The sequence below is a fragment of the Hemicordylus capensis genome, chromosome 2, assembly GCF_027244095.1.
Source record: "Hemicordylus capensis ecotype Gifberg chromosome 2, rHemCap1.1.pri, whole genome shotgun sequence".
NCBI lineage: Eukaryota > Metazoa > Chordata > Lepidosauria > Squamata > Cordylidae > Hemicordylus > Hemicordylus capensis.
This window is the reverse complement of record NC_069658.1, coordinates 339,623,757-339,695,845: the sequence shown is the minus strand read 5'-3', so window position 1 is coordinate 339,695,845 and position 72,089 is coordinate 339,623,757. Positions and strand designations below refer to the sequence as shown.

The 72,089-nt window shown below is 44.2% G+C and overlaps 1 long non-coding RNA gene across 1 annotated transcript; it reads right to left on the bottom strand.

The window, feature by feature from the left end:
* Positions 1-16,791: 16,791 nt before the first annotated feature.
* LOC128348216 (uncharacterized) lies at positions 16,792-27,182 on the bottom strand. The gene is made up of 3 exons (XR_008318002.1): positions 27,095-27,182; positions 17,730-17,884; positions 16,792-17,143 (listed from the first exon to the last, which is right to left on the bottom strand). It is a non-coding gene; the product is annotated as an uncharacterized LOC128348216 (long non-coding RNA).
* Between the last annotated feature and the right edge of the window lie 44,907 nt (positions 27,183-72,089).

Sequence of the window (72,089 nt, the reverse complement as noted above, 5' to 3'; positions counted from 1 at the left end):
ATTAATATTCAACTGCCAATACAAGGACTTTGATTATAATTTCTGTCACAGGGCTTAACATGGCAATGATATTGCCTTCAGTTATCCTTCCAGCCATTTGTTTAATCTGTTCTTGTATCCCTGACTTTTTAAACACTTATTTTTTCATTGGGAAAATGCCTTGGAACAGTCATTTCCCCATGAAAATGGTTTCACTGAACATATAAAAATGACCATTTTGTGTATTGATTTATTTAAAATATTTGTATCCTGCCCATTAATGCAGATTTAAAAACCCAATAATATAGGTTAAAAAGAATACATCATAACAACAAAACAATACCTGCATGTCATCTTACAAATATCTACTGCCAGACCAGCAAAACATAGACCATGAAGCTCTTCTCACAATCAGTGAGACTGAGAAGTGCTTTGGGGCTAACTGCAGGGAGAGTGGGCTTAGTCCGGAGACGAGCAGCTGGGCAGCCAGATTGGCCACCCACACAACTGCCGGATCCATCACAGAGCCGGCAGGAGCAGTGGGGATAGGGGGCTGTGCGGCCCCCAGAAGTTCCAGGATGCCCAGTGTGAGCACATGGGGCATTCTGGAGAGACCCCCAAGGGGATTGGGGGGTCTACTCCGATCGAGGGTGTCGGTCTACTCGTGTGTAGCCACGCACCATGGCAACACATGAGCAAAAAGATGAGGTTAATGGAGCACTCACTCCATTAATCTCATCTTAGGGAGGGGTAGCTAGCCGCCTTGGGAGCACTGGGATCGCCTGCGAGCCTGGTGGTTCCCACAATCCCTGGAAAGCGGTCTAAGAGAATAGTGTGAGGATAGCATCCATGTCTGTTGTGTTTCAGGCAAGCTAGAGTGTCTGTATATCTTTACAAACATGATGTTTGATAACTTAGTGTTGATAGTATCCAACACTAGTTATAGTATCCACGGATGTATTAGATAGGAGCTGTGCAGAACTTGCAGAATTGTTGTATCCAAATGTACACTTTCATTTTGTCATGGAGTTGGTGGCCAACATGATGTGCAGTGTTCTGGTGCCAGAACACTACATATCAGCTTGGCCAGTACGGTATTTTTACACACATTCCTGAAGGGAAGAGGGCTTATGAGATCACCATGCCTATGTGCATCCCTGTTCATTTCCCTCTAATTACTTTTGTATTTACAGTCCAATACAAACCAAATTCATAGTACATGAGAAGGAGCCAATTGGCGTGCTTATTTGGTGATCTGCTGTGTGGGTTCAAAGTATACCTTTTATAACTCTTGTGTTGACAGTTGGATACAAACCAAATTCACAATACATGGGAGGGAGCCTTAGGGTGGTTTTTTTTTTTTTTTTTGGTCAATCCGCTGTGTTGGCTCAAGATTGCAGCTGCTCAAAGAATAGGCAACACCTCTTTTGTAACCCAACTGCTTATACAAACCGAGTGTACAAACCCATCTGCTTACACAATTCATGGGATGGAGTCCTAGCTAAGAATTGCCATGTTAAAAGACACAGAAAGCAGGCTTCATTAGTTCTACTTAGAACTAATTATTAACTAATTAGAATGCTTACAAGAAAATAAGTGAATTTGTTGGCACAATATATTCAAAGTTATCAGGGGCACACCTAGGTAATTTGGGCACCCGGACTGTCCAGCTGTGAGGCCCCCTTCGGCACAAGCCCCCCCCCCAGTGCAAGGCCCCCTGAAACCTACTCTTGGGGGCCTGTCTCACGCCTAACCTCCATTTTTAAAAATTACAGCTGTCCCACCATGCCAAACCTCCATGTTAGGTTTTTCTTATTACAGCCACCACATGGCCAAAGGGGGGCTGCCGGGGTGGTGGTGGTTGAGCAGTGCAGTCCTTCTCCCCCCACCCCAGGTGGCAGCTGAAGTGACACTGGGCCTGTCTGTTTGGCCGAGAGTCTCTTGCCAACTGCGAGGTGCGCCTGTGCAGTTGAGAGAGATAGTCGCAAACCCATGATGTTATGGGCTTGCAACGATCTCTCAACTGCACAGGCGCGCCTCGTAGTTGGCAAGAGACTCTCAGCCAAACAGACAGGCCCAGTGTTGCTCCAGCTGCCACTCCTCGGGGTGGCGGGAAAGAAGGAATGCTGAGCTCACCCCGCAGCTGCGCAGCGACTGTAATTTTTAAAAAACACACAGCAGTTTGGCGCGGCAAGGCAGGCACGGAGTGGCTGCCAGAGGCCCCACAGCCATTTGGAGGCCCCCCTGGATCTTGGAGGCCACGGAGCGGGTTCCCAAGTCCAGGAGTTATAATGCCTCTCAAAGTTATGCACTTTTAAGCTTCATCAGTTTTAGTGGGAGAAGTTATACACAATGTTTGTTTCGAAATGATGCTGCTGCTGAAGTCCTGGAATCAGTTGCCTAGCTCATTATTAGCATTTAAGTCCAGAGTAAAAATCTTCATTCCTTTGTGCCTTTTAAAATTGTGCTGTTGCCTTTGTTTTCTTCTTATTATTGCTGTGTTATTGTCTGAGGGTTTAAATTTTGAGAATACATTGCTTTGAGTGTTTTAGCAGATAGACAATATTTTTAAAGATTAATAAGCATGTAATAATACAGCTATGCTCTATGTTTTCAACTCCTTTTGTTGACATCATATGATCCCTTTCTGTTATGAGTGGATAATGTAACCAGTCAAATATCATGAGGAAAATATGTTGATATTGTGCCATCATTTAATACAAGGAAATAAAATGTGATTTACTTAGCTAGCAGATACCATGTAACAAAAAGAATGTTGTTAATATAATGCTGCATGATGCAATGACATCAGCAGATTGAGTGAAATTCAAAAAGTTGCTGGAAATGAACCAAAATTACACTAAGGATGTCAAAGAGTTGGACTTAAAAAGAAGCAAAAACAATTTTTTGAGCATAATGTTCTTATTTTTGCCAATGCAATCATAATTATTTCTTAATCTCTAGATATTATTTTTTGTTTTAGACCATTTCAGGTGTGTTTAACACACTGGAGATTGTATTGCAGGGTATTGACATCCTTAGCAAAAATGCAACTCACACCTGTATGGGAATTTAGCTGTAAACATTTTATAATTTTTAATTACCCCATTGTTCAGAAAAGAAACTGCTGCTTCATTTGGCTGAATACCTTTGCACTGTCATCTCTGATACAAAATACCAATGTAGGAGTTGTTGGAGCTAGGACCCTGGCAGTATCAGCTCTCAGCTGCAATGTCTCATAGTGACCACTGGGTTTTTTTTAGGGTCATGGATAAAAGTGCTGGACTCCTCCTCTCTTTGTTCTTCCACTGTTAGTCTCCATTTTGCACTCCAGAGATGGCTGTTTGTTTTGTCTCTCTTCAGCCGTGAGCTACAGCTGAAATTAAGCTGCAGGCTTTTTCACATTCATTTGTAACCTTTTCTTTAAATAAATCCTTGTAGTTCTTCAATACTAAAAAAACTGTCTCAAGACCTCTTGCTTTGCTGCTTTCCTCACCAAACTGGTTTTGCTTTGCTATTTGGGGACTGAACTGCCATTCTTCCCCTACAGGAGTGTACAATGTGCATTTTATTTTTGCTTGCATGCTTCTGCATATGAACAGAAGGTTATATGTTCAAGGTTATCTTAAGGGCCTTAAGATAACCTTGCAGCAAGCATAATATAGTTACGGTCAAAGTTGGTTTGTCTGGAATAATCAGCGCATTATTTCAACATAACAAGAGACCCAGGACCAGCTGAACTGGCAGCCAAAGTGTCAGTCATAGTACATTATGGTCTTATAGCTTGAATTACATACCTGCCAACATGTCTGTATTTTCCTTTTTATCTGAATGGGAAAATAGGGACAGGTTGGCAGGTATGGAATTAATTATTTTAAAAGGCCCCCGTTGTTTAAAGAAGCCTCATACACTCACTCCTCTACTCTAGAATAAGCAGCAGAAGTTAGCCAGGTACAAAACCTCTCTAGCCTCCCAGGAGCTAGGCAAATCCCTTAGCTTCCTTCCTGGGCAAGGAAGTGGGCTCGTGTAGGAACTGCTGGGGGTGGGGCAGTAGCGGCAGTCAACATTAAGTGTGAATTAGTTGGTGCTTATCTCCTGTACCACCACACTGGAAAGTTTGCCCAGCAGTGGTGCATCGCCCTGCAGAAGATCAGCTATGCCACTCAGCTGGCCTCCACACATTTTATTTGTTTGTTTGTTTGTTTGTTTGTTTATATTTTTGCTTTTTATGTTCCGCTCTTCCTCCAAGGAGCCCAGAGCAGTGTACTATATACTTAAGTTTCTCCTCACAACAACCCTGTGAAGTAGGTTAGGCTGAGAGAGAAGTGACTGGCCCAGAGTCACCCAGCAAGTATCATGGCTGAATGGGGATTTGAACTCGGGTCTCCCCGGTCCTAGTCCAGCACTCTAACTACTACACCTCAGTTGCTGCACATGCGTGAAGGCCATTTGCTGGCCACAGAAATGGCCTGTGCTAGAGCCAGGGACGTATCTAGGGTAGAGCAGGCAGGGCACGTGCCCTGGGTGCCACTTGAAGTGGGCGCCATTTTTTAAAATGAATAAATAAATAAATAAATGGCCGCCAAAAACAAAATGGCCACTGCAAAAGCTCAAATGGCCTTTGTGAGGTCCTGGGCCATGCCAGGCCTCACAGAGGCCATTTGAGCATGTGCGGCAGCCATTTTGTTTTCAGCAGCCTTAAAAAAATTTTTTAAAAAAGTGGCCACTGCACATGCTCAAATGGTCCCTGTGAGGCCCTAGAGGCCAGCGGGGGGAGGGGGAACCTTTGCCGACCCACCCCCAGCCCCGGGCCTCTAGGAAGCCCCCCAAAGGGGCTACAGCTGATTTTTTTTTAAAACCAATAATATAAGTCACTGTACACATATTCAGATTGGCACTATGTACAGAGAATCAGGACTTGTGAATACTGAGCTGAAGCTTATGAGCAAGGATTGTATCCATTTGCTCTTACTTTGCTTCTTGTGATAAGTGATTTAAATGTGATGTCTTAATAAAATGGCTATTAATGGTGAGTTTGTCTTTGAATCAGTGTGAAATCCTTAGTATTAAGGCCCACTGGGAGTTTCTTGCTCTCTTTCTCTCATTTTAACTGTCTTTCTGAAATACTAGAATATATTCCAAGCAGTGACACAGTTTACTCTGCATATCCTTTAATTATTTTAGAGTATCTGGGAAAAGTCCAATTCTCCATTTTTGTTTAAAACTTATGTGATAGTGATGCTACAATGCATAGTAGAAAATTAGACAGGCACTCCTGTTTAGTTTCCCAAGTACACCTCCACATAGTATTTGGGTATGTCATGAGCCCCAGCATACTGAAATTTGTAGTTTCCCAGCATTTTTTGGTCTGGCTACATCCACTGCTAAATAGTTTTTGGAATATTAAAAGATTAACGAGCTTGACTTGTATTTTTCAGCTGATATGATGGTAAAGTTATCTGAAAGATAGGTGCCAGATGTTTGGACAGGGGGCGCAATTTCAGTGCTTGCCCTAGGCGCTCTTTTCCCTAGATATGCCTCTGGGTAGAGCCGATCCTCTGCCACAGCGGGTGCTGGGCAGTGCACTGCTGCTGGAGAGAGCTTTCAGGTGTGGTGGCAGAGGTGCCTCCTGCTGCCCCCCCCAGTAGTGCCCACACCAGCTGCCACTGGTGAGACCATGTGTGCAGGGATGTGTAGGGATCTTCCAAGCAGATTTCAGTTGGCCTGCTACTGACCTCTCTCTTCACCCCATCCTTTCCTGCCACATGTTCTCGGAGAGCCAGACTGTAAGGTTTCTAATTTAAAAAGGCAGTTTTTTCTAAGAGGAATACAGTCCATTTTCTGAATAAGTTTGAAAATGCCAAGCAAGCTTCATTACTAAGGTGAATGAACTAACAAAATTAATGACCTTACCTCTATAAGTATTTAAAGTATAGCAGAATCAGGCAGCTTGCCGTCTGAAGGGGTGGTGTGGCCTCTTTGCCCCAGCCCCCTTCCAAGAGGCATGAGGCTGAGGTGAAGCCTATTGGCTGCCCAGCCCGTGTGGGGGCGTGGCTACGGCTCCATGACCGGCTTCAGCATCCAACCTCCTCAGTCTGCTCATCGCAGGCACCCTCCCTCCCTGGTCTTGAGAGCTGGTCTTGTGGTAGCAAGCATGGCTTGTCCCCATAGCTAAGCAGGGTCTGCCTTGGTTGCATATGAATGGGAGACTTGATGTGTGAGCACTGCAAGATCTTCCCATCAGGGGATGGAGCCACTCTGGGAAGAGCAGAAGGTTCCAAGTTCCCTCCCTGGCTTCTCCAAGATAGGGCTGAGAGAGATTCTTGCCTGCAACCTTGGAGAAGCTGCTGCCAGCCTGTGAAGACAATACCAAGCTAGATAGCAGCTTCCTATGTCCCTAGGTACAGTCTGGGCATGGCTGGTCACCTTTTGGGGCTGGGCAGGGATTTTTTTTTTGTGTTCTTATCTGATTGGCCAGTGGTGTGCGCCCTTTTTCACCTGCCCCTGACTGTACTGTGGTAGTTATTTAGTTGAGGTCACCTTTCCTGGTCACAGTTTGGTGGGTACAGTGCCGTTGGGGATAACATCTGAATTTGATGAGCACCTTCAGACAAGCATTTGGCTATAGATTGGACAGGCCAACTCTCTAGATTCTGCGTGGCTCAGGGAACTCCGGCTAGGACCTATCTACTCTGTCAGGCTAAGGTCCCTGAATATGCTGGGTGGCTACAGAGGGGTGCTGCTATAGCAGAGGCCTGAATTTAGGTCAGCTAGGATAGGCAGCTCCTGCTTTAGAGCACTGGGGGCTGCCTGGAGCCAAGCTGCATTGCCCTACAGTATAGGTAAGACATGCCCTGAGGATGCATGCCTTTAGATACCACACTGTAGGAGTGGAGAGCCAATCCCTGTTCTTTATTTAATGTTACATTTGAATTTGATAAATAAATTGTAGCCTTTATTTTTACCATATCTCTGTCTCTCCTGTCTTCTTGGAGTGTGGGGCCAATGCTTGCCCCCCTAATAAATGTTCTTTGCTCCCCCAAACTAGTTGTTCTAGAGTCACTCCTGTTCATGTTCTCCTTTTTAAAATGTTCTTGACTATGCAGTAGCACTGAAAAATTCTAGAGTCTTTGACAGAGTGTTTTCCAAATAAACCCTACAAATGCTTTTTGCTCACGTAAGAACTACAGGCCCAGATGCTAATAAAAGGTCAATAAACCAGACTCTAAACATAAAGATTTCTGTGTTAGCACGTTCATATTAGCAGTTTGACAGCTGCAGGCTGTGAAAGAGCAAAGGTTATGTGGAGGACTTCACATCCCCCTGGAGCTTGGACACACAAGCTACCCTGAGGCTTAGACTACATGTTATAGGGGGTTCTATGATGACTCAGCAGGCTGAGTGAAGGGTGTGTGTGTGTGTGTGTGTGTGTGTGCAGAGAGAGGCTGCTTAACCTTTCCTTTCTAGTCCCTTTCCCAGTTGAAATCACTCTTACTAAACATCTTTTTCACTTATGGAGTAAAGATATTAGGTCTTCACCTCATCTTCCATGGGTAAAAAGCAGCTTTGTGACACCAAGGGGAAAGAATCAAGCAGTGTTCCCCTTCTTCCAGTCAGAAGCAGCCTCCTCCAGGCTGCCTTGGGTTAAAAAAAATGTGGAGGATAGTATGACAGAACTCTGCTTATTGGCTGGTCTCAAAACTAGGGAGCAGTGTGGTAGCCTCCACCCATTAGGCGCTACCACCCCACCCCACTCTTCCACACTAGATCCCACTTTATGCCCCAAATCTGCCCCAAAGACACTAAAACTTCAACAATTCACCAAAAAGCAGCCCTTTGCCCAATCCCTCTGCAATTTAGGTAGTAGCCTCTAACCATTAGGCACTTAACTTAAACTGAGTAGTACCTCACTGCCTTGCGGGTGGGAGTGGGGTGTAGTTGGCACATGGCAGTTGACAGTTGGCACTGTCGAAAAGACAGTCAAAATGAATAGAAGAAATGAAGGTGTGTAATGAATCCTCATAAGGATTCATTGAGTGAAAGTTATTATACACCAAAGAATCCGAACACTTGAAAAATAGTGACCACACATTTTGCTCCATAACTCCACTTCTATAAGGGCTAGAGCTTAGCTAAGCTTTTTTAAAAAACTGAAAGCTGGCCATCTGGGGGAATTAATAGGAGGGATTCAAAACTTGAATCAATTCGAATCGAATCAGGCACAATTCGATTTGGACCCGAATCTAGTCAATGGACCACAGGGGTGATTTGTTTTGTCTCCGAAACAGCTAGATTCGGGTACAAATAGATTTGTATCTGAATCAGTTTTCACATCCCTAGTTCTTATGACATCAGCAAACCACCACAGGAGAAGATGCTATGATGGGGTGAAATAGGGACAAAGGTTCTTCCCCAGATAAATATAGGACAATTCTCACTTAAAGGGTGATCCTTTGCTCAGTTAGCAGGGGTTCAGGTAAATTGCATTGATTTAGAAAGGGTAAAAAATATTTTTTTTAAAGGACATTTAAATCTGTTTAATAAAATACCAGAAACCACCCTACTTTCATGCCTGAGTCTTATCAGGTGAATGATCCATTTGACCCCTTATCCTTCTGCCATAAGGGATAACTTGTGATTTTGGAGGAAAATGTCTAAAACAGTTCTAAAGCAGAGAAAGTTAATCTCAAATGAGTGAATGATACAATACAACAAGCAGCGTTTGAAGGAAATTTCCAGAGGTTTCCAAAGAGGTGTCAGCAATGGAACTTTCAGAGTAGCTTTTCTTCCCTGGGTAGCTGTAGGGTTGCAGTCAGTGTCACCACAGACGGTTTGCATGCCAGAGATGGTTTTTGTTTTTAAATGTCAAAGCGGGTGTCTAATGTCCCCTCATGCATACTCTGATTGACTTGGCACACTTTTTGTTCTTATTATATGTCACAGGACATGTGTGTCACGTTTTCGCATCCACAGTCCAGGCTTCTTGGATGTTTCGCAAGATATGCTTGTGTCCTCTCCTCTCCATCTAAATCATCATCAAAGGCTGTCATCCCTTCTACTGTAATGACACTTGTAGCCCCAGTTTTAGAGACACATAGACGCAGTAGAGAACAGCATCCAGTCACCATTATTAACCACAGTACTTCTTTGTACTTGCCCATTTTTCTTACTTCTTCTGTTTTCCCCATCTGGGAAGAAGCTATGATTATGACTGGTGGACTTGATCTTGCAAATACTATGATAAAACAGTACTATCATTCTGTTTAAGTAGAAATTCAAGAACAAATTAAGTCTTTCATTCCTCTGGCAAAATACACTGGCCCTGTGACAAGCACAGAGTAAAATACGTAGTTTCACACTGGATGTTTAATACAAAGGTCCACATCCAGTTGCCAGTTCCACTAATGTCCTCAGCCTTCTTTATCTTTGCTGAGATGTCTGTAGGAGGCTTCTGTTCCTGATGCTGATTCTTTTTGAAGTACCAAATCCCCCTTGGCATGGGTTAATTGAATGGACATATTTCATTAAACAAAGCCTTCTCCATCTGTTCTCTCCCAATTATGAATGCAAAAAAGAAAAAAAGAAAACACCCAACCAAAATACACAAAGAATGTGTTTCTCAGACACATGAGGGAAAAAGAGATCAGTGGTTTTAAATGCATGCAGATAAATTCCCTTTCCAAGGGCAGCCCCACTGCTGTGATTGTCTCACCTACCTCTTCAGACTGTGATTTCCCAGGCCACCCATTCCCTTCCATTCAGCAACAACCTGGTCTTGAGGAAGCAGATTTGCCTGATAGGAACGTGTCTCAGTTGGATAAAATGCAGCAAAACAGGACCATGGTTGGTTGTGCTTGAGGCAGGTAGAGCTGTAATCAAACAAGGCCTCCCTCATGAGTTGGGTTTGTTTATGAAGATGTTGTTATTTGTTGCTGAGAAAAGAAGGTCCCAAATTAATATGTTGCTGAACCATGCATTATCTCTTCTTTGGACGGAGGCCATATAGGCATATCAATTTGATACAGTGATTATGAGGAGAATAATGACTGAGGCACAACTCATATAACCTTTCTGCCTCCCCTCCCACTAGAAACTCCCTGGCTGTTCAAGGGACCCTTATCTTACTTGCACATGGAGAATTGCTTTGCCCTTCATTCCTCTGGCACAGAGAGGAATCTGTGCACAAAAGAGAAGGTTTTAAAGAATGCTTCCATATACTTACTTGAATGTTGTTTCCTTTTGACTGGATAGGATGGGAGTGAGCTACTCAACATATATATTCTATGCTACCTTCCTTGCAGTTGTATGATAAAGAACATACATACTTTTTTTAAAAAAAAAATAAAAACAACTCACAGAGAGGTGCAGAATTTGCCGTCCACATGGGAGGTGTTTTTCATAGTAAGAAGAAAGTTATAAAATAATATTCTAAGGGCTGATTGACAACAATCACTCTGCATGGCAGCCATTGTGGTTTGCTGCCTGCCTTGTGTATTGCATATGATCAAAGACATAAATAAAATCTTTCACTATAAGCCTAAGCCACAATTTAGAGCACTACTGCAACTATTCCTGTTCTGCCTTGTACAGCAGTATGACAAATCTTTTTTGGGGGGGGGCTTTTGGCAAATGATTCAGACAGCACAATGACCACATGTGTGGTGCAATCCAGACTGAAAAAGCACAAAGGCCTGGTCATGCACAGAACAGCTGAATAAATCAGTCATGCACACAAAAGGTGTGAAATACATCTGTCTAAGATGAATCCTATATAATACAAATTCTTGAAAACGGAATAAAGTTGACCAAGCTCTAGTCACACTTGTTGCAAGGGACTGCAACTAGTGGTTGTGGATCAGGCTCACATCCGATCCACACATCAAATTCAGGAACCAGATGAGCATCACAATGCACACACCCACACTGGTGGAACATGGCAGGTCTCTGTTGCTGGCGAGGGTATTTGTAGCTCTAAGGTTTACCAAATGAGTGTCCAGTTTAGCTAACCCTTACGGGCTGGTGAATTGACCAAGGTCAAAATAACTGAATTAGAGAACTTGTACTGAGCCATCACTTGGGCTTCTAACTTGACCCAACAGACCTCTTCCTGTGATGTCCTGGAAGAAGTGAAACCTGGGAAGAAACATAGGAAGCTGGTTTAGACTCAACCATCTCCAATTTGATTTCCCCTCTTTTCTTTCCTTATGTGACTATTGCAATCACGTGCAGTCCTGTTGTTATTCTTCTATCCAGGTATATGGTGCTTTACAAAGAATAAGAGGACAGGACCATGCCCCACGGTGCTTACAGTCTTACAACTGATGCAAGAGATACAACAGAAAGGGAGATGGAGATGGGGTAAACAGGAGAACATGTTATTATTTCAGTTACATGTAATTTATGCTTAGTTACAGTAGGGTAAAGCCAAAAACAATACAGCATCTCCCCTTTGTTTACATGTAGTGGCCTTTATTGTACATGTGCATGAACTGCTTTTAAAACAACAACAACAACAACATGATTGTGGCTTCTGTTGCTAACTCTCCTTCACAGGGCTGGCTGTGGCATAAAGAAGAGGCATTTAGGGTTAATAGGAATAAACTTCTCTATTATTTTCTTCATTCTTAAAGAGTAACATTTATTTATCAACAGGAAGTGTTGGCTGTTCTTCAACATACTGGGCTTAATTGCATAACAAGGCCCCACTGTGTGGCTTTTTCTCCGATTTTTCATTGATCCTCCCATTGAAAATGTGTTGCTCTTTTAATTTTTCTGCAGCTACAAACATGAATATGATGTTCACCCCCCGCCCCACCAAAGCAAAAATTGTGGCTATTCATTGCATCTTTGAGCCTTTCCAAGGGCTGAGAGGGGATTCTACAGCTGTGCGAATTTGCATGAGGTGTGTACATTTGCATAGAAGTATGGCCAATCCTGGGCTTTACACAGCCAGGAATATTGATCTGACTTGTTTTTCTCCTGCTGCATCCCTTTTATTCTACATATCCCATTAATGATTTTTACCCAAGGGCTTTCTAGCCCACACATTGTACTCAACATTTCTCTCCCTATAGCGTTTTCATTTTAAAAAGAGAGATGTGGTGCCTTGAAAGACAGCAAAAGTAAGCCTGCTAAATGATTAGTTCTGCATTCCCTGCATTTACTGTCACCCTCAGGTGCAATCACACTGCAACTAAATGAAACCTCTGGAAATGAATTTCAGACCGTGACAGCCCTTTTAAGCCCTTGAGGCATTTAAATTCCAGACTCAGCAGTGGGATTATTACTTCAGCGTAATGGTTAACCATGCCTTTAAGCTGAGATGCCTCCCATTTTGGAGCTCACTTATATAATGAGCACAGAGGAAAGAGCTAGGTGAGGATTATCTTTTCGAAATCGGCCATCAGATCAGGTGACCCTTCCTATTGACAGGGTGCACCTAGATGTTTTCTCCCTATCCTTCCAGGTTGTTCTGTGCTACACAGCAAGCATCATTATCTGGGGCACTTCTAGGGCAGAGGAGGGCTGGCCTGAAGGCACACACTTCATGGCCTTCTGTCCTGCCTGCTGCTGTTCATTTGCTTTCTTAAGTGGACTAGCACTGTAGGGCTTGTTTGTGTTGCTTTTCTCTCAGACATTTCTCTCAGACATTTGCTGCTGTGGCTGGCTGACTCATTAGTCCATCTGGCATGGAGCGAGGAGACTCCAGTGTTCTGCAAATGATGCTGCCATAGTTGTGGCAGCAGGTTGGTTGGTGTCTTACCAACCAGTGGGATTGATTAATTTTGATGGAGGCCTTAAATTTCTACTGCTGCTTAAGCAACAGTAGAAATTTAAGACCTCCATCAAATTTAATCAAGACTACTGGCTGTGGAGCTCTCTTCTCCTTGGCTATGGAGCCCTCTTCTTTTGGCAACAGTGAATATACATTATTGCAAACTTGCAACATTTGCAAACACCATGCTGCTTGCTTTCCTGCTTTCCCCTTAAATTGGAGAGATTCTTAAACTTGTCATGGGATTATTATTATTATTTTTACATTTATATCCCGCTCTTCCTCCAAGGAACCCAGAGCAGTGTACTACATACTTGAGTTTCTCTTTCACAACAACCCTGTGAAGTAGGTTGGGCTAAGAGAGAAGTGACTGGCCCAGAGTCACCCAGCTAGTTTCATGGCTGAATGAGGATTTGAACGCGGGTCTCCCCGGTCCTAGTCCAGCACTCTAACCACTACACCACTCTGGCAGGCCACGATTAGTGGTGCAATGGGGAAATGCTTGACTAACAAGCAGAAGGTTGCCAGTTCCAATCCCTGCTGGTACTATATCAGGCAGCAGCAATATAGGGAGATGCTGAAAGGCATCATCTCATACTATGCAGGAGGAGGCAATGGTAAACCCCTCCTGTATTCTACCAAAGACAACCTCAGGGCTCTGTGGGTGCCAGGAGTCGAAATCGACTCGAAAGCACACTTTACCTTTACTTTTATCAGGCACCAGTCTGATTCAATTCCGGGGAATGATCAAGATGTAATGTGCAATATGAGGCTTATTAAGACACTAGGCCTGCTTAAACAATCATCAACATCAGGGTAGGGAGCATTGTACCCTGGTTTTCAAGACTGTGTGAACTCACAAAAATCGTGCTATCCCAGGTTGTTCAAAGCAGGGTAACCCAGCTTTTGTGCCCTGTTCTTAACCAAGGTAGAAGAAGAGGCAAGCTCTCCTCCATTGCTTTTCTGTTCATGTGGATCCATTTACTTTTTCTACCAGACACCAGGATCCAGGAAGCCTGGAAACAAAAGAAAGGGGTGGGAACAGGGGCTTCCATCAAGGATGTGCCGCTCTGCAAAGCACACTCTGTGATCCTGTAGTGCAGCAGCTTCAGTAGGGCAGCTGCTGATGTAATGAGGCTTTCCAGTCTACTGGGAAACAAATCATGCTGGGAAGGCCTGCTAGGTCTTTGGAGGACTTTGCCTGCTTGCAGCTCCCAATTTCAGGAATGGATGCCAGTCTTGGCATAATTTGTGTTCCCTGGGTTTGCTGACAGAAACAGAGATTCTGCTTGTCTGCTGCTACTGGAGTAGGAACTCTCTAAGCCTCCAAAACATCCCCCAAATAGTTGTGTGAAATGCCTTACTATGTTGTACGAGTAACCGATGCTGTTCATTCATACAGTTTTTATGTTAATGACTGTATCTGGCATTCATTTTAAAAGTGAACCTGGGCACAGGTCCCTCAGAATGCATGGTATAGTTAGGAAGTGTATTGCTGTACCTGTGTTCAAAATAAAATGTGAATAACTACCTGTGTACAGATTTGTACCTGTGTGCATGGCATACTCATTGTACGAGTGTTGAATATAATGAGGTGATTTTCACGATTGCCCAAAAGCAGGCTAAGGGAGCCTAGCCCACTTTGGGGTGATCGTGTGCTGCAACGGGAGCCACATGGCTCCCGGCAGCTAACCACCCTAAATACCTCTCCCCTAAGATGAGTTAATAGAGTGAGCACTCCGTTAACCTCCTCTTTTTGCTCATGTGTTGCTGCAGCACACGGTAATACATGAATAGACCCCCGACCGGGAGGCTGTAAGCAGCCTCCTGGGCTCAGGGGTCTCTCCAGAATGCCCCGCGCATTCATGCGGGGCATCCTGGAACTTCCGGGGGCCACACAGCCCCCAATCCCCGCAGCCAATCCAGCCACCCAGGACTGCCAGCTTGATTGTCTTGCTGACCGGGTAAGCCTGCCCTCCCCTAAACCCCCTTACTGCACTTCTCACTGATCGTGAGACTCGCCTCAATGTCTGAATAGGGTTATAAAGGTGGCTGAATTTGGGTTAGAATTGAGGGTGCATAAAGTTTGGCACTGGGAGGCCTTTTTTTTTGCGGTAGATGCCTTTTTTGCGGCAAGTGCCAGAATCATGCTCAAGAAGCCAGATGGGATGGGTGTCTGTTAACAGAACAGGACAGTAGGATGGGAGGCTGTAGGACAGGGTCAGTGGTACAGTAAGGCTAACCATGTTAGCAGAACAAGGCGGTATGATGGGGACAGGATTGTGGCTAAAGCATAGCTACTGTAAAAGGGAAAAACAGGAATTAAGGAGCAGCAGACTACAAAAGGCAGAGCTACACTCAAAGGACAAATATTTAGATTTAGCAGTGTAGAAAACATTGCAGTCTGGGGGGTATTGGTGGTCATAATGTTTGGTCACTTCCTATTATCTCAGAAATATTTTGAATCTGAGTAGCAGGGCTCTACAAGGAAAATTACTCATTTTCATTATAAAAGCTTTCATTTGTTCAGTAAATGTATCATTTCAAATGTAATCCATTTTGCCTGCCATGGTTTTTCTACGAAAATGTCCTAGACCAATGCAACATGTGGAGCATTGTGGGGGAAAACCTTGGCAGCTGCCAGGAAGAAACTGTCAGGAGATGCTTTAATGTTCTTTTTCATCATTAAATGGTTAGAAGAGAAAAGACCTGCCACTCTGCTGCACTACAAAGTAACTCCCCACATCCTTTCATTAGGGAAAAAAACTGGGGTAATGAGTGAACTGAAAGGCTCATATGCCTTTCAGTTTATTTGGGTCCCATAGGCATTTGTTTTGTAACCAGTGGAAATGAACAGAATGGGCCTAATTTAGTTCCATTCAATTTCGTTCATTCTGAAAGGAATGCACATTCCTACTGATCACCCAATGAGGGCATAGCAATATGGCCTAATCCTAGTCTTGAATTATTCTCATCCCTTTTGGAAGGTGCAACCCGTGGAGTCAGGGGTCTGCTATTCAAACATTTAGAGGCCTGGTCATTATTCAGGACTTGAAACCAGAACAAGGTCAGAAAGTTTCTGGAGGTATGGAAACAGAACCATGGACAGCTCAGCAATCACTGGTCCTCTTCAGGAGGACTGCTGCTGGTATTACTTTGAAGTTTAATCTCTGTTGCTCAGTTGTGTTGTTTCCATTCCTGAAAAAGGTGGAGAGGGAGCATGGCTTTGTTTGTTTGTTTTGTTTGTTTGTTTTTTAACCAGCAGTAGTGGGGTATATGGTGATCATATCATATTGCCACTTTCCCACTGCCCCCAAGCTGTCTCTGTTTGCAGTGCAGATGAACACATTACTGCCAAGTCTGTGCATGACTGAAACCAAGGGTCAGTTCACCAGGTCCAAAACAACTGCAAGCAATGCAGTCCAAGGGGTCATTAGGCCTACATGTGTCCACAATAATATGGAAGGCATAATAGTTGACCCAATACATCCCTGGACAGAGTCATAGTTTCACAGTTGCAATCTCTGCTACCACAGGGACAGTTTCCATGTTAGCACACTAGTGAGAATGGGCACTAGAAGCTGAAGCTGTGTCTGAGGAATCTCCAGCTCTCATCTAATATCTTTCATCTGCTTTCATCCCTGGGGATTGTCAGAGATTTTCCTGAGCAGACATTTGGGTCTCTTTGGGAGACAGTATGGATTTATTTGTCTTGTCGTTTCTCCAGCTTTTTAAGGAAAGGTTAACTACTTGGTGGTTCTGATAGTACAGACTGCTGTGCTGTTTGTCATGTTTCCTTCCTAGAACCACAGAGTTAGCAGGTATCTGATGGATCATCAGTTCCAATCTCCTGCTGTGATGCAGGGCCATTTTATATTTAGAGCATCTCCAGTGGATATTTCTCTAGCCTTCTCTTGATCTGCAAGGAAGGCTATTCCAGTATTCTCTTAAAAGAAGTGGACTTGTTTATTTATTATTTATTTATTTGTCACATTTATATACCTCTCTATATACAATCTCAAGGTGGTTTACAATATAATCAAACCAATACCTAAAAATCATATAAACAGATTAAAATTACCACAAATAAAGCTTTAAAATCTCATATGGTAAAAGCTTTAAAACAGATGTATTTTCAAAAGCCGTTTAAAAACAGAGATGGGGAGATTCTGATTTCATTTGGAAGTGTGTTCCAGAGCCTTGGGGCAACCTTAGAAAAAACCTGGTTTTGGGTCGCCACCAAATGAGCCAATGGCAAGCACAACTGGACTTCCCCCGATGATCTTAATTGGTGGCGGGGTTCATGAAGAAGAAGGTGCTCTTTGAAATACCCTGGGCCCAAGCCCACTTGTTCTGATTGCCTGACATCCTGACTCAATGGAAGTCCAGCTGAAATGAAAAGAACAAGTAGTAATGATTAAATTGTCCTATTAATTTCAATGGGATTTCTGTTGAGTAATTTGGTCGGAATGTCAGCCATTATCTCCATTAACTTGATAATATTGTTGGAGCAGGATCTGACTCATACTTCTAGACTATGCCTACCATAGGATAGTACATTATTTGCTCTCTTTCATATACACTAATAAAACCCAATCATCACTAAGAAATGAAGGCTGATTTTCGTGATACAAGTTTCACATTGAAGTCCTTCCTTGTGGTGCAAGTCCACATGGAGATGTAATGTTTTTAAGCTTGTTACATCATGTACCTTCTTGATCTCATACAACATTTGCATGCCAGTACGACAAATGCCAAGGATATGCAATGCTGGCTTGCAGTTGCTGGACATCACTAAGGGCCAGACATGCAGGAAGAAGCTGTTAATCCTTGTACATTGTGGTGCACTGCCATTGCAAGAAGAGCTTTCTGGCAGCTTCCATGTGTGGGGCATTCCTAAGAGAGCTTATTCCAGGAGGTAATGAAAAAAGAAAGAGGCAGATGCATATTAGACGCATAAAGAAAAGTGATTTACATTTTCCAATTATCCAGGTTTGATCCAGTGTGGATCCTCTTTTGCCCATCCAATTCTGTGACCGTAGCAGGTTTTTGTGGCTTCTGGATAGCTAGCCACAGGAGGAGAATAAGCATAGCCTCTGCTAACTCTGCTGCAAGAGCAATGGTCCTTGTCTGCATTGGTGCAAAGAAAACGAGTTACTATTCTCCAGAACTCAGGGGAACAAGGGAGATTACAGGCAGCCAGGAGGTACAGCACTGATTTACTGCCAAAGATAAACATGTAACCAGAATGCAATGTGCAGAGACTTACAATAAAGAGAGACTTCAGGCATTCCCCTTCTGGTGCCTGATGTTTCCAAGGAAGGAGCTTGGAGGAAAGGGCTCCCTCTGTCTAGGCATGAAGGAAAGTTCAGAGCTCTCCTCCTACCTCTTCAGTGCATCCCAGGGGAAAACTTTTAAGTGGCAATGCTGATTCTGCATTAGCCTGCAGCATTGAGGAAATCCTCTATCAGAATACTGATGAATTAATGAACGTTCAAGATTTTTCTGCATATTTTTAAGCACAAGTAGATGATTCCTGGCATGCTGGAGGGAGTATCCACAGTATTCTGGATATCCATTTCACTCTCATTCTCTCACAGGGCCAAGAAGTCACAATGCCTATGCCTTTTAAGGGCAAGTCACTGTTTTGCTAAACTCCAAAGCTTTTAAAGAAAGCAGTTGAAACAGAAAAGGCAGGATGTATTTTATTCAACTGCCTGCTGTGGCTGAATAAAGAAAAAATGCATCCTTGTTCTCTTCCTTGTCTATGTCAAAGGAATGATATGTTTTGTGCACATGATGGATAAGGATGATCATTCTTATTCTTCCACTGCATTGATAAGCACTGCTCCTAAACATGGAGGTTCTATTTTTGCTTTTTAGCCATGTTTAGATGCATTCTCTTTGAATTTGTCTGATTCTATTCTTAAGCTAGTGATTCCCACCATAACTGGTGGCGATCAGTTCCATACATGCTTCCCCCTCCCCCCACCGATTCCTGAATTTCCTTCCAGTCAGATATGTCAAACAACCTTGGGTTCTAGAGAAATAATAATGTTCTCTCGATTCATTCTCTCTCCTGTATTTTAGACATCACATGTTGCCACATAGATCTTCCTTTATTGGGAAGATGTTTCAATGACCTGATCATTTTAACTGCCCCATCCTACAACTTCTCCAGCTCTTTACTGGAGATGGGGCAACCAAAACTGTATACAGTATTCTACAGCCTAGGAATAGTGAAATAGTGAAATAGCTCCCCCATGTCCCTTAGCATATTTCATGCTTATCTTCCAACTTGTTTTGACAGCTAACCAGCTGCATATGCCTTGCAAAGGTCCTGAGATGCTTCCTTAATCCTCTGTTTCCTCATCAATAACTTCTACCAGTTAGGGGTTTGCATGAAACCAGGTTGCCCAGTTCGGTTTGAGTCTGGACCAGACTTGAACTGAACTGGGAATGTTCAGTTTTGTCCCCATCCCCCCACATACCCCCAGATTGGCTCAAATTCGAGCCAGTTCGGGGGTTCTAAGTTGAATATATATATATATATATATATATATATATATATATATATACACATATATATATATATACATACACACACATACATACACACACACACACACACACACACACACTTATTTAACACTCACCGCAGGGTCTGGGTCGGTGGTCTGGGTCATGACCTGGCCATGTAGAGGCCCATTGGGCATGTATGGCGGCCCCCAAAGCAGCCGCTGCCACTGGAGGAAGGGCAAGAATGGCCCAAAAATGGGCTGAACCAGCCCTTTTTAGAAAGGGAGAAGGTTGGCAGGGGAGGGGGAGATTGCAGAGACCCCACCCTCATGGCTGCTGACTTGGGCCCAGTAGTGAATGCTAAACATAAAAAATATTTTTTTTTGTATTACCCCCCCAACTTAGAACCCCTGAACTGGCTCTGAGCTGGCTCTGGGGTGTTTGGCTCGAGGCTGAGCTTAACCGGGCCTGGTCTGGCTCAAAGGTAAGCTCTCAAGCCACCCCAGTTCAATGGCAAACTGGTTTGACCTTGAGCCAGTTCGCACATTCCTACTACCAGTACTATTAAACATATGCTAAAGATAAAGATTGATATCCTGACTACTGCAATGTTATTCTTCTAACATCGGTGCACACACAGTTGTACCCCACCCCCAGGCCAGTCCCCGTACATCTGAATCATGAGCAGTCTTGAACAAGAGTGCAAATACTTCAGAGCTTTCCCTCCGCTCTAGAAGCACTCAGAGCAAAAATTTCAGAAAAGGGGAAGTTCCGAAGTATTTAGGCTCTTACATAAGAGCACCCACACTTTGGTGACAAAGGGTCTTGTGCAGGGGAACTGCTGCTTGCGCATGGATGTTAGAACCATGCATGCTGCAGTTGTCAGGACGTCAGCCAATGTATTCTAAGACCAAAAGCATGTTAAGGACAATGTACAAAATAGAACTGATGTGGAGAAAGGTTTGCCATGAATAGGCTTCATTCACTCTCAGTGTTCACTGTGTGAGCCTGGACACTTAGTGATCCCTGATTAGTTAGGATCATCTTTGTGACTATTCCATACATCTTTAGTATCACTCCAGATTCGCTTCATTTGCCCTCAGTGGCCCCAGCATGTAGCTAAATCTGGCTATCTATCCTTCTGATGTAGTAATGTGCACTGTCACAATGTTCACTGATGTCATCGCAATATTTTTATTACGTTATACCTGATTAGCTACGATAATACTAGGGAGGAGAAAGAAGCTCTAACCAGGAACAAAAATGGGCAACAAAGCAGAATGAGAAAGGAGAACACAGGGCAGTGAACAGGATAAAAAAGTGAACAGTCTCCATAATTAGTTTTCTGTTAGAGGAAATGTTTTTGGCCTGAAAACAGAAACACAATTCACCACAGCTCTAATTAACACTGCTTACACAAATGGGATTTGTTACAGTATAAAGGCTTATTATACATGTGCTGGCAATCACATCATCCCTCAGTGCCCTTACCATTTTGCAGGATACAAATGAAACAAATAAGTACAGCCTAAGAAATACTAAAGAATACCAAGCTTTTCCTGTGATAATTGTATTTATTTATTTATTGAATCAATGTATATACCGCCCTCCCTAAAGTGGCTCAGGGCAGTTCACATTAAAATAAAAAACACATAATAAAACAATTTAAATTAAAAAAAAAAACTAATTTCAACCAGATTAAAATTAAAACTAAAACTAGATATTAGAAGCCAGGCCAAAAAGATGGCCTTTAAGGCTCTCCTGAATGCCTCCAAGGAAGATAATCCTCTTATATCCATGGGGAGCATGTTCCACAACTTAGGGGTGACAGCTGAGAAGGCCAGATCCCAGGTTGCCAGCAGATAAACCAGTGGTACCTGAAGATGGACCCCTCCTGATGATCTTAATGAGTGGTGGGAATCTTGTAGAGGAAGATGCTTTCTTGGGTAACCGAGACCTAAACCATTCAGGGCTTTAAAGGTAATAACCAGCATTTTGTTCTTTGCCCGGAAACATATTGGCCGCTAGTGCAACTGTTTAAGAACAGGCATAATGTGGTCTCTGTGGGATACTCCAGTGACCAATCTGGCTGCTGCATTTTGAACTAACTGAAGTTTCCGGGCTATGTTCAAAGGCAGCCCTACATGGAGTGTATTGCAGTAGTCCAACCTGGAGGTTAGCAGCTGGTGTACCACTGGTTTCAGGTCATTTTCCTCAAATGAATGGGCAGAGTTGTCAAATCAATCGCAGCTGGTAAAAAGTGCTCTTGTCCACCTGAGGCACCAGGGTGAGACCTGGGTCCAAGAGCACTTCCAAGCTACAGACCTGTTCTTTCTAGGGGAGTATAACCTAGTTCAGAACAGGAAATTCTAATCTGACATTCAGATTACAACCCCCAACAATCAGCACCTCCATCTTGCTTGGATTCAGCTTTAGTTTATTATCCCTTATCCAGCCCATTACTGCCTGTAGGCAGGTGCTTAAGGAGTTAACACCATTTCCTGATATTGTCAGGAATAAATAGATTTGGGATTCATCAGCATATTAATAGCACCCAGTACCAAATCCCCTGATGACCTCACACAGCAGTTTCATGTAGATGTTAAAAAGCATTGGTGATAGAATGGAGCCCTGAGGGACTCCATATAGTAGCCCCTGTTTCGAAGAGCAACGCCACCATCTGAAATCTATCTGAGGCATAGGAGCAGAACCGCTGTAAAATAGTGCCTGCTATCCACAAATCCCTCAGGCAATCCAGAAGGATGCCATGGTAGATGGCATCGAAACCCACTAAGAGATCCAAAATAATCAGCAGAGTCACACACCCTCAATTCCCTGTCAATTCCCTGATTAAGGTCAGCCCAGCCAAGGCCATCTCAACCCCATAATCTGCCCATAGCCTGACAGTTTGAAATAGGTCTAGATAATCAGTTTTCTTCAAGAATGCTTGGAGCTCATCAGGCACCACCCTCTCAATCATCTTACACAACCATGGGAGGTTGGAGACTGGCCCATCACCAGGGGATCCAGAGCGGGCTTCTTAAGAAGAGGTCTAACCACTGACTCCTTCAGGCAACGTGGCATGCTGCCCTCCCTCAGTGAGGTATTAATGATATCAACTAGGCCAGATCCAACAACCTCCCTGCAGGATGAAATCAGCCATTTTAGTCAAGGATCCAAAGAACAGATGGTAGGCCATATACCACCCCAAGCAGCTTGTCCACATCCTCAGGAGTCACAAACTGAAACGGATCTAATATAATCTTGCAAGAGGAATTGCCTTACACCTCTCTAACTGGCCCTGCATTAATATTGGAGTCCAGATTAGCCCGAATATGAGAGATTTTATCTGCAAAGAACTCATTGAATGCACTACAGTGAGACATTGTTTCTGGAAACAGATTTGAAACAGAAAGGCCTTGAGTTAAACCTCTAACGATCTGGACCAGCTCTGCTAGACGAGAACTTGCAAATGCCATACACCCAGAACAAATTTGATTCTTTGCGGCATATATTGCAACACACAGGCCTTCAAATGGGCTCTATGTTGTGTCTTATCAAACTCAAGAGGAGCCCTCCATTTGTGCTCCATTTGTCTATGTTGCCACTTCAGCTCTTGTAGCTCTTCTGTATACAATGGAGTTAATTCTGAAGCAGGTCAGCGAGGATGCTTCAGAGTGATTGTGTCTACTGCCCCGGTATATTCCCTCTTCCAGGTATCCACCAGGGCATCAATAGAATCACCAGCAGATCCAAGTGGGTTTGGATCCTACTGGATCCAAAAGCCTTCTCAGGCAAACCATTCTAATAGGTCCACCACCCCTGCAGTGGTCAGACGTGAGACCAACCTTAACCTGGAAGTGGTTTGTCCATTTATCTGACAGACCTTTACAGTAGAAGTCATTGCAACATGAGATCTAAGAAGTGCCCGGCGGGATCAGGGCATAGGACACTTGTTTCTCACAGTGGCCAATCAGACACCTCAGAGAAGCTCAAAAGCAGGAGCTGAAGGCATACTGCTTCTCTAGCTGTTGCTCCTCTCCCACTGGGCATTCTGCCTCTGAACCTGGAGGTAACATAATGATCATGACTAGTAGCCATTTATAGATTTGGCCCCATGAATATGTCTGATTTAAAGCAATCTAAGCTTAAAGCTATCTAAGCTAACATCCATTACCAAATCTTGCAGCGATGATTTTCATTGGTTAATTATGCATAGTGTGAAGTTCTTTCTTTTGTCTGCCCTATACGTATCTCCTGCTTCATTGGATGATCCCTGGTTCTAGAATTCTCTATGAGATGAAAAACACCTCTGTCCACTTTCTCCTCATAATGCATAGTTTTATAAGCATTTAATCATGTCTCCCTTTGGCCTACCTTTTTCTAATCTGAAAAGTCTCAAACTTTGTGCTTATAAGGAAGGTACTCCAAGCCTGCTGCTCATTTTGGTTCCCTCCTTCTAAACTTTTCCCAGATCTACAATATCCTTTTTGAGATGTGCAACCAGAGCTACATATAGCAGCTGACATCCAGAGTAGCATTCAGAGGACACATCATTGCTAGCAAAGTCTCCCCAAACTGTAGAACACGTATGCAGGGAGAAGGGGGAGTAATTTTTGCTGCTCTCCCCTGCCTCTGTAAGTGCTCTTTGCCTTCCAGAAATGCATCCCTAGAGGCTGCATAGCCTTCTGAGACCCTGGCTGAATTAAGAGCAGCCTCCCCTTGCAAGGACCCAGCTCCAGCTGCATCCTCAGAAGGCTGTTCTGGATGTGCCACTTTGCACATGTGGTCACTCCATAGATTTGTATAAGGGCATTACAATATCATTACATTAGCACTACAATATCACTGCTCTGAGATCCTTGAAGGAAGAGCAGGATATCAATGTAAAAATAAAAATAAATAAAATATTGCAGTTTTGTTTTTTAACCATGCATGGAATCCCTAGCCTGGATTGATTGATTGATTGATTGATTGATCCAACATATTTTTATACTGCCCAAAACATCTGTATCTGGGTGGTTTACAACAAGATAAAAACATTAAAACATTAGTTAAAAACAAAAACAAGAAATTTAAAACACAACAATTTAAATTTTTTTAAAACAATATTCTAAAACAACATTAAAAACAATCAAAACAGTATCAGTTAAAAGCCTGGGTGAATAGATGCGTCTGTTTAGGGAATCTCCCTGTTTCATAGCTGCCACACCCTGGATTGATGGTGCTCAGTTTCACTGAGCTATCCACCATGAGCCAAAGGTCTCTTGTTTGGTTAGTCTCAACATTCCCCCCATCCTTGTATACACTATACAGGTGACCCTCATTATTCTTGGGATTCCATTCTTGCCTATAGGCATGGATATGGAAACCAGGAATAATGCAACTTTGAGTCAATGGGAATTGTGGTGTTAGGTTCCTAACCGTAAGGGGGGGGGGAATCAAGGGGGGCAGAAATGAGAAAAGAAAATGACAGTACCTTATTCTCCAGCTCTCCAGCAATGCCCTCCAGCCCCCCATATATATATATACGCCACAAGCCACAAAATGGCTCTCTGCTGGAAAAAGGCAGGTGGAAATGTCATTGGAAGTCATTTCCGGATCATTTCTGGCCACTCAAAACTGTGGATAGGTGAATTTTGCCTATTTCTTTTAACCTGCAGATAATGAAACATGGTCTCTAAGACCCAACCGTGGATATGTGAAAAGGAGGGCCGTTTGGGGGTGGGGTGTTCATGATTTTTTTGTTTTTACTTACCCCCTCTAGAGGGCTTCTCTGAGGCCCCGGGGGTGGGGTCCATGGATGTTCTCCCTCCCCCATCGGCTTCCATTTTGCTAAAAAGCACATGGTATAGGTGATCTTTGGCACTTTCTAGGCCTTTCCCCCATCGCGGTGGCCATTTTGGAGGCCATTTTTAAACTGGGGAGAGTTCAAGGTGGGCAAACCTGGCCTGGTCCAGTTCAAGGCCAGTTCAGCCTTGAACTGAACTGGGCCAGCTGGTTTTGTGCACACCCCTACCTAGCAACAGCCACTGGAGGGATGCTGTGCTGGGGATGGATAGAACCAGTTGTTCTCCCCTTGCTAAATAAAGAGAATCGCCACTTTTAAAAGGTGCCTCTTTGCTCAGTTAGCAGGTAGTGCTTGGAAAAACTCCTGCCTGGAAACTTGGAGAGCTGCTGCTGGTCAGTGCAGACAGTACTGAGGTGGATGGACCAGTGGTCTGAGCTCAGGGTCTGTGTGGCTCCCGGAAGCTCCAGTATACCCTGCGCGAGCACGCAGGGAATACTGGGGAGACCCCCGAGCCAGGAGGCTGCTTTTAAGCCTCCCGGCCAGGGGGTCTACTCGCAAGTAGCCACACCGCAGAGCAACGCTGCGGCTACTCATGAGCAGATAGCCCGGGTTTGCGGCGCTCCCGCTCCGCAAACCCAAGCTAAGGGGCGGGCTACAGGAGCAGGTTAGCCGCTCCAGAACCACTGGGCTCGGCTGTGAGCCCGGTGGTTCTTACGATGACAAAAAGCAGGCTAGGATTTTCCTAGCCCGATTTTTGTGATCGTAAGAATAGCCCCTCTGTTTTCTTTAACCAGTTGCCAGTTCATAAAAATACCCAACTCCTTATCCTGTGTTTTTTTCAGAGTCTTTGTGAAGGACTTTGTCAAAGGCTTCATAAATCCCAAGTATACCTGTATAATGACAACTGGATCATCTCTTTCTACATACCTGTTGATACTCAAAAAACTCTTAAATGTTAATGAGGCAGGTCTTAACTTTGTAGAAGTGATGCTGATTCTCCTTTAATGAAACTCATTCTTGCGTGTGCTTAATACTTATATATTTAATTATGCTTTCCGCCAATTTATCTGGAACAAATGTTAAGCTAACTGGCATGCAATTTCCTCAGAACCTCCTCTCAATCCCTTTACATTGGCTATCTTCCTGATTTATTTCTCCAACTCAACCCTTTGCATTTTGATTAGAAAGCTGATAGGATGTTTCAAGTACTTTTTGGGCCGGGTATTACCATCTACAATGATTATGTGGAGAAGTATGGTTTTCCTGTATTTTCTGGTTTGTGCTTTATTTGTTTATAGTTATATTTATATGCCAGCTGTCATAAAAGCACATCCCAGGATAATGTATAGGAAAAATAGTAAACATTAAAAAGTCATAAAACAAACATTAGAACCATGAGACACAATAATTAAAAACCAATAAATAATATGTTTTACTGATATGCATTATTGAATGGGGAAGTGCCAAAGGAAAAACAAAGGACATACTACCTATACTAGTAACTTAGGCTGGTACTCCAGACATCAACATGCTTTGGACTGTTGCAGTTACCTATAAAGAAATCATTTCACAACCAAGAATCCACACACAAAAATTCCTAAAAATTCATCCCTGGCAGTGATGGCAGAAGCTCAGAGGGGACAACATGGAGATCGCTGGGGGGGTGAGGGACGGAGACTCAAATGATTGAATTGATTTGAGCTCAAATCAAGAATGATTCGATTCAACTTCAAATCTGGTAAGCATCCTCAAGGGTGATTCAATTCATGGTCAAATCTCTTGAATCACCCAGATTCAAGTCGAATTGATTCAGCTACAAATAGATTTGCACATCTCTACTTGTGTCTCTGACTGAATTGGCCATCATATATAAGTACGGAAAAGTATTTGAGTATAATATACTTCTCTCCATACCTGTTCATCTTTCTATCACAAACTGCTCTCTTACCAGTAATTAATATACTGTATTTCAATTCTAAATCTTAAGCTCTCAAACATTAGTTTTAAAAAATGATCTTAAATACACTTACTTGTAGGTCACAACCACTAACGATGGGGTTACTAGTGTTTAGAACTGAGTATGTGTTTTCCTCCTGCTTCCTGTCAAATAGGATTTCCTCCCCCCACCCTTTTATGGCCCCAACTGGTCACAGACACAGGGTGGTTGTTGTAGTGTGTGTATATATTGCTTGCACTGCACTCATCCTTGGAAGCATTGATTTACTACTGGGCAGTGAGCAGGTTGTGAAATTGCTTTCATTTTGTTAAATAGGCCACAGCTGTCAGGGTCAGTGCAGTTAAAGGAAGAGGAAGGAAAAGTAAGATTGGCGGAGTATTCACTTAGAGGGTGAAATTGAACTTCTCTAGATATGCCTCCCAAGGAATTAGAGACTGGAATGTCCTTTGAGGCCTGCATGCCTCACCCACATGAAGCTATTTGGCCCAGGAGTGGTCTTGTGTCTTGGCACAAAATTGGATGTGCTGGCTCAGAGAAGCCAGGAGCAGGGTGACATAACTGTTCTTGAGTTCTAAGCCAGGATGGTGTTGCTCAGTGATGGGATGAGGAGGGGCTGAATAACCTCTGCCTGATTATTATACCTATGTTGGGAGATGGGAATGAGGTAAGAGAAATAAAAACATCACATTGTGGCTTAATAAAATTGTGGCCCTTGTTATCCCAAATGCTTGTTCCTGTATCTTCTTTTCCAGGTTGGTGTGCAATGGAGTGTTCAACAGTGGAAACCTGTTGTCCTAGGAAAAGGAAGCAACTCTGATCAGTTCAAGCTGAAGAATTCCTTTCTAAACCCTACTCTTAACCTTATAAAGACTGCACAAGCTCAATCTCATGAAACTCCTCCATATTCCAAGAAGTATTCCATATTACCCAAGAAGTACTTTTTAAGCAACTGTCATAAAAGAGACTCAGATTGGCTCTTTCACTATTAGTGACCAACATGAACATAAGAAAGAACATAAGAACAGCCCTGCTGAATCAGGCCCAAGGCCTATCTAGTCCAGAAGCCTGTGGCCCACCAGATGCCTCAGGGAAGCCCACAGGTAAGAGCTGAGGGCATGTCCTCTCTCCTGCTGTTGCCCCCCTGCAACTGGTATTTAAAGGCATCTTACCTCTTAGGCCTATAACCCTCAGACTAGTAGCCATTAAGGCTCTACACATGATCTGTGTGTAGAGCCTGAATGGGGTTTGCAGGGTGAGTGGGTTTGACCCGCTCTCCCCACAGACGAGCAGGTAGCCCTCCCTGGCTCCGTCATGGACCTTGTTAGAGTGGCAGGGTTTAGGGGCCTCCTGGCCCCCAGGAGTCCCATAAGGCAGTGCGGTGCTTTTTGGGGAGCCTCTCGATGCTGGGAGGCTACGCATGAGTCATGGCAGTGTGGAGCCGCGCTGCGGCAACACATGATCCAGGAAACTGCTTTGGGGGCACTCCTGTGCCTGAAACACGGGTTAAGCAGCGGGCTACCCAGGAGAATTTGCTGCTAGACCGCCGCCAGGAGCCACGCAGCTCCCGGTGATTCTCATGCACAGTGGAAACCGAGCTAAGGGAGCCCAGCCTCATTGAATGACTTTTCCTCCATGAATCTATATAATTTATTCATTCTTAGGATTGCATGTGGTAATGATGTGGCCTTTAGATCTTTAGAACTAAATTGCCAGATTTCAGGGGACTATTATGTGACCTCAAGTCACTGGGAAACTTCAAAGGGAGAAGGCTAAGACACTGGAATTTCAACACATGCCTTAACCTGAGATCCCCTAAACTCTAGTAAGGATTCTGGAATAAGTAGTTCCCGAACTCTTCCTGTGGATACTTGCATTTCTTCTCTCCCATATGGTATCAGAGTCACTACCAGACCATGCCTTAACTAGAGCTAAGGAGCATGTGGATGGTTCTTTATTCTTCACAATCTGAGCTGCTGAACAATCCAGTTTTTATTTTTGAGGCCTCTCATAGATACTGTAGCAAACTGGCTCTGATATATGCAAATAACTTACTTAAGTGCTCCATTGATGAGGCAGTGTAACATAGGGCAACCATACTTAGGATAATAGAGTTGGAGAGGTTCTTGTAGGCCATCTAGTCTACTTCAACCACTGCTCAATAAAGAGCATCCAGAGGTAGAGTATGCCCAACAGAGAGCTGTCCCAACCCCTGCTTCAAGACTTCTACAGAAGGAGAGCTCACCCACTCTCTAGGTAATTGGTCTCATTGCATTGTCAAATTGTTCTTACAGTTAAGAAATTTCCCCTGATGTTCAACCAAAATCTATCCGCCTCTAATTTAAGCCCATTAGAACTAGTCTTGCCCTCTGGGACAGCAGAATAAAAAAGTCTCCCTTGAGAACAAAAGCTTGCTTGAGAGGAGGTGGAGGTGGAGGTGGGGGTGCAATGTGCACCCATGCTAGCTGGTGCAAGAGCTGCTGTGGTCTAGTAGTGCCTGCTGCTCAGCCCAGCAAATAAGAGCAGAGATGGCAGCTATCCTTCAGGCTTAGTAGTAGGTCAGCCCTAGCAAGAGTAGGAGGTGGGGGGGGATGAGTGAGGGCAACAGCCGGTGCTCAAGACATCAACATGTTTTGAGCTGTTGCAGTGGTCATGGAAACTATGCTGTTGCTGAAGGTTACTTACACAACTAATGTATGAATTGGTGTCATGTCTGTCCTGTCATGGAGGTGGCAAATAGAAACAAACACTTTGCACCTTGCTCTGTCTCTGGCTGGCAACTTCTTTTAGGAAGGTGTGGGTGAGTTCTGACAATCAGCCACAAGACACTCACTTCTTTGGATAACAGCTCAGGTGAGCAGTGTATTAACCTAAGCTGTGCAACGTGTGAACAATGACCTCATGCAAGATCACCTCTGTGAACTAGGGAAATGGCAACTTGTGATTTCCTAGTTCACTTATGAGAAAGGGCAAGGGAGGTGGTTCTTAGGTTCTTGCATTACCCTGCTTGTACAGGTAGGAGACAAGTAGGATTGCTTGTACAACTGAAGACACATTTATTCACCCAGGCTTTTAATTAGGTTTATAGTTTTAAATAATTTTAATACTGGGTTTTAAATGTTTTTAATGTTTTACTTGATTTTAATTGTTTATTGATATAATGTTTTAAACAATCTTAGTTGTAAACTGCCCAGAGACGCAGGTTTCAGGTGGTGTAGAAATATTTTAAATAAATAATTTTAAAAAGTAATCATTTGTTTGGACAACTATTTGTGATAGTCCCTGAAGAGCCAAATTAAATAATCCTCTTTTCCAGATATCTCCATTGAACATGGATGTCAAGACTCAGATGATTCTGCTTCCTGACTTTCCCTCCCTTTTCATCCTTCAGTTCTCAGATCTAAGGTCAGTGTCTATCTTAGGTCAATTCCAATGATATCTTGGCAGGGGAGTCTTGTGTCCAACCTTTCTGGTAGCCTTGGCAGTGAAATAGTGCATAGATGGCCATGATGATATTATGGCTTGCTCCACCATTGTCAACCCCACCAGAGCCAGATTAAAGCTATGGGAGACCTAGGCTAAGGGGAGTGAAGAGCTTAAGTATGAACTGCATTTCTGGAAAAATGTTCTGGAGTGGAAGGCCTAAAGTACAGCCTAAAATATTTATTTATTTATTTATTTATTTATTTATTATATTTTTATACCGCCCAAAACTTATGTCTCTGGGCATTTTACAACAAAAACAGAAAACTTAAAACATTAGTTTTAAAACAAATAAATGACAACAAAGAAATTAAAACATTGGTTAAAATAAATGACAACATAAAGTTAAAACATTACAACAATTTAAAACCTTAAAACAATATTTTAAAACAATGTTAAAACTATTAGAACAGTATTTAATTAAAAGCCTGAGTGAACAAATGTGTCTTTAAAGATTTTTTTAAAATTGTCAGAGATGGGGAGGCTCTTATTTTAGCAGGGAGCATTGGGCAGCAACTGAGAAGGCCCATCCTTGAGTCGCCACCATACCAGCTGGTGGCAACTGCAGACGGACCTCTCCGGATGATCTCAATAGGTGGTGGGGTTCATGACAAAGAAGATGTTCTCTTAATACCTAGTGTTCAAGCTGTTAATTACAGCTTTATAGGTTATAAACAGCACCTTGTATTTTGCCCAGAAACTTATAGGCAGCCAGTGTAGCGCTTTTAATACAGGAGTAATATGGTCTGTCCGAGATGACCCGGAGACCAACCTGGCTGTCGCATTCTGAACCAGCTGTCATTTCCAGACTACGTACAAAGGTAGCCCCAAATAGAGCGCATTGCAGTAATCCAGTCTGGAGGTTACCAGTATATGTACTACTGTTCTGAGGTTATTTATCTCGAGAAATTGATGCAGCTGGCATATCAGCCGAAGCTGTTAAAAGGCACCTCTGGCCACCGCCTCAACCTGGGACATCAGGGAGAGGCTCGGATCCAGAATCACCCCCAGACTACGCACCTGTTCCTTCTGGGGAAGTGTGACCCCCATCCAGAACAGATAGATAAAAATCATCTCTGGAGTTCTGACTCCACACAATAAGTACCTCCATCTTATCTGAATTCAGTGTCAGTTTGTTATCCCTCATCCAGCCATCACCGCCTACAGGCAGGCATTTAGGGAGGTTATGAGGTTGACATGGAGAAACAGATTTGTGTGTTATCAGCATACTTATAGCACCCTGCACCAAATCTCCTGATGATCTCTCCCAGTGGTTTCATATAGATGTTAAACAACATCGGAGACAATACGGGCCCTGAGGGACACCATATAAAAGTTCAGATTTTGAAGAACAACCGTCTCCAAGAGACTCCATCTGGAACCTGACCAAAAGGTAGGAGCAGAACCACTGCAAAGCAGTGCCCCCCACTCCCAACACCCTCAGACGCTCCAGAGGAATACTATGGTCGATTTTATCAAAAGCTGCCAAGAGGTCCAAAAGGACTAACAGAGCCACACTTCCTCTGTCAATTTCCAATTGGAGATCATCCATCAGGCTGACCAAGGCAGTCTCCACTTCATAGCCCAGCTGAAAGCCAGTCTGAAATGGGTCTAGATAATCGGTTTCCTCCAAGACTGTCTGGAGCGGGGAGGCCACGACCCTCTCAATTACCTTGCCCAATCACGGAAGGTTGGAGACAGGCCTGTAGTTATTCAGCTCTGGGGGATCCAAGGCAGGCATCTTTAGAAGTGGTCTAATAATTGCCTCCTTAAGACAAGGAGGCATCCTGCCTTCCCTCAGAGATGCATTTATAATCTCTACCAGGCCTACAACAACAATCCCCCTGCTAGATAGTATAAGTCATGTCGGATAAGGGTCAAGAGAACAGGTGGTAGGCTGCACTTCTCCAAGCAACTTGTCCACATCCTCAGGAGTCACAAACTAGAACTGATCCAACCTAACCATACAAGAGGAGTCTCTGGACACCTCCACATCAGACACTGAAGTAATTGTGGAAACTGAGTCTAAGTTGGCCTGAATACGAGAGATTTTCCCGACAAAGAATTCATTAAACACATCACAGCAGGTAATCGATGGTTCCAGATTCTGATTCAAAGAAGGAGGGGCATGTACTAGCCCTCTCACAACCCTGAACAACTCCGCCGGACATGAACTTGCGGGTAGAATACAGGCAGAAAAGAATCTCTTCTTTGCCACACGTATTGCCTGAGCATAGATCATGTACTCTATGTTGCAATCTGTTGGATTTGAGTCTTCTCCACTTGCGCTCCAGTTGTCAGCCTTGCTGCTTCAGCCCCTGTAGCTCTTCTGTATACCAAGGGTATACGGAATTTTTTTGCAGCAGGTCGGAGAGGACGCTTAGGAGCAATCATGTCTACTGCACCGGTGAGTTTGCTGTTCCGGTTCACCACCAGAGCATCAACAGGATCGCTGGCAGAGCCAACACTAAATCCCTCCAAGAGTTCTTGGAATCCTATTGGATCCAATAACCTTCTTGGGTGGACCATCCTAAAAGGTCCTTCAGCCCTGCAAAGGTGGGAAGTGATTGTGAGTCCAACCTTAACCAGATGGTGGTCCGTCCATGACAATGGGGAAATCTCAGGAGTCCCCACCCATGGAACACCACCCTTATCAGAGTGAAAGACCAAATCAAGTGTTTGACCAGCAGTGTGTGTTGGCCCCGAGACCACTTGGGATAGGAATAGTCATCATGGCTGCTATGAACTCCTGAGCCGCCCCAGACAAGTTGGTCCCGAAATGAACATTGAAGTCCCCCAGCACCACAAGCCTGGGGGACTCCAACACCAAGCCTGAGACCAAGTCCGTCAGCTAAGTTAGGGACTCTGTTGAGCAGCGGGGCAATTGGTACACCAACAGAAGTCCCAATATAGCCCTCGTCCCCAAACGTAGGTACACACATTCAATATGGTCCGGCAGCTGAACAGGGATCCTGGTAAGGGAGATGTTATTTTTTATAGACCACAACGACTCCACCTCCCTGCCTGCGGTCCCTCACCTGCTCCTCAACAGAGTACCCTGGAGGGAGAAGCTGGGACCAAACCGGGCCACTGGCCTCCCCCAACCAGGTCTACGTAATACAAACCAGGTTGGCTCCTGCATCCAGAATCAAATCATGAGGGTCTGAGGCTATAGCTTTATTAGGCTGTGGATTAATTTGTCCATGGCCCTGGCCTACTATTCATATTTTAATTTTAAATATCAATATTTAAATATTAACTGGCTGACATCCTGACTAATGGAGTGCTGGTGCTATATAAGATGCACTGGTGCTGCTGCTGAACACAGCACTGGTGCTCACAGGAGGAGGGAACAACAACTTCCCATGGAAGCCCTCTATGCCACCTGAAAATATGTCACTGAGGGCTGCACAATAATCAGCAATATATTTTTGGGTGGCCCAAAGGCCTTCTGGGGGAAGGGTAGGTCTTGGAATTCACTCCTCCTGTGTGAGTATGAGTGCCAGTGCTACATTAGTCAAACCCAGAAGCAACACTGGTACATCTCATATAGCCCCGGTGCTTTGTTAGGATGTCAGCCATTGTTATTATGCTATAACCATTAATACTATCATTATTGGTTTTAAAACAGTTTTTAAATATTAACTTTCAATAGTAGCTATTAGGGCTTCTTAAAGCAGCCTTTTCATAGGGTTCAAAGAACACGGGCCCCCAGCTCCTGAGGGGCCCCCAAGCTCCACCCCTCCCTATTTTCTTCATTATCTCCTTCACTCTGGGGGGCCGCCAGAGAGAGGGATGAACACGGGCCCCCTCTCCCCTAGCTACGCCCCTGGTCTCGTCACACATAGTCCTGACACCTGTGGCTTTGTGTATCCTCATTCAGGCAATGGAGACCTGACCTCAGTGTATGCGGTACAACAAAGAGTTAAGATCTGTGTATCTCTGGTTGCTAGGTGGCCGAATTGTGGCCTCCAGGGCCACAATTTTTTTTAAAGGTGCAATTTGTGGCTCTACTGTTAAATGCCCCCCCCCATGATTTTTTGCAGGAAATTGGCCGAGTTGGGGGTTTGGGAGGGTGCGCATTATTGCTGGACAGCTGGAAACTGGGAGAGCATGGTATGTTGCTGTTTTGCTCCTATTTCTGCCCCCAATTCCCATTCACTCAATGACTCGTTATCCACAGTTTGGTTATCCACAGTTTTAGGGCAGAACGGAATCCCCGCAGACAACGTGGTCTACCTGTATGTGATGTGAACTGTTGAGACAGAATAAGTGGCAAAGCACTGACTTATCACGTAAAATTGACAAATCTGATTCTGTGGTCTTCCTTCTAAAGCAGCTGTGATGTGTAGAGGAAACGTAAGGCATAGATCGCTCTAACAGCAACCATGCATCAGCACTAGTTGTGCATGCTTCTGGCAGAGCATCTCCCAGATCTTTGCTGAGTTGCTGCTGAAGAGCAGCCTGTTCCTCCTGCCCCCATTCTTACCCACATTTCCAGAAAGTAGAGGGAGCCTGGCAGCATTAATCCAGCTTCTCAGGAGGCAGGGTTAACAGAAGGTCTAGTCAGATGGTGTGTTGGACAGATGGCTGAAGGGTAACCTCCAGGGCAATGCTGACTAAAGAGGGAACACTGCATTGGGATTTCTCCAGCATGAGCTGATGCCTGCAGAAAAATAAAGCCAGTGACATATTAAAGCAAGCAGGACTGAAGATAGTATGTGATTCAAGCTCCATTGAGACTGATTCCTCACAAGCTGCTTTGTAAACCACTAGCAGGAGCTTGGACCGCCCCCCCCCCCCAAATATTTCATTGCTTGTGATGCTTGCACCCTCTAGTGGTGACTTTTCAGACAATTCCGGCTACAGGCAGGCATTGGGCTGCTGTTCAGCATATGCTGTTCACTCAGCATGAAGACCAAGGCAGCACAGTACTGAATCGGCTGAAAATGCCTGCCCATATGTAACGGAAAGATGTGTGCCAGGATTATGGCTCACCACCATCTTGCCTCAATCCATTTCTCAAACACTTTCCAGGTAAGCTGCAACCTTGATATGTCCCAGAACATTAACAGGATCTCTAAAATGGCAGCTTATGGAAATTCGTCTTACAGTGGAAATGGACACTTTCAGTGATTCATGAGGAACCGTGGTTTTGTTCTCCCGGGGAAAGTTCTTCAGGGATGAATGTATGTGTAAGAGACAAGGGCAGATGCCGCCACGCATCTCTTCTGCTTGGGGCAGTTTCTGCTCACCCTGCGTGGCAAAATGCATCTTTTAGATGCCCTAAAACACCAAATCTGTGCCTTAGAGCTCCATGAAACACAAGGGAAATTCACTGCTCCAGTGACATTTTTCAGATACCTCATATCCAATTTGTGCTTGTGTCAGAACTGCCAGTTTCTAAATTCAGTGTTCCCTGCATTCAAAGGTTTGGGACATGATGCTCTCCTTTCCTGTTCACCAGTGTGCTTATATCACAATACGTCCATCCCCCCACAGCACCTTGTCATAGGCATCACTAAGATGAAAGAGAGGTCAGCAGCTGTTCTGGCCTGTGTGAGACAAACTGCCTATATTTGAAATTGGGAGGCAAGCGAACATTTACATATTTGTAGGAATTCCTCTCTTACATACTGTACCTGAATGTCATCTGAAATGTTGGTGGTGGGGAATATCATGCTTATAGATGGGCTGCTTCTCTTAGAAAGATTTCTAAGCAGCTAAAAACCTTTGCCTTATAGGAAGCATTATGGACAAAGATACAGACGGTCTCTGATATCCTGACTAAACCTATGTATGTGCAACCCCAAAAGGCATGTGCACAGTAATAGCATCCCCATTTCTGGGATGGCAATTTTTACTTCTATCCCCTTTCCTGGAAACACTCTGTGTGCAGGGCAATGTGACCCCTCAGGAACAGAATCTTGTGCTGCACAGAGCACTTTCAGGGTGCTATTTATTTATTTATTTATTTATTTATTTATTTATTTATTTTAAAAAATAATGTACCACCCGATCCACAGACTCAGGGCGGTGTACAAGACAAGAAGAAAGAAAGAAGAGAGAGAGAGAGAGAGAGAGCGATCACGTGAGAGATTTAAAGGGCAAACGCCTGGCAGAAAAGAAATGTCTTCAATAAGATCTTAAAGGATGAAAGGGAGGAAGCAGACGGAATCTGGCAGGGAAGATAATTCCAAAGTGAAAGGGCGGCAACAGAGAAAGCCCTTCCACAGACCCAAGTACTATGGACCTCTCTTAGACCAGGGACCGAAAGAAGGGCAACCGGAGAAGATCTCACAGGACAGGACAGGACTGGCCGGGAGAGGTGGTCTTGAAGGTATACAGGTGCTAAGCCCTGAAGGGTTTTAAAGGTGAAAACCAGCACTTTGAATTGGACCCGGAAGCAAATAGGTAACTAATTCAGCAACCCCAAGAGTTGTGTGATAGTCACACTATCACACTAATTATCTCCTCATAGGCCCCCTCACTTCATAAGTGAAGTGATGCACAGGTTTTGTCGAGATGTTGGCCAATGTTCATGCTGTATTCAGTTACAGTACGGCAATTGTGCACTCTCTTTAAGTATAGCCCGGGCTCACCCTTCCTGCTCTCCCTTGGCCTAGGAGAGAAATACTGCTGCCTATGTTAGGACGGAGCCCTGTCAGGGAGCTGCACATCTTATTCATTTTTTATTTCAGTTGTATTTCCAATATTTCCAATATTGGATGGAGCCTGGATTTAACATCCAAGATTCTAAGAGAGAACACGATGCTCAGATTGCAGAAGGGGGCTGAATTTGTTTCATATTTTTCTCTTTATCTCCTTTGTTTAATTCTCCTCCTTTCTTCAGAAGTGTTAAGCTTAAGCCATAATAAAATAGAGGGTCATGTGTTTTCTCTTCAAAGATTCAGAATATAATTGTTACTGCTCTGTGCTAACAACAATGAACACAGCAGCCAACGACCCACCTTTCTTCACTCAGTTGTTGCTAGTGGTACCTGCGGCTGATAGCAAAACTGGCTTAATGTTCCATGGGTCTCATTTCTTCACTAGCTGAACAGAGTGAACATCAAAGGAAATGTGATGTTGCTCCTTGATTGAAGACCCAGAAAGAGATTGAGAAGGGAGGATTACGAAATGACCTTTTAGCTCTGAAAGTGAAAGAGAAAGAAGAAGAGTATGTCTGTTTGAAATTAAGTCAATTGAAATGTACCAAGTGCACACTTTTAACTGATCATCCCTCCCCATTGCAATAGCTAAAGGGTAGATAATAATTTTGGCTTATGAACTGCAATATTTCAGACATGCAAAGCTAAGCATTCTTACTAGGGAGTTAGACCCCACCTCCCGACATGTACTCAGGGCAGCACAGTTGTTGCCACCCCTGTGGTGGTTTCCATTCCAGTCCCAGGTCTTCCCCCACTTCGATGCCCTGTTGCTTTTGGTAGGGAGGGCACTTCAAATCACTCATATGTATCAGGTCTGACAAAAGCACATACCACTCTTGGACAGCAGCTGGGGTCCCAGCACTCAAGGTTCACCACTCCATATGGTGGATTAGGCCAAGGCAGTTGTGGTCACCATTTTTCACATTATTTCCAGCGGGAACATCATTTACATTGGAGGCATAGTTGGGAAATATGGTGCTCACTGAAAAGAGCAGAAAAGACCCAATGTGGCTGATGCTATCCGGTAAGCTGTCCCCAGCCTTAGGAGTGGGGAAACATTTGGAGAAGGAAGCCAACTAGAGGGCACCTTGCTAAGGCCTGGTCTGGCACATGCTGATATGTGGGCAGTGCTAAATTTGTATAAAGTGTGTGTTTGTGGGTGGAGTGAATTGCTTTTAAAGAACATTAGAGGAGCCCTGCTGGGTCAGGCCCAACGCCTATCAAGTCCAGCATCCTGTTTCACACAGTGACCCACCAGATGCCTCTGGAAAGCCCACAAGCAACGGGTAAGGGCGTGACCTGTCATTGCTCCCCTTCAACTGATATTAAGAGGAACCTTGCCTCTGCGACTGGAGGCACCAGACTACTAGCCATTGATAGACATGTCCTCCATGAATTTGTCTAAGCCCTTTTTAAAGCCATCTAAGCTAGTGGCCATCACTACATCCCATGGCAGAGAATTCTATAGATTAATTAAACTCTCTGTGAAAAAGTACTTCATTTTATTCGTCCTAATTTTCCCGACCTTCAGTTTCATTGGATGACTCTTGGTTCTAGTGTTGTCAGAAAGGGGGGGGGGGGAATAATCTCTGTCCGCTAACTCTATGCCATGTATAATTTTAAACAACTTGATCATGTCTCCCAGTAGAGGCCTATTTTCCAAACTAAAAAGCCCCAGATGTTGCAGCCTTGCCGCATAAGGAAGGTGCCCCAAGCCTCCATCTTGGTTGCCCTCTTCTGCACCTTTTCCAATTCTACAATTTCCTTCTTAAGATATGGTGACCAGAACTGTATTCAATACTCCAAATGTGACTGCACCATACGTTTGTATAAAGGCAATATAATACTAGTATTCTTATTTTCAATCCCCATCCAAATGATCTCTAGCATGGAACTTGCCTTTTTCATCGTTGCTGTGCACCAAGTTGACAGTTTCAATGAGCTGTCCACCACGACCCCAGGATTTCTCTCCTGGTCAGTCACTGACAGCCCAGATCCCATCAGCGTATATGTGAAGTGGGTTTTTTTTGCCCCAATATGCATCACTTTACACTTGCTTGCATTGAACTGCATTTGCCATTTTGTCGCCCACTCACTCAGTTTGGAGAGATCCATTTTGAGCTTTTCACAATCTGTTTTTGATTTCACTACCCTAAACAGTTTAGTGTCATCTGCAAATTTGGCCACTTCACTGCTTACCCCAACTTCTAGATCATTTATGAACAAGTTAAAGAACAATGGTTCTAGTACTAATCCCTTGAAGCAGTCCCTGATCCACTTCCTACCTCGCTCCATTGTGAAAACTCTCCATTTATTCCTACCCTCTATTTCCTATCGTTCAACCAGTTTCCTATCCATACATAAGCCTGTCCCCTTATCCCATGACTGCTAAGTTTACTCAAGAGCTTTTGATGGAGAACTTTGTTAAAAGCTTTTTGGAAGCCCAAGTATACTATGAGGCTATTCACACGATTGCAGAAAATTGGGCTAGCCTTCGCTAGCCCAATTTTCTGCAAGTGTGTGAACCACCAGGCTCGGCTGCAAGCCCGGTGGTTCTAGAGCGGGTAACCCGCTCAAGTACCCCTCCCCTAAAACCGGGTTTGCGGAGCGAGTGCTCCGCAAACCCGGTTTTTAAAATCGTGAGTAGCCGTGGCACGGCCCCGCACCATGGCTTCTCACGAGGAGACCCCCAGAGGGGAGGCGAAAAGCCACCTCCCGGCTCTAGGGGTCTCGGCCCCCGCTCCCCCCAGCCCCCGCCAGCTCCATCACGGAGCCGGCAATTGTGTGGGTGGCTGATCTGGCCGCCCAGGGCTCCCGCCCAGATTGTGTGCGGGGAGAGCGGGCTTAGCCCGCTCTCCCCGCTCGGCTCACCAAACCGGGGCTCACTTATTGTGAGAACCGTCTCTATGTCAACTGGATCACCTTTATCCACATGCCTGTTGACACTCTCAAAGAAATCCAAAAGGTTAGTGAGGCAAGACTTGCCCTTGTGGAAGCCATGCTGGTTCTCCTTCAGCCAGGCTTGTTCTTATATGTTTGAAAATTTTGTCCTAAGTATGCTTCCATCAATTTACCTGGCACTGAATTTAAGCAAACTGGCCTGTAATTCCTGGGATCTCTAATGGATCCCTTTTGAAAATTGGGGTTACATTGGCTACTTTCCAGTCCTCTGATACAGAGCCTGATTGTAGGGACAAGCTACATATTTTTGCTAGGAGATCAGCAATTTCACATTTGAGTTCCTTCATAACTCTTGGGTGGGTGCCATCAGGCCCTGGCAATTTGTTAATTTTTAGTTTCTCAAGACAATTTAGAACATCTTCCCTCATTACCTCAAATTGACCCAGTTCTTCAGTTCTCAGTTTTTCCAAGCCTAAGAAGCTTGGTTCTGGAGAGGGTATAGGAGAGGTCTGGAGAGGTCAGTATCCTCTGCCATGAAGACATATGCAAAGAACTCCTTCAGCTTCTCTGCAATCTCCTTATTCTTCTTAATAATCCCTTTCACGCCCTCATCATTTAAGGGGCCAACCACCTCCCTGTCAGGTTTTCTGCTTCTGATATATGTAAAGAGGTTTTTGTTATTCCCCTTTGCACTTCTAGCTATGTGCTCCACACACTCTCTTCTTGCATCCCTTAATGACTCCTTGCATTTCTTTTGCCAGTTTATGTACTTTGCTGTTCTCTTCATTTGGGCAGGACTTCCATTTTCTAAAGGAAGTCTTCTTCCCTTTTATAGCTTCCCTAATTCTACTTGTTAGCGACACTGGTGTCCTCCTGAACTTGGTAGTACCTTTCCTCCTTCTTGGTATACATTCCAACTGAGCTTCTATTATTGTGGTTTTAAATAATTCCCATGCTTTCTGGAGTTATTTGACCCTCCTGACTTTCCCTTTCAGCTTCCTTTTTACCAGTCCCCTCATCTTTGAGAAGTTTCCTCTTCTGTAGTCGTACGCATCAGGGTTGGACTTCCTGGGCAATGCTCCATTTGCATATAAGATGAATTGGATCACACTATGGTCACTGTTCCCCAATTGTTCAGCAACTCTGACATCTGCACCAGGTCCTGGGCACCACTCAGGATTAAGTCCAGGTTGCCATCTCTCTGGTTGGTTCAGCGACTAACTGGTCTAAGGCACAGTCATTTAACATGTCTAGAAATCTGGCCTCTCTTTCACTATCTGAATGTGAATTTACTCAGTCTATGTGTAATTGACGTCACCCATTATTAAAGTTCTGTCTCTCTTTGACACCTCTCTTATTTGCTTCTCCAACTCCCTCAGCGTTTTGATCTGGAGCGCGATAGCTTGTTCCTAATAATATCTTTCTTTTCAATCCTCATTTTTTGGGGGTTAGTCTTGGAATCCGACTTTGAGAAAAGCGGCTGGGTGGGTAGAGCGGCTGGGTGAATAGGTTAAAGGAGATTGCAAGCAAAAAGGAGGGAGGAGGAAGAAAGGGCAACAACTCTGACTGTTCCTTGTAGCAATAATAATATGTAAAACACACACACAGACCCATGGAAGCTTAATCAGCTTTGACAGGAAACTGTTCTTTTATCTTTTTGAACATGAGCTTGACCTAAGTTTTATTCCATGGAACTATTATTTTTTAATCATCTGGGAAATGGCTTGGGTGCATTCTCCCAAAATGTAAATTGTCCTTGATTGTATGTATGTGTCCATGTACACACACACACACACACACACACCATTGTCTATAGCAAAGGAAGTAACAAGATTCCAGACTTGAAGTGCTGTACGCTATAGTAAACCACTTCTCAGTTGTGCTGGGGGATGAACTTCATCGATTCATTATGAGAAGAGAAGGTGTCACATCATGTGACTCACGTGCTTGTTTCTTAAATCCTCCTAATACTTGCTGAGCAGGGCTATTGATGGGCTTTCCCACAAACACTGAGCTCTTAAGCTGTTCCTAGTTTACAACAAGAGGTTAAAGGATTTATCAAAGCTCCAAATGAAAGCCATACTAACTGGATTAACTGCTAACATGGATTTAGGCTTTGAGTCAGATTAACCCCAATCGCCCCAAGTAGGGGGTTTCTTTCTTTCTTTCTTTCTTTCTTTCTTTCTTTCTTTCTTTCTTTCTTTCTTTCTTTCTTTCTTTCTTTCTTGTTAGTGTTCCTATTGTCCTCTACACTTTGGATGTCTGTGCCTATGTAGACAGGACTTCGGAATCTTCTAGAGCTGTAAGCTATACACTTTTTGGCGGTTGCCCTGCCTCCTTGGTGACACACATACAGCCCCTCACAGATTACCTCCCTCAGACTTCTTCCAACCACCACGATAGTCACTTCAAGAGATCTTCTGCCACACTTCGTGTGAGGAGAGTTGTCAACAAACAAACCTCTTACTTTGTCTCTTTAATTTAGTTTCTCATGTATTCTATCTGTCTATTGTCTCATTTTTTTAGTCATTCTCATTTTATGTCTTTATTTAACTCCCTCTCCCCCGCCCGCTCAAGGTTTTTCTCTTCAGAAATCCTGACGCAATATGTGGCTGCTTGACTATCTTTTGAGAGCTGCCTTACTTGCTCTGATAGACTCCCTATTTCAGACAGGCACAAGGAGTGCTTAGCATGCACTGGGGAGTCCCATCGAACTGACCTCTGTGCTAATTTCTGTGGCTTCTTCTTCTTCTTCTTCTTCTTCTTCTTCTTCTTCTTCTTCTTATTATTATTATTATTATTATTATATTTTGCATTTGATATCCCGCTCTTCCTCAAGGAGCCCAGGGCAGTGTACTACATACTTAAGTTTCTCCTCACAACAACCCTGTGAAGTAGGTTAGGCTGAGAGAGAAGTGACTGGCCCAGAGTCACCCAGCTAGTTTCATGGCTGAATGAACTCAGGTCTCCCCGGTCCTAGTCCAGCACTCTAGCCACTACACCACGCTGGTGTAGACAGGCCCGATGCAAATGCACTCCCCACCTTTTCTGTGGGAGAGGGCCTCACGTTACATTGGCCCTACAAGCCACTCCCACTAGCCAGATATCTCAGCAGCACTGTACTAGCTCTGGGATGCTATGCCCTCAGGAATCCAAGCAGCTGATGCAGAATGAATCATAGCCAATGATTGCTCCAAGACCTCCACCAATAGACTGTCTGTCTATTCTCATTTTAGATGACTGGCTCTTGGAGGCCAGAACCAAAGAGAAGTTTCATCAACATATCCATTCCATGCTGACCCTTCTAGGCAAGCTAGGATTCTGCATTAAGTGGGAGAAGTCAACATTGGCTCCCTCAGGGACCATAGAGTTTTTGGGCACCATTCTAGATCACTTGGAGATTCTTGTATCCTTGACTTCCTGCAGGATAGCAGCTATCAGGGCCATGGCCCACAAGATCTTAACATTACACACTCATCCAGCACAGTCCATATAAGAGATGCTGGAGTTCATGGCATCCGCTACCAGCATCCTATCTCTGGCACACTATCTCTGAACTACTGTTACAGGTAAGCAACCTCCTTCCTTCCTTCCTTCCTTCCTTCTTACAGAGCAAAAAAGTGCTATACTAGAACAGGAGGTTTAACATTCCCCAATATTCTTGTGCAAAAGAACAAGCTGTTTCTGCAGGTGATACAGGATATAAGAACATGTTAACATCTCATTTGAATGTGATTACTTATCATGTAGCCATGCTTTTCAATGTCACTTCCCTCTTATGCATAAGAATTGTTAAAGTGCCCTGTGATGCTCCAGTGGTGTCACACCATTTATTCATGGTAGTTGCCTGGATAACCTTCTTATCTTGTATTACCTAGGCAATTTTCACTCATGAGAGTTTCCAGTAGCTGTTTCACACATTACATAAAGGAACCCTCCCTCCCTCTTTCTCTCTCTCTCCCTCCTTTCTCCCAAGTGTACATTCTCTGAGAGCAGCAGCTAATAACAGCTCCCTGTCAGGTGTCCATGTACACTATTTGCACTTACCAAATAAACATGCTGTTGCCATATTCAGAGTTAAGTTTTTACATTTTGCATGCAAACACAAAATATTTCTTGGTGCATTTTAAAAATGTACCCACACAGATTTATTCTGGATTATTATAGAGAGTCCTAGATGGAGCAGGACCTGAAGGCAAGAGGATATGTGGCCATTATAAGAGCTGCCTGGATCTGTGAGAGGTATCTCTACACAGATCATTAAAAAATGTGTAAAAATTAAAATCATTCCTCTTATTTTTCTTTGTCTTTTCTGTAACCAAGGAGCATAGTTGGGAGGCTTTTAAAAATATCTCTTTCTTTTTCTCAATAGGGATGTGCATGAACCAAGGTTTTTGTGCACAGGTTGTGCACAGGTTCGGTGTTGTGGGGAGGGGAGTGGGGAGTGGGATCTTTTAAAAAAACCCATGCTTGCCCCCCAACCCCCCCCCCCCGTGCAGCACCAGTATGCACATGGCACCCATTCATGCATGGGCACCATTTGCAGGGCCAGCAACATCATGCTGACCACACAACTGGCACCTGCACAGATTTATTCTGGATTTTTTTGATAGAGAAAAACATTTAATAAATGGGACCAGGTGGGGGTTCATGCTGTGGCAGAGTTTGACTCAAGAACCCCTGTGTGGCACCAGCAAGCACTTGGCATTTGTGCATGCATGGGAGCCATTTGCATGGTCAGGAGCACCATGCTGACCATGCAAATGGCACCTGTGCATGTGCAGACCCCATGCGTGTGCTGGCACTGTGAGGGGGTTCTTGGGCCAAGCTCTGCTGCAGCATGAAGCTGCATGTGGTGGCGGAGAGCAGATAAGGATCTGCTTTCCTTTGTAAAAAAAGATCCTGCTCCCCACTTCCCTCTCTGCAGCACTGAACCTGTGCATGAACCTTGGTTTGTGCACATTCCCTATTTCTGAGTCACATTCAGCCAGCCGGTATGTTGGGCTGTTTTTCTCTATAATAAAACCAGAATCCATCTTCTACTAATAAAACTCTAATCTGGTTTCATTATTTCACAGCTTGTTTACTTCCATTATTTTGTGGCTGGCTTGCTTACCTTTTGGATTTTCTTGATCAGCGACCTGTGTTCATTCATTTGTCACTTAATTTAATTTTGCCTCCAGTCCCGACTACTTTTTAGTTCCTCCACCCCACTGGCTGGTGGTTTTCTTATATATCTAGTTTTAGCTCTTGCTTTTCAATGCCACCTTGGCCCCTTTCCATCTACATCACTGGGTCTACATATATATTACATATACATATGTGTAACAGTGAACCCTACTGGCTCTTTTTATTTCAAGAAAAGCCACTTCAGGTTGGGGCATTTTGAAGCAGAGCAGTGGTGGAGAGGCAGAGGGGTTCTTAATGATTTCCTTTCCCTTTTCAGATACATTACAAATTGCCTTCCAGCTGCTTCTTTCCCCATGGGAATCCAAATACCTATTGGCAAGCTAGATAGATACTTTATTTATGGCCAATGGCCAAAACAGTTGGCAAGCTAAATATGGGATCCCATGATGGGAAAGCTGGGATAGGGGCAACTCCCTCCTCCTTAGTGCTTCTGCTCTCTTGGCTGTAACAATCTTCCTGCACATTTTAGTCTTTGGACTTCTTAACTAAGAATAACCTTCTCCAAAATGGGCCTGTGTGAACTATGAAGTCATCTAGGGACACCCTCCTTTTGAGTGGCCCTACTATCTAAGGTGAGAAGTTGGTTCTTGGAAACTGGGATTTCTCAGTAGTGTCAGTCTGTTTGTCAAGCCTTGGGGAGGGCACCCCTGGTGCCCATGTTGATGCAATTTTGGTGCTAGGCAAAGACCTTTAGGCTTTTTAATTCTGTACTTCTTTGTTGTAATGCTGCTTTTATCTGCTGCTTTTATTTCATTGTTTTATTGTTGTTTCCTTTTTGTTTTATGGTTTTAATTTCTAAGCCATCCCAGTTGACATTTTTATTGAAGGATGAAAAGTAATTTTTAAATTAATTAATCAAAGGAACCTCTCTACTTTGAAGCCAGTGGGTGAAGATGAAGAGAGGATGGATGAAAGGGAAAGTTCTACAGCTTTTCATTCTTCTCCAAATGTTCCTTCAGATTGATTACTGTTGGGGCATCCACAGAAGTTGACTGAGGCTAGGAAGCTTCTCTCAGACAGGCTTAGTGCTACTATTAAAAAGAGTGAAGAAGGGTACTTCAGCCAGAAGGTCTGGGGGCATTTGTCAGACTTTTGTACTTATTTGTATGCGGACATGCTTAGTATCCTTATGTGAGGATATGCAGAGAACTAAATAGAAAGTTTAATTTTATTAAAAACAGAAGTGGGGATATGATATGAATGGAAAGAAAGGGAAAAGGAAGGAATTAGGGACCATTTAGTGTTCTGCTTCAGGCAGCAAAATGTCTTGGGTTGGCTCTTCCCCCAGAAATCTCCCTGAGGTATCTCAGCCCTATTGCTGCTCAGCTTAGACTGAAAGCCTTTACTCAGGGACTTCCTTCAAGGGCTTTTCTCACCTACTCCTGTGTTGAGGACAGTTGGGATGCGTTATAAGCTCCCCATCACTGGAGGATTCTTATATATAAAACCTACTTAGAACACATTTTTTTAAATGGCAATGGTTCTTATAGGCCTTTGTTCAGATAGAACTTACTGCTACTTCCAAACATTAAGGCTATTCACATGACATGAGACACCTTGGGTAACTCAGGCGGCTTGTGTCATCTGGAGCACTGGGATCCTCTGCTTTCGGTTGCTAAAGAATGTGGTAGCCTAGTGTTTTTTTTAATCCAGGGTTTTACTGAGGTAAAATAAATCTGTGGTTCATTTTACCTCGGTAGGCAATCATGTGCACGATTGTCCCCAGGTAAACAGGCTTCTCCCTGACCTGGTGCTACCTTGGCAAAGAGGGACCTTTTAACGTGGTGATTCTCTTTATTTAGCAGGGGGAGAGTAACTGGCTCTATCCACCCCCAGCACAGTACCTCCAGTGACTGTTGCTGGTGTCTGTCTTGTGTTTCTTTTTAGATTGTGAGCCCTTTCGGGACAGGGATCCATCTTATTTATATATTAATTCTCTGTGTAAACTGCCCTGAGCCATTTTTTGAAGTGTGGTATAGAAATTGAATTATTATTATTATTATTATTAATAGGGAAGGACTCGATGTCTGGATAAAACAAACCAGTCAATAACACCTGTCTGACTGTGTAAACAAGAAATAATAATATTTCCGCTAGCAAGCCAGAGGGAAAGAGGAGCCTGGCCAAATGTGGCGGCTGTTCTACTGAGAGAAGCCGCTGCATTTGGGACACTGTGGGATGTGGGAAGAGGAAGTCCTTCTGCTCCCAGCTTTTGTTTTTGCTACGTCACCGCTTGTGTGGGCGTGTGGTGTGGTGAAGGCAAAGATTTTATTTATTTATTTATTTATTTATTTTTGAATTTATATACCGCCTTTCATTAAAAACAATCTCAAGGCGGTTTACAAAATTTAAAAAACATACAATAAAATGACAATAAGAATATTAAGCTAAAATATTTTATTTATTTATTCAATCATTCATTCAATTTTTATACTGCCCTTCCCAAAAGACTCCGGGCGGTTTATATTTACAAAACTAAAAACAAACCAAATTTAAAACCTATAAAATATCAGCGTAAGAACTATACACAGGTAAAAACACATAGAAGCAGCAATAACAATCATGTAAAAACCAGGATAAAAAGCCAAGATTTAACAAGCTTTCTAAAAACTGTGATGGAGTCTGAGGAGCAAATGGCCACTGGGAGAGCATTCCAGAGTCTGGGGGCAGCAACAGAGAAGGCCCTGTCCCGAGTTCATGATAGCCGAGCCCCCCTCATTGTCGGCACCTTGAGCAGAGCCACCTCAGATGACCTCGTTGAGCGGGCGGCAACCCTTGGGAGCAGGCGGTCCCTCAGATACCCTGGGCCCAAACCGTTAAGGGCTTTAAAGGTCAAAACCAGCATCTTGTATTGGACCCGGAAACGAACTGAGAGCCAGTGCAACTCTTTCAGAATGGGTGTGATGTGCTTCCACCGGGCAGCTCCGGATAAAACCCTAGCTGCTGCGTTTTGCACTAGCTGCAGTTTCTGGATATTCTTCAAGGGCAGCTCCACGTAGAGTGTGTTACAGTAATCCAGCCATAACGTAACTAAGGCATGGGTAACCGTGGCCAGATCTGCCTTCTTGAGAAAGGGATGCAGCTGGCGCACTAGCCAAAGCCATGCAAAGGCACCCCTGGCCACCGTCTCCACCTAAGCTTCCAAAAGCAGAGCCGGGTCCAGTAGTACCCCCAAGCTGCGTACTTCTCCTTCAAGGGGAGTGCAACCTCATCCAGAACCGGTAAAATCTCCTCATCCCGATTGGCTCTTCTACTGACCAACGGTACCTCCATCTTATCCGGATTCAATTTCAGTTTATTAGCCCACATCCAACCCATCACGGCCTCCAGCCCCCGATTCAGGACATCCATCACCTCCCTAGGATCAGGTGACAAGGAGAGATAGAGCTGAGTGTCATCCGCATATTGCTGACAACTCAGTCCAAGTCCCTGGATGACCTCTCCCAGTGGCTTCATGTAGATGTTAAACAGCATGGGGGACAAGACCGAACCCTGCGGGACCCCACAGGCCAGTGGCCACGGAACTGACCAGTAGTCCCCCAGCACCACCTTCTGGACCCTCCCCTCAAGAAAGGACCAGAACCACTGCAACACAGTACCTCCGACTCCCATACTCAAGAGGCAGCCCAGAAGGATACCATGGTCGATGGTATCAAACACCGCCAAGAGGTCCAGCAAAACCAACAGGGACGCACTCCCCCTGTCTAGTTCCCGGCGTAGGTCATCCACTAGAGTGACCAAGGCAGTCTCAGTCTCATACCTGGGGCGGAAGCCAGATTGAAAGGGGTCCATATAATCCGTATCATCCAAGACCCTCTGCAGCTGGGATGCCACCACATGCTCTATCACCTTGCCCAAAAAGGGCAGGTTAGAGACCAGTCTATAATTGTCCAGGTTGGAGGGATCAAGGGAGGGCTTTTAAAATAATGGTCTTACCACCGCCTCCTTGAGGCACCGTGGCATCCTGCCCTCTCTTAAAGAAGCATTAATAGTCACCTCCAACCATCTACCTGTACCCTCCCTGGCAGCTTTTATTAGCCATGAAGGGCAAGGGTCAAGAGCACATGATGTCGCCCACACACTGCCCAGGTTCTTGTCCACATCCTCAGGCCGCACTAACTGAAAAGAATCCAACACAACGGGACCAGATGGTACCAGAGGCACGTCTGCCGAAACTGCCAGAACTCTGGAGTCCAAATCAGCATGGATGAGAGCGACTTTATCTGCAAAGTGGCAAGCAGACTGATCACTATGAGCTGTAGATGATTCCTCCCCCATTACCTGGGGGGATGTGTGGAGCAGTGTTTTTACCACACGAAAGAGCTCTGTTTGTCTGCACTGAGCAGATGTAATGGAGACAGAGAAAAAATGTATCTTCGCCGCCCCCACCACCATGGAGTGGTCCCTAAAATGGGCTCTAGCCCGTGTTCGGTTGGATTAGTCATGACTCTTCCTCCAGTGTCGTTCCAGCTGTCGTCCTAGTTGTTTCATCGCCCTAAGCTCCAAGGAAAACCAAGGAGCAGATCGGGCTCCACCAAGTTGGAGAGAGCGTTTAGGAGCAACCGTGTCAACAGCCCAGGCTGTCTCTCCATTCCAGAGGTCGACCAGGGCCTCAACAGGGTCACCAGCAATGGACACTGGAAACTCTCCAAGGGCCATCTGGAATCCAAGTGGATCCATAAGCCTCCGGGGGCGGACCCTCCTAATTGGCCCACAACCCCTGCAGACGGAGAAGTTGAACTAAACCACACCAGATGATCTGTCCATGACAAGGGAGTTGTCTTAAATTCCCCCACCTCCTGATCATTTATTGTCATAAAGATGACAACGCTTGTCTGCCAGGGAAGGCAGGCAAGCTCCTGCTTTCCCCGCAGACCTCCCCAGCAGTGGCATGAGCTTGTGTGAATGACCTCAATGCCATAGACAATGCTGATCTTGGTTACCATGCTCCATCTACTACTTCCTTGCCAAGATCATGCTGAATTTAAGCATGCTGTTTGTGGCAATGAGGTAGGTTAGAAATACACAGAGGAACTTCCAGTGTTTCTGCTTTCCATTGTGACATATGAAATATTACTAACAGAATTCCATAAGGTTTGAAACTTGGCATTTTGCAGCATGGCATTGTCACATTCCCTTTAAATCAAGTGTGAAATAAAGAACATTTCCTCGCCCTGAGGCCTTCAGTGAGATTAGCAAAGACAAAGAATAAAATGTACAGAAAAATCAAAATTGGGCCCAAAGCAGGTAGCTTTGGTAGTAGCACTGGTAGCCTCTGAAACATCTCTCGTAGTGATGTTACTTTATAATGGGCAGCTGATGGTCATCAGATTGTTCTAAAGCCCAAATCTCCATTAATTTCTGATGGTGCAGTCACTGTAAACAAAAACAAACAAACAAACCATCCTCTGTGGCAAACAACTTTGAGCTGGAGCCTATGAGAAGATTGCTAGAGACAATGAGACAATGATAGTTTAATTGTTTTTTAAGGTGTTTTAAACTGGTATTTATATTTGTATCTCTGTTTTAATTGTTTTTAATGATTTCTGTTTTAATTGTAAACCGCCCTGAGCCATTTCAGAAGGGCAGTATAAAAATCAAATGAATGAATGAATGAATGAATGAATAAATAAATAAAATGAGGAGGCACCACATTTTGCCTTGCAAAAAGTGAGGCTTTCAGCGATATTAGTTCATGGCCTCATGAGAGGCAGAAACAGGGTGTATTAAAAATCCTGTTTCCCTCACAAGCTGCAGACTGATGGTGCAGGCAAGTCATGTGATTCACCCACCATCTCGGACTGAAGAGCACACTGGGCTTTTGCTGGGCTTTCTTATGGGGCCCAGGAAAACCCTTTTTATAATAAAATGGTGACCAGGTATGCAAGGTACATTCATCACCAAAAAGAGAATTAAAGGATTACACAGATTTGCATAAAATTATGTGAGTTGGGAAGGTTATGATTGTGCTCTCAGGAATACTTGTCTAGCTTTATATGAGTTGAAAAATCTTTCAGTGTACTGAAATATGAATAATTATTCCATATACCTCCTTGATCCCTTTGGTACATGACAGGGAGTACAAGATAGATGCTGGCTCGCAAAGAGTAATGTCCTCTTTCTTCACTGCATATGGGGCATTGAGTGCCTTCTATTCCTGACTGCTTTGAAGGCCCCTTTAAATATGCGTCCTGTGTCATGATAACAGAGCGACTTGGTTGAATGATACCAATAAATTGTTTTACGATAGGGAAGCTGAAATATAACCAATAGCATCTCTCCCATCTTGACTTCTGAAGAATCAAGTGTCAGGCAGAATATAAAACACCTAGAAGATATTATATATCTCAGACTACCTTGTTCTTTGAAAGAAGTGCTCAAGATAATGAGGCAAAAATTTATTGCTCATTAGTTTTTTGTTGCCAGAGATGATTCCCAGACTTTCCATATAACTGCTGAAGAGAAAAGTACTCTTTCACTGCTCCATTGTTGTCAGATGGTGCCTGTAACAAGGCACAGGTATCACTGATATTTTGGCTTAACTGAAATTTGAAGTGAATTTCGAGTTCCTCCTCAGGCAAAACATGTGAAAATGTGAAGGGAAACTTGAGTTTAGATAAGACTAGTGATACTTCTCAAAGATGTGTGCCACACATCTCAGTTTGCCATTGGATGTTGCCCCCTTCAGAGGAAATTTAAAGTTCCTTCCTTTGCTGAAACTCCTAGGGAAGCTGTAAGAGTGTAATTATAACTAACACAACATTTCTTAGAGGAGTTTCACACAGCTCTACCTGTTGACTTCCTCCTCACCATAGTGGTGCTGCAGTCTACCCATCTTTTAAACTATCCTCCTCTTGCACACACCACAGTAGAAGCTGGAAAGAGTTAGTGGAATTAGAAAGGAATTAAATAGGTAATGGATTTTCACTTGGCCCACTTCTTTCCATCTTGAAACTTTCAGAGCTCTCATGATGCTAGTTGAGGAAGCATCTGAGAACCCTATTACTGAACAGTTACTCATTGTTATTGAAGAAGGGTCCTGTTTCTACTATCCTTCAGGTGCCCCGATCTTCGTAATGTACTTGGGATAAACAAGACAGGCAACCAATATAGAATAATTTCAGCGTTACTGAAATAGGATTCACCTGTAACCGTATATATTTTTACAGGGTTGAGTTAAAGTAGCTTTTCTCAAAATATTTCAGCAGTGGCAAAAAAGAAGTTCCTTTTTTTGCCAATTTTTCAGGGTTCTGCTGAAAGGAGGCAAAAGTGTCTATCCATAGTGAGGACAATGGTGATCTAGTTGACCTCAATCATAATATTTCCCATCAGTGAACAAGGCCACATCACAGATAATCACATAGGAGCTCTTCTCATGATCAGTGAGAAGGCGGGTTTAGCCTACCTTCCCTGCAGAGGATCTCCTGTTCTTCCCTGAGCGGATGGATCCCAGATGAGTGGTGGCTTCCCCTGCAGCTCTGGGGATGGGGGTGCTGGGATGCACCACCATGCATCACCCTGGTCCCTGGAGCTCCAACAATGCACTGCACAAATGTGTGGTGAATTATTAGGATTCCTTACTCTCCTCAAAAGTGTGCCAGCCACGGATGCAAGCAGCTGTGGCTGATACATGATTAACAAAATGCGTTTAAGGGAGCGCTTCCTTTAACCTCATTTTAGAGGGAGGCTATTTAGGTGGGTTTGCCACTGTGTAGCCCCTAGCATTGTGCCCAATCCTAGTGGTTTTGCACAAGGATGTGCAAAACTGGGCTGGGCTCCCTTAGCCCAGTTTTGCATGCTTGTGTGAATAGCCTCATAGTGTCATAATGCCACGTGTCACATTGTGTCATGAAATCATGACATTCAGTATATGATACCTGACTGGCAGGAATAATCCCTGTGCTCATTTCCAAGGGAAAAAAAGATTCAAGAAAAAAAGGCACCAAAGTAGAAGCAACGAAGAAAAGCAATGGCAGCAGACATGAAAAAAGGTGAATATTAGGCCCGTGCACTTTCAGAAAATTCAGATTTGGATTTAGATCCAACTGATCTGATTTTGACAATGATGGATTTGGACTGTATTGGCTCTAGTGATGTTGGGCATCTGATCAGATTCAGAATCCAAAATCAAATCTGAAAATTTAAGTTCAGATTTCCCCCTATAGTGGTGAATGCGGAATTTTTTTCAAATTGACCCCATAGTGGTCAATGGGGGGGGGGATCACCAAAAATGAGGGGGATCATCCTAAGGCTTAGATGTTGGGCAACCGTGGGGTTGGATGACAGGAGGCAATGTATGCAATATTTTTAAGAATTGACAAAACTGGCTTGTATCAAGGCAGAGAACCACAAAAACTTCTGGAATTGAAGCTCCCCATTTGGACCCTCATTTGATCCACATTTGGAGTATTCTGAAATGTGCCATCATAAAAAGGGTAACAGCACCCCTTCTTATGCCACCTCATTTATTTCTGAAATGGCCAAAAGGCATCACAGGAGCCATTTTGTGAACACCAGAATTCTGATGTATTTCAAAAATTAATTTTGAGATTTTGGAATTAATTCCAACTTCACCAATCTGATTTTTTATTTTTTTTTGAAAAATGAGTCGGATTCAGATTTTACAGATTTTTTTTTACCAATTTCACACATTTTCAGATAAAATCTGAATTTTTGAATCTGAATTTTAACAGGCCTAGTGAATATTCACATAATCTTTGGTTTTTTCAACCCTTCTGAAAGCACAACTTTCAGCCCAGAAAAATTAATGTTTGGTTCTGCACTATCACAAGAATGATAAGCATAATTTTGGGTTGACCTTCTGGGTACCAGGCTAGTGCAGCAGATATACAGAAATAGGTACCTTCACTGACTGCCATGAAGAGTGGAATGGCCTCTCTCGAAAAACTTGCCAAAGGGAAGTTCTGAGCAGTGGCATAGTGAGGGCACAGGCAGCCCACCCACATGGCCACCCTGAACCACCAGTGGTGACGTGCTCCCTACTTGGCTGCAAGGACCAGAAACACTGCTCCAGTAGTGGGGTGGGTGTGTGTTGATGAGAGTGGAGAATTTCACTTAACCAGTAGCAAACTGAGGTGTAGAGGGAGTTTGAGAACCTCCTCCCTCACTGTGTTTAAGAAACCAGCAGTAGCTAAGTTTGCTGCAGGTTTAGTGAAATTCCCTCCCTCACTCTGGACAAAGGAGGGGAGGGGAGAGGAGAGGAGCTGGTGGCCCTAAAATGGCACCAGGTGGCCTTGGAGGCAAGAGGTGCATGGGTTCTTGGAATCCGGGCACCCAATTACAGCTCTGCCCCTGGCTCTGAGCATTTATCAGAAGCCTTTCTGTCTGGCCTGGTCTTTGGAACTGTAGAAAAGCTTCTGTGTTGTGAATATATTCATCTATACTTATGCTTCTGTTTTACTTTTTGCATGCCGCTTTGGAATGTTTTAAAGAAACCTGGGATGTAAATAGAGGAGATAAATTACAAAATATAAATTTTAGCAAGATAACTTCTCTCTTCTAAGCCTTCAAAATAAGACAGAACATATATCTAAATAATAATAATTCTAAAGTCCAAACTCAATGGTGGGAACACTCATCTCATCATGAAAGACCCAGCAAAAGGTGCAGTTCCAAGTAATTATAGACCGATAACCTGACTGCCAACCATGTTCAAATTATTAACTGGAATAATAGCAGATGAAGTGATGCAACACTTATTAACTAACAAACAGCTTCCAGTTGAACAGAAAGGAAATTGCCCGAACACCAGAGGCACAAAAGACTAGCTGCTGATTGAAAAATAATTTTAGAAAATTGCAAGAGAAGAAAAACCAATCTAAGTGTTGCATGGATTGACTACAAGAAAGCCTTCGATTCATTGCCTCACACATGGATACTAAAATGTTTAGAAACAACTGGTGTCAGCAAAAACATTCAGATATTTATATGAAAAAGGAATGAGCATGTGGAGTACACAGTTAACAATCAATGGCGAGACACTTGGACAGGTTAGCATTAGAAGAGGCATTTTCCAAGGGGACTCACTATCCCCTCTGTTGTTTGTAATCACCATAACCCCACTTTCACAAATACTAAACAAAACAGGCATCGGATACCAAACATCTAAAACATCAAGTAAAATCAATGATCTGCTGTACATGGATGATCTGAAGTTGTATGGAAAGTCCCATTCAGAAATCGAATCACTGCTAAGCACTGTCCGTCTATTCAGTAGCGATATAGCAATGGAGTTTGGACTAGACAAGTGTGCTGCATTAATAATGAACAGAGAGAAAATAACAAAAACAGAAGGAATAGAACTGCCCAATGGAAGCAAGATCAAGAACCTGGAAGAGAAAGAACATTACAAATATTTGGGCATTCTCCAGGCTGATAACATTGCACACACTGAAGTTAAAAGAAAAATGGGAAGTTAGAAATCAGGAGAGTTAGAAAAATCCTCAAGTCCAAACTCAATGGCAGGAACACCATACAAGCCATAAACATCTGGGCTATACCTGTTATCAGATACACTGCAGGAATAATAGACTGGACCAAGGCAGAGCTAGAGACGCTAGATCGTAAGACCGGGAAAATAATGACCATCAATCATGCTCTGCACCCCCGCAGTGATGTAGATAGGCTATACCTCCCTCGCAGCTCAGGTGGAAGAGGAATGCTGCAAGTCCATCAAACAGTAGAGGAGGAGAAAAGAGGCCTTGCAGAATATATAAAGGACAGTGAAGAAGATGCACTTAAAATGGTCAATGATGAGAAACTATCCAACACCAATGAAACAAAGCAGGCCTATAAGAAAGAACAAGTCAAGAACCAAGCAGAAAAATGGAAAAATAAGCCCCTGCATGGTCAATATTTGCACAATATAAGTGGAAAATCAGACATCACCAAGACCTGGCAATGGCTTAAGAATGGCAACTTGAAGAAAGAAACAGAGGGTTTAATACTAGCTGCACAAGAACAGGCGCTAAGAACAAATGCAATAAGAGCAAAAGTAGAAAAATCCACCACAAACAGCAAGTGCCGCCTTTGTAAAGAAGCAGATGAAACAGTGGACCACCTAATCAGCTGTTGTAAAAAGATCGCACAGACTGACTACAAACAAAGGCACGACAAGGTAGCAGGGATGATATACTGGAACATCTGCAAAAAATGCAAGCTACCTGTAGCCAAAAATTGGTGGGACCATCAAATTGAAAAAGTTGAAGAAAATGAAGATGTAAAAATATTATGGGACTTCTGACTACAAACCGACGAACACCTGCCACACAATACACTAGATATAACTGTAGTCGAGAAGAAAGAAAAACAAGTTAAAATAATCGACATAGCAATGCCAGGTGATAGCAGAATAGAAGAAAAAGAAATAGAAAAAATCACAAAATACAAAGATCTAAAAATTGAAATTGAAAGGTTGTGGCAGAAAAAGACCAAAAATAATCCCAGTGGTAATTGGTTCCCTAGGTGCAATTCCAAAACAACTTGAAGAGTACCTCAGCACCATAGGGGCCAGAGAAATCACCATCAGCCAATTACAAAAAGCAACTTTACTGGGAACAGCCTCTTTGTCACCAGACCCTAAGAAGACACAGACACCAATGTTTTGGATATAAACGGGCCACAACTTTATTATCTGATTAATTTATTGACTTGACCAGCAGACAATATGAGGGTAAAAACTCAACCCCGCACGACAGTGCGGGCCTGTCAAGCAGGGTTCAGACTCCCCAGTCTTAGCCCTTGCCCTAAATGGGCGACACACCCTGACTCCGGTAAGAAGCAGGTGTAAAAACCCGCTTCTGTCCCTTCATGGCCAACCTGACGGGGTCTGGGCATTTCCAGGGCTTCACACCTCCCAGACCGCTGAGCCCTAGGATCTGCAAAGTCCTGGCTCGGTTCCATGGCCAATCATCCTCCCTGGGCTGCACAAACCACAAGGGAGCGACTGACTACAGAACCTGCTTAACTGCCCAAGGGTGCTCACCGATGTTAAATCCCTTTAGCTAACCCCTAGCCCGCACTGTCCCTGCCTAGCGTTGACCAACTAACTACAAACTAAACTGAGTCTCACAATGGGTTAGGAAAAAAAAAAAAAAAAAACCAACAAGGGCCAAGGCCAAAAATTCCTACCCAGCCCCCCAAATGACGACCAGCAAATGCCCATTCTGACCCCAGGCATTGGAGGGAGGGAAACCACACTGCTGACTGAATGCTTGGGGCGGGGAGCAGCAGTAGCTGTCATCTTAGCCCCACCCACAAGAGGCCCTGACCAATCAGGTGCCTCTTGGGCTCATGCCTAGGTGGGGCTGAGACAAACTCCCCTCCCCACAGCAGAAGGCCTTGGGAGGGGCAATTTTGCGACGATATCTATAATAACCAACAGTATTGATGATAAAATTCACCCATCCCAGGTCCTTGGGAAGGACTCGATGGACCGGGTCTCACAATCAGTGAGACCCGGTTTTGTCTGGTGAGCGGGAAGAGCAGGCTAATCCCGCTCTCCCCATTCACGAGCGGGCAGGGAGCCCTGGGAGGCCGGATCAGCTGCCCACACGATGGCCGGCTCTGAGACGGAGCCGGTGGGGGGTGGGGGGAGGGGGCTGCGCGGCCCCCGCAAGCCCCAGTATGCCCTGCGCAAGTGCGCAGGGCATACTGGGGAGACCCCCAAGCCGGGAGGCTGCTTTTAAGCCTCCTGGCTGGGGGTCTACTCATGAGTAGGTGCGGCACGAAGGTGCGCCGTGGCTACTCATGATTGGAAAAAGCAGGTTTGCAGGAGCGCTCGCTCTGCAAACCTGCTTTTTGCCAGGGGTTCTCGAGTGGGTTAGCCGCTCCAGAACCACTGGGCTCGGCTGCGAGCCCGGTGGTTCTGATGACCAACAAAAATTGGGCTAGCCTCTGCTAGCCCAATTTTTGTTGGTCGTGAGAATAGCCCTGATGTCTGGATAAAACAAATAATAATAAATAAAACATTTTAAAAGCATGAAGAATAGCTCTTCTCACCCGCAGCTCTTAATTTGCATTTGCTCTTTGTGTTTGCAGAAGCTCTAGTCCTAGGTTGTCATGTATTGACAATCTGTACAGAACTGAATCAGTTTGCTTTTCAGCAACCTTATGGGTCAGAATAGCAAAGCTGAGAACCACTTCTCTCTCTCTCTCTCTCTCTCTCTCTCTCTCTCTCTCTCTCTCTCTCTCTCTCTCCCCTCTTCCAGCAGTCACCTTGCCTGTTTCTTGCTGGCACAGCTCTTGAGAGTGATTAATGATTTGGCACGTAGACTAGTAGCTTTGTTGATGAATTCATCTCTGCATGCAGGAAGGACCACCCTTGCCAACTATCAATTGAAAGGGCAGAGGACCCCCTTCAAACAGGTAGGAAAGGGGTTTTGCCAGAAGCATACACCTCTGCAACTGTAAAATTGAAAGTGAAAAATCCATGGTGAATGTATTTTTATTTTAGAAAGGAATGGCATTTATTTTTCTCCATTTTCTAAAATCAGTTTTCTGAGGCAACTGATTTGGTGGAGCTGAGTGCATTGTTAAAGCTAATGTCACCGGAACAGTGGGTGTGTTTGGGTCTATCAGTTATGAGAATGTTTCCAGAGTCAAAGTTCCATGGTTAAGTGATCTGGGGAATGAAGCTAAGTTTGAGAATATCAGTTCAAGAGGGCTATTGTTTATGAACATAAATTGTATTTCTAACACTTTCCTCCTCTGGTTTTTGATGAATCTGAATTTTGCACCCAGACTCCCAATAAGAGGCATGCCATGCAATATGGGTTAAAACTTGGGCCATAGTTGCATTAAATAAATACGTTTTCATATGGATGTGCAGCATAAGGAATTGAGATAGATCCTTGGACTGTGATATGCAGACTATGAGGCTTTTCCGACGATTCCGGCTAGCCTGATTTTCTCCCATAGTGTTAACCACCAGACTCGGCTGGAAGCCCAGTGGTTACTAAGTGGGTAACCCGCTACAGTGCCCCTGCCCTTAAACCAGGTTTGCGGAGCGAGTGCTCTGCCAACCCGTTTTTTAAAAGCATGAGTATGATTTTTTAAATCATGAGCCAAAAGCAGCCTCTCGGCTCGGGGGTCTCTCCAGCATGCCCTGCATGCTTGCGCAGGGCATGCTGGAGCTTCTGGGGGCTGCACGGGCACCGATCCTCCCAGCCCCTGCCAGCTCCTTAACAGAGGCAGTCATGTGGGCAGCCGATCTGGGCACCCAGGGCTGCCGCCCTGCTTGTGTGCGGGGAGAGCGGGCTAAGCCCACTCTCCGCACTAACCCCCTAGATGCTCTTCTCATGGATCATGAGATGAGCCTCTATGAATGCTTGTTGATTCAGAGGCCTCCATATGTACACAAAGTGGCCTAGTGTGGGTAGGCTTCTCTGCTCATATTCATAATGGATTGTGGAAGCCATTACATCTTTTATTCACTCCAGAGTTTGGGGACAGAAGAGAATTTTACTTTGCCCATATTGTTCATGTGTTAATTTTAATGCACAGATGTTTCTTAGGAAATATGTTAACACTCAACCAAAATGCTTTTAAACATAAAGAAAATGGACTAAAACATGTTGGTTGACATCTAAAACCAGGAAGCACTGGTGCAGACTAGCAGCACTTCCAGACTAACTGCACCAGTCACAGGGACAGGAATGATTTTGGATAACCTCCCCTTCCCAGGAAGCCCTCTGTTCCACCCAAGCATATGTTCCTGAGAGCTGCATAGCTCTCTGAGCTCCATTGGTTCTCACTGATCCCCATCCCTCTCTAATGAGGTGGATTAGCTACTGAATTGTGGGAAATATTGCACTAAAGGGAACCTCAAAGTATTTCGAAACAAAATATCATGAATGTCAGCAGCTTTGGCAAACAATTCGGTTCTGTAAAAGTGGAAGCTGTGGAGTGAAATTCAACATTGTGAAAACTCAGCTCAGCTCTAAGTTTCTTTGGTATATGTTGATTCTGCTCATTTATCACATTAACATTATTTCTTTCAGTTATGCATTTCTGGGTAATGTTCTGTGAGTTTGCATCTGAGTTGAAAGTTAACTATACATACTTAGAGAACCTATGATTTCATTGTGATGGTTCTTGTATATTGGCACTATTTCTTCAGTCTGAGAAAGCAAAAAGGAGAACATGAACATTCTGCCTGAAGAGAAAAGATATGACTGGAGCTCATCCAGCATTTTCTGATATACTTCCTCCATCCAGAAGGACTTGTCAGCCAGTGAAGAACATCTCTCTGAGGCAGACAGGTGGAGAAGCTACCAACCTTGATCTATATATAATGTGTTTGGCAGGTGAAGCCATTACACATCTCAGAAATCTCACAGCCACCTAAATAAAAGTTTTCATTTGACTGAAGATGAAATGCCTAGCCTTTCATGCACCACTACAGTTGGCAAAATTACCCTTGCATGGATGATGGAACAGGGAACTTGTACGCAGATCAGCCCTTTATGGCCTCTTCTGGAATGACCTGAATGGAGTGCTGATGAACTACTCTTTGCTGCCAAACCTGGGGTGTGGGGTGGAGAGAGGGAAGAAATGGCTTGAAATCAACCAACAACACACACCTTAGAAATCTTTGTTGATGAAGATTTAGAATAGATTGGCAATTCTATCTCCCCCCCATTTAATTAGAAGCTTTTAGCTCCCCCAATTTAAAAGAAGTCTCTTCAAAGTGACAACAATGTTTCTTTTAAGATAATGGCTGTCCTCCAGACTTGTGAAGTGCAGGTGCTGCTAATGCTACACACGTGCTATAGGAGAGGGTCAGGTTTTGTCAATCTCCTCTTTCTCCTGAAGCCGGTTCTGAAAATATCTCCCTGAGGACAGCCCTCAAGGACATATTTTGCCCTGTCAGAGGGAAGGGGAAATTGACCAAACTTGCCTGTGCCCCATAGCACCAATGCAGCATTAGCAGCACCTGCACTTCACAAGTCTGGATGCCCGTGATTGTTTATAGTTTTCACCATGTACTCTGCTAACATTTTGTACCGACAGTGTCAAAAAGGGATCTTTGTAAAAATTATTTCAGGTATGAAATTTAAAATTCCCACCAAAGCTATATTGCTCTTTTTAACCAACCTGTCTCTGTCACTAACACCTTCTTAAACTATGGTACAAGAAACACAATGCTGGCATGTTGCTTGCCCTTGCTTTGCAGATTTTCATTTTCTGTCTCTCTTTCCCCTTCATCAAATACCCCCAGCTAGACTTGCAGTGGGCGTTTATCACTGATTCAGCATTGGACATCCTGCCATTGAGGAATTTCACACTTCTTCGGACACTACGTATTATGCAGTGTTTTGGCCATTTGCCATTTCCATCTGGATTTTGAACTTGTTATGGGACTTTGCCCACTCCATCCTGCAGTCCATTTTGCCTACCTCACCCTCCTTCCTTAATGCATATGCTTCTGTTTATATATTTCATATTGTGAGAAGGTTTTTTGTACATTGTTTGTTATGTTCATGTCATGGATCATTAATCATTGATTGTACACTTTTCCACTATTTTTGAATATATTTATTTCTTATTTTGAATATACATATTTCTTACATTGTTATTGTTTGATAATCTACATTCATATCCTGTAGTCACAGTGGGAATCCTCTTTCCCTTTTCCACTGGTTTTTTCACTTTGGACTCAGCAGTATGCCTCAGAATTATTTTTTTACCTGCCTGCCTCTCTGAACTCACTCTACCTGGACTTCCCCTAACATAACACCAGCCACCTGTTCCATAGGAAAAGCCTCCAACTTTTTCTAAAAATACTCAAAGTGAACTTCATAAGAATAAAGCAGAAATCCTTCCTGAACTTCCAGATCAGGGTCGGATGATGGGACAGTTGGGTGTATCAGTGCAGGGTCTCCTGCCATGGGCCCAGTTTTTGGATAGTGGAAGAGGACCTTTCCAATCAAGTGTAACATGTCCCTCTGGGCAGCAGACCTTATAGTTCATGAATTTGAGAACCCCCAAACCCAAAATCATATAACCTGTTCTCTACCTTTGCTGGCTACTTAAAATATCTGGGACCCAGGCCCTCAGTCTCCCCTCCTCACCCTCCATTTTGATAAACCTTTTCATGGTCCTTTCCCCAAAGCCGGCCGGGAGCCCACCCTGCTGGGGTTGGCAGACGATCGGTAAAATGGAGTTAGGAGAGCACTCACTCTCCTAAACTTGTTTTGGAGGGTGGCCATAGGTGGGGTTTAACACCGTGGCACTGCCAGAATCAGGTCCAATCCCAGTGGTACACACACATCCAAAACCAGGCTGGACTTCCAGCCTAGAGTGAATAGCTTCAGTACATTTTGATTTATTTTTTTGGTGGGGTGGGGTAACAGTACTTTTTTGGGGGGCTTACCCAATTCATCCTGGGCTTTTGCTACAAACTCCTCCACTGAGTTCAGCAGCTGGGTTGAGCTCCACTGACACCACTGAACTTAGCAGATCAGCTCCATTATCTATCACCCTCCCCTTGAGCCCAACAGCGGGGTTGCCACTGGGCACAAGATATACCTACTGCCCCTTCTGTTGAGGTCAAGGGTTCCATGCACCAGGTCAAGTGTTCCATGCACCAAAAGAGCCAGGCCCCTGTGCAACCACCTTCCCCTTTCCTTTTCACACAAATGGAAAGGGAAGGGACAAAGGATGGAATAGAAAATGGGTAGAAATCACTCAGCTCCATCCCTCCTACTTTCCATTACAAGGGCATGGAACAGTGTGGGCGGGGGGAGATCAAGATGGAGAAGTTACTGATGGGGAACACATGCTGAGTGCACATCCCTCACCACTGCTTTCTGCTTTGTTTAAACAACAATGACAACAATGGATATGTACATACCACTCTTCAACAAAAGTTCCAAAGCAGTTTATATAGAAAAATAAAGATGGCTCCCTGTCCCCAAACGGCTCACTATCTAAAAGGAAAAAAAACATGAGACAGACACCAGCAGCAGTCACTGGAGAAATGCTGTGCTGGGGCGGGATAGGGTCAGTTGCTCTCCCGCTGCTCAGTATAGAGAATCACCACTTTTAAAAGGTGCCTCTTTGCTCAGTTAGGAGGGAACTAGGTTGTTGTTATTGGTTGTTGTTGGAGGGGGACAAGGTTATTGGTGGGGAATATGAGGGTTGTCAAAGGCTGTCAAAAGATTTGGGGCACTTGACCAAACATTTGGGGCATGTGGCCCTTCTGCGCACTGTCTCAGTTACCCTTATTATAAACTTTGTAAAGCAAGAGATGCTTTTTCTGAACATCTTCAGTGGCACTCTGTAAATTGTTATCATACTCCCTTAACATTCTCAAGGGATGCATTTTCTAAGGCAAGAAAGTTATTTTTCATGACATGTAGCCATGTTTTGGGCAAATTTGGTCTGTGACTACATGTTCTGTTTTACGTTAACCCTTGAATGGTATGATAAAGCCCCAAGCCTGGCTTGTTGTCAGAGGTGCACTGAGGTAATTTTGGAGCCTGGATCTAAAGGACATTGGAGGCCACCCCCTCCCTTGCAAATTAAGCACCATCATGCTTGACTGGGCAACCACACCACACGGGAAAGACTAAAGAGGATGGGGAGGGCAGGGGCTGTGGAGGCCTCTGCTTGTTGTCCTCTACTTTCTTCTTTCAACCTCACTACTTAATGAAATTATTGGCAGGCTATTCATCATATAATCAAATGTCTTTTGAATATTAAGAGTGTCTTTGCTGGGTTATGCTTTCCTTTCCTTTTGAAGGCTTGTTTCTGTGCTGCTGATTTGGCAAAGCCTCTGTAAGCAACAACAGATGAATCTTGATGTATTTGCATATGGTGACACTATTTTAAGTACTATGGCTATAGATTTTTTTTTAAACAGCTTTCAAGTAGGACCCAAATGAGTTCTTTGGATTAAGTGGTTTAAGGCATGAGGTCTAAAAACAGTAGATGAAGTACAGTATATTCACAACTGAAATGCATCTTGGATAAAACTTTTTACTTATCTACATTGTGGGTCTAACTACTTCTTGTAATAGCAGACCTGTGCAGCTGGCCTCTGCATGGCCTGGGTCACACAGAGGCCAATTGCAGGCACAGCGGCCTCCAAAATGGCTGCCAGGCTGGAGGGGGAAGGCCCGAACAGGCCGAAGGGCTAGCCAAATGGGCTGGTTTGGACTGCAAGAGAGGCTGACAGGGGGAGGGGGCACCTCCCCAGACCCCCCCCACACACACCGCCTACAAGAACTACCCTGAAGGGGGTAACTAACTAAAAAAAATGTGTTTGTTTTTAAAAACAAAAACAAAAAAAACCCCATGAACCCCCATGGACCAAACCAAATTGGGGTGGGGGGGTGGGGGTTGAAGGGGTACCAGACCAAACTGGCCCAGTCTGGTTCAAGCCCAGTTCAGACTCAAACTGAACTGGGCCAGCCGATTCTGTGCACACCCCTAGTTATGATGATCTGAAGTCATAAAGGAAGCTTTATTTGCTGATGTGTGGATACAATGGGCAGGAAGCTATTTTACAACTGTTTTACAGAAGTAGATAAGGATACATGGGATTAGCATGAGGTTTAGAGAAGATGACCAGGAGAAATTGGGCTAAGGGAGCCTACCCTGATTTCTCCTGGTCGTCTGCTGCTACGGGAGCTGCGCAGTTCCTGGCAGCAAACCACCTAAAGTACCCCTCCCCTTAAATGAGGTTAGCGGAGCTAGCACTCCATTAACCCCATTTGGTTGCTTGTGTGCTGCCATGGTGCGGCTCTGCATGAGGAGAACAACGCATGAGGAGACCACCACCGGCAGGCTGCAAGCAGCCTCCCAGGCTCGGGGGTCTCTCTAGGATTGCATGGGGCATCCTGGGTCTCCAGGGGGCTGCGCAGCCCCCTGATTTCCATAGCCCCTGCCGGCTCCGTGATGGAGCCAGCAGCCATGTGGGCAGCCGATCCTGCCACCCAGCTATGAGTGACTGCTCATATGTGGGATGAGTGGGCTAAGCCCGCTCTCCCTGCAAGCAGCCTCCCAGGCTGGGGGTCTCTAGGATTGCATGGGGCATTCTGGGTCTCCAGGGGGCTGCACGGCCCCCTGATCCCCACAGCCCCTGCCAGCTCCATGATGGAGTTGGCAGCCGTGTGAGCAGCCGATCCGGCTGCCCAGCTATGAGCGACTGCTCGTATGTGGGATGAGTGGGCTAAGCCCGCTCTCCCTGCAAGCTGACAGAAGCTCTTCTCACGGATCATGAGAAGAGCTTCTGTGTGTCAATTGGTGAGAGCTAGGAGGGAGATTTAAAAACTAAAGAGATAAAAATAGGAGATCACACTTTTCTTTATAGATGCAGACATTTGGGATAGATTCCCATGTCCACCTCTGACACAACCTTTGGTATTACATGGGCTTTTTACTATATATCTATATCTATATCTATATCTATATCTATATCTATATCTATATCTATATCTATATCTATATCTATATCTATATATAAAATGCATATACAGAAAGGTTGAGGCAAATTAACAATTAACAATTTATTTATTATTATTTATGTATTACATTTATAAACCACCCCATCCAAAAAATACACACCATTTAAAACATAGTGCTAAAAATTATATAAAAACAATTCAAAAACAAATAAAAACCATTTAAAACTAATTAAAATACTTTAAAAACAATTTACAAACCTTGGAAGGCCAGGCCAAACAAGTAAGTTTTTAGGGCTCTCTCAAAGGCCGACAGTGAGACTAAACTGCGGATATCTGCTGGGAATGCATTCCATAGCCCATGAGCAGCTACAGAAAACGCCCAGTTCTGAGTTGCCACCAGACGTATCAGTGGTAATGGGAGACGGACCTCTCCAGATGACCTCAACAAGCGATGGGGATCATACCGAAGAAGGCGCTCTCTAAGGTAGCCCAAGCTGTTCAGAGCTTTAAAGGTAATAACCAGCACTTTGTATTTCGCCCAGAAACATATCAGCAGCCAGTGCAACTGTTTTAAGACAGGAATAATATGGTCTCTCCGGGTTACCCCAGAGACAAATCTGGCTGCCACATTTTGAACTAACTGAAGTTTCTGAACTATGTACAAAGGTAGCTCCACGTAGAGCACATTGCTGTAGTCGAGCCTGGAGGTTTACCAGCTGATGCACCACTGTTTTGAGGTCATCGTCCTCAAGGAATAGACGCAACTGTCAAATCAACCAAAGTTGATAGAAAGCGCTCCTGGCCATAGCCTCCACCTGAGATACCAGAGTGAGGCCTGGATTCAAAAGCATTCCTGCTAACTTGGCAAAGAGGCACCTTTTAATGTGGTGATTCTCTTTATTTAGCAGGGGGAGAATAACTGGCCCTATCCACCCCCAGCACAGTACCTTCAGTGACTGCTGCTGGTCTTATGTTTGTTTTTAGATTGTAAGCCCTTTGGGAACAGAGATCCATCTTATTTATTTATTATTTCTCTGTGTAAACCGCCCTGAGCCATTTTTGGAAGGGCAGTATAGAAATCAAATGAATAATAATAATAATAATAATAATAATAATAATAATTCCCAAGCTGAGTACCTGTTCCTTATGGGGGAGTGTAACAAATTGAAATTGAAAGGCTGTGGCAGAAAAAGACCAAAATAATCCCAGTGGTAATTGGCGCCCTGGGTGCAGTTCCAAAAGACCTTGAAAAGTACCTCAACACCATAGGGGCCACAGAAATCACCATCAGCCAATTACAAAAAGCAAATTTACTGGAACAGCCTATATTCTCCGACGATATCTATAACAATAGCAACAATATTGACAATAAAATCCAGCCATCCGAGGTCCTTGGGAAGGACTCGATGTCTGGATAAAACAAACCAGTCAATAACACCTGTCTGACTGTGTAAACAAGAAATAATAATTCCCAAGCTGAGTACCTGTTCCTTCTGGGGGAGTGTAACCCCATCCATCACAGGAAAATCTAAATTCATCCCTTAAATTCCGATCCCCCACAATGAGCACCTCCGTCTTGCTTGGATTCAGCTTCAATTTGTTATCCCTCAACCAGCCCATTACTGCCCGTAGGCAGGTGTTTAGGGAGTGAATGATGATGATGATAATGGCGATGATAAGGATAAATAGATTTGGGTGTCATCAGCATACTGATAACATCCTGCAACAAATCGCCTGATGACCTCATCCAGCGGTTTCATGTAAATTTAAAAAAAAATTGGTGACAGCATTGAGACCTGAGGGGCTCCATATAATAGCGCCTGTTTTAAAGAGCAACTGTCACCAAGCTCCATCTGGAATCTGCCTGAGCGATAGGAGTGGAACCCCTGCAAAGCAGTGCCTGCTATTCCCAATTCCCCCAGGTGATCCAGAAGGATACCATGGTCGATGGTATCATATGCTGCCGAGAGATCCAAAAGAACCAACGGAGTCACACTTCCTCTTTTGATTCCCTGGTAAAGGTCATCCATCAAGCCAACAAGGCAGACTCAACCCCATAGCCCACTCTAAAGCCAGTTTGAAATGGGTCTAGATAATTGGTTTCCTCCAAAACTGCCTGGATCTGGTTAGCCACCACTCTCTCAATCACCTTGCCCAACCATGGGAGATTGGAGACCGGAACTATAACTATTCATCACCGAGGGATCTAGGGGGGGCCTCAGTTACCAGAAGCCTTGTTGGGAGGAGCAGGTTTTAACATTTGCTTCCCAGAGAGCGGCTGCCCAGAGCCTATGTGGTTGCTGTCTGCTGCTGTCAGCTTGCCAGCCTGTGTTCCCCCTAGTGTGTGGGGCTGTGGCTGTTGCCCGGCAGGTGAGTCTGTGCAGGACTGGGGCCAGAGGGGGTTAGTAAGAAGTTCCTGAAGGTCATCTGCCCAGATTAGCCATCTTTCTGCTGCCCTGTGGCAGTGGGCCCTCTGGTGGCAAGCCTGTCACCGGTGGGGTCACCACCGAAGGGGTGACACCAAAGGGGGTTGCCCTTTGGGGGAGACACTTGGGGGGCAATGAGGGTGAGCACCTGGTGATATTTTTTTGCTTCTGTTGTTTTTGGATCCTAGGTGTTTCAGATGTGCCTTGGTTTGTCTGAGGATGGGAAGACAGGGTGTATGTCCACTCACTGTGGGGTGACACTAGTGTGCAGTTGGGTAAAATGCGGGGTGTGTGTGTGAAAATCTCACCAGGTACAAGGCATGTACTTCACAAAAGGGGGATGGGGTGCCTTGACATGCTGCTTCAGACATAGGAATGGAGGGTGGGAGGTACTTGGACCAGCCCTGGTTTTAGGAGTTCAGAGAAACAAGGGTTGAATCCTGGACTTATCTCTGAGCCACCTTTTGCCTATCAGTTGGGGTTGCCAACATTTTGCAAGTTTCTCTGCATTTGTAACCAGTATTGAATTAAAGGTCCAAGTCTACCACGTATCTTTCTACTACTGTTGCTACTGCACAAATATTTATATTCTGCTTTTCAAAAAGAAGTTCTCAAAGGGGGGTTGGTTTTCATTTTTTTTTTTTAAAAAAAAGATGATTCCCTGTCCCCAAATGGCTCACAATCTAAAAACAAGTGCAAAGGTAGACACCAGCAACAGCCATTCGAGGGTTGATGTGCTGGGGTTGGATAGGGCCAGCTGATCTCCCCCTGCTAAATATAAGAGAACCACCACTTTAAAAGGTGCTTCTTTGCTCAGTTAGGACGAGTATATATGCTATCCTGTATATGAGGATTGTTGCCATAAAAATTCTTACAATTGCCACAGCCTCTGCTACTCTACCAGTAAAACCCTGCTAGTGAACTGAACTCATATATAAAATGTTGCAAAATATCCAGTGCCAGATATTAAAATCAAATATCATTTGGTATCAAATTCAGATACCAAATGAAAATATTCACCATCACAACTGGAAAAGGAGACTATTATTGAGAATTTTGGGAAGCAAATTCATTGTTCTTTCTCCAAAGTAAACAGAGTTTATTTTGTTTAAAGGAATTAAAGCAGTTCCTGCTTTGGGAACTTCTGTTGAAAAGTGGTATATAAATATCTGTCATATTCACAGAGCCAAATTCCTTTCCAAGTGGACTTCCTTTGCTCTTATTAGGAAAGTCAAAAGAAGTGAACTGATAGTCCCCTCCACCGCCCCGCCAAATTCCAATCCTATGCTTCCACTGGCTTGGATAAAATAATAAGGTGGTTTTTCCAGAATCCTAACCTCATTCTGTCACTCTTGCCTGCACACTTGTAAAATACACATTGGACTGTAATAAAAGCCTGTGCCCAGCCAGCATGGAAATGCTATAGGCATAGCTGTAATGGAATCTGGAGACAGGAATTTATGATCATGGTCAGGTGGAGTTCTGAAGGATTGTACCTGAGCTAATAATACCTCTCTGCCAACCATGCATTAGGATAGATCATTGTGGGCAGGGAAATCTATCGTTGCTATTCAGCCGAGGCTTCCATTGTATTACCCATTTTCTTTGCAAGGATAATATTTTATTCTTTTAATGAAAATGAATATGTTAGTCATTTTGTGTGGGTTTTTTTAAAAGGCACCTGCAAGGAGAATAAATGAAGTGAAATAGAAAATGCTACCTCCCCACACCCATTCCTCCGACTTCACTGTAAAAGCTAAAAGAATTTAAACACCTGGGATTTAGGCCAAACCTTTCTGGCAGATCAGGGAATGAATCACACCCCCTTCATGATTTAGGCATTATGCAGGATCTTCAGTGGAGCATTTCCACTTGGTTCTCCCTTTTCCTTCTTGCCTTTGCCAATGAATGCAGTGGTTCTTGGAAGAAGATGCTACAGAGAGAAGTGGCAAAAGTGGATACATGAGGGGCTTTGTATATCATCCTAATATACTGTTTTCAGTGAAGCTGAAATATGGTGAGATGCATGAGCTGTATTCATTTCAGAGGCTGATATGCCTCAACAGACAGGGGATGTCCAAGCTATGGCAGTATTTGAGTTGAGGCACCAAATGCCTCCTTGCCCCATGTCCCTGGTGGGGGCCAGCCCCTTTCAAAACTGACCAGCAACCTCCTTCTCTCTCTTTGTGCTTCTTGCAGGCTTTGCAAGGAGAATGAGTAGAGGTTTTGCATATCCCTGGTGTGGGGCTGCTCATATGCAGTGTTGGGACCGAGGCCGCTCTTGGTGCTGCTTCTCTCGCAAGTCTGAGTTTAGTACCCATAAAAGCCTGCCAATCCTGAGTAGCCCTACCCCAGGGATATGCAAAATATTTTCAACTCAAAACAGGGTTGTTTTGCTCTGAGCTTGAAACAAAACACCCTAAAAATAAAGGGCCTTTCCCAAGCTTGAAACAAACCAGCCCCTAGAGTTGAACATTTTGAATGTTTCAAGCGCCATTTTGGAAGGCTGTTTTTCTGGGTAGATCAGTCCTCTGAGGCAGGCTGACACACTAAGTCTGGGACGGAGGCCTGGTCTAGCCTCTTCAGGTGGTGAGTAGAGCAGTCCTCAGAGGTGGACAATGTGGGAAGGGAGGAAGGTGAGTTGGACCCTGCCTTCACCCACCACTAGTGGCCTCCGGACCAGTCCAATCTTGGAGCGGTTCGGCAGTTCAAGTGCCGGGGTGGGGGTTCCTTTAAGGATGGATGGAGGGTGTACTTACCCCTCCTGCCGCTTTTCCCCCGCCAGCGCGCATTATTTTTGTAAGCATTTGGGGCAGCAGGATACCTCCCGGCTGCCCCTTCCCCCTCTCAGCAGCAAAAGGCTTCAGAAAGCCTTTTACGTGTGCACATGTCGTGCACGCATGTCACATCTCCGCGTTGTGCGTGCAAAAGGCTTTCTGAAGCCTTTTGCTGCCGAGAAGAGGAAGGGGCAGCAGGGAGGTATCCTGCTGTCCCGAATGCTTACAAAAATAATGTGCGCCGGTGGGGGGGGGAAGTGGCAGGAGGGGTGAGTACACCCTCCCCCCACCCTTAAAGGAACCCCCACCCCAGTGCCGGATCACAGCTCCGCAGTTTCGTGCACATCCCTACCCACCACCCACATGGTCATCTGAATACCCTTCACGTATAAATGGTTTCTTGCCATGAAAACAAAAAGGAAGGAATGGGTGAGTACGTGAGAGGGGGTGAGATGGAAGGAAAAAGGTAACATAGTTTGAAGGTGGGCAATTAGGATGGAGGGGGGGGTATGATTATTCTTCTTCAACTCAGATTAAAATCCAAGCCAAAGAAGAATTTTCAGGGCTGTAAGGCTTGCCTCATACAGTATATGAGACATATGAGTAACCTAAATTCATATTTCCCTGCATAGGCAGCTTATACAGCTCACTATGTGAGAGATGAACACCCCCCCTTTACACTTTAGCCCCAACATAAAAAAGAGAGTAAGTAGTGTGCAAAGATACTCTTAGAAGTCTGTCTAAGGATGTCCAAGGATTCTAAAATGTTTTTCCATAGTGTTACCTTATACATGTTAGTGCTGTATATAATAAACAGAAATTTTGTTTTTGTGCTGTTTGTGGTGTTCTCATCATATGGCTTTTATTAATATGCTCACCTCATGTTCTTGGTTGATGCTGGAGATGGGAAGGTAATCTGTCTGTCCTTTGAATTGTATATTTTTATTTATTTATTTATTTATTTATTTACACAGTCAGACAGGTGTTATTGACATATTTGTTTTATCCAGACATCGAGTCCTTCCCAAGGACCTGGGATGCCAGAATTTTATTGTCAATATTGTTGCTGTTGTTATAGATATCGTCGCAGAATATAGGCTGTTCCCAGTAAATTTGCTTTTTGTAATTGGCTGATGGTGATTTCTGTGGCCCCTATGGTGCTGAGGTGCTCATCAAGGTCTTTTGGAACTG